We start from the raw sequence: 72,089 nt of genomic DNA on the forward strand, positions 1-72,089 counted from the left end.
TGACATGCAGGTCTGAGTCCTCGAAGCCGAGGGAGGAGAGTTCCGGTTGGTCGCCCTCTACCTTGCTGCGCCTTCTCCACGGCGACAGCTCCTCCTGGTGGGCATTGGTGGGGTAACAGGACGAGGCGCTCACTTGGACAGGCGAGGGGTCTCCTGGAGAGAGAGGCGGGAGCGGTGTGGTGGTGGTGGCCCCTGGTGGCCTCGCCAGGGCAGCAGGCCCAAGAAGTCCTGGCTGTCCCAGGTCAGGGCCCGGGCCCCCCCTGTGGCTGGTGGTAGGGGAGCTCTGCCTGGATGGGCGAGCGAGGGACGGGGGGTCCTGCCTGATTGCTGCTACAGTAGAAGGCGGAGGGGGTGTGGTCACTGTGCTCCTGCAGAGTGTTGGGGGGAGGGAACGGAGGTAGGGAGGGGGACAAAGTCATTCAGATTCAGAAGCACTGGATGCAGGGGAGTCAGTCAGGTCAGTCACAGAGCTGTAGCAGGGGCAGTGGCACAGGGTGGCAAAGGGAGGTAGGACAGCATCAGCAGCAGCAGTAGTTGAAGCAGTGGTAGTATCTATAGTGGTGCAGGAGCAAAGAGGAGTAGTGGAGGAAGCTGGAGGGGAAGCAGCGGCAGACTGAGGCAGCAGATGTAGTTGAAGGAGGAGGATGGCAGCACAGACAGTGGTGGTACAGCAGACATTGAATGTACAGTAGAGCTCACTTGGGAAATGTTAGTATCTCACTGTCAAATTTGACTCTCTGAAAAACACGACAGAGACAAAACAAAGAAAACAGATGGCCAAACGTTAGCGAAAAGATGACCAGTTACGACGAGCTAAAAACCCGTAGAGGAGTGGCGAGTTCCAGCAAGGGAGTGAAAAAGTGGGAAAAGTGACACACAGGGTGAGATTCGAGACAGGAAGGGCAGAGGGATGTGAAATCAGAATAAATGGGCAGAGATCGGAGAACGTAAGTGTGTGTTGAAGGGGTGGGGGTGCACGACGACATGTTGACAAGAATCACAGCATTACTGGGTCATTAGAGAGCATGAAAGGCTGCAAACTACTCAACACACTTTCCCCAAACCAAAACAGTAACGAGAGACTCTAAAAGACATGTGGACGTGTTAAAAAGTCTCAAAATTGGTAAGTGTAAGATGTTGAAGACAAAGAATGAATGAAAGAATGAATGAAAGATATACTGTAATGGTCAACCTTGAGGATTGCTGTGTGTGTGTGTGTGTGTGTGTGTGTGTGTGTGTGTGTGTGTGTGTGTGTGTGTGTGTGTGTGTGTGTGTGTGTGTGTGTGTGTGTGTGTGTGTGTGTGTGTGTGTGTGTGTGTGTGTGTGTGTGTGTGTGTGTGTGTGTGTGTGTGTGTGTGTGTGTGTGTGTGTGTGTGTGTGTGTGTTTCTAGGATAGGTCGGGGAACATGCAACACCAGTCTTAGGCCTAGATACCAGCTACAGGTTACTGTACTACAGACTACTGCACTACAGCGCCCCACCCTACATTGGAACCCAGTGACGTAAGTGTTGTCTATCTATAATAGAAAGAGGCCAGATAGATGGCTCTTTTCTTCTTTTTTTCCCTTCCCATTGTCTGTATAAAGGAACGGGAACTCGGTAAAAACAAATATCCTAAAACTGACCTGGAAGTCACAAAATGTGTTAGAAATGCATTCAAATCAGTTGAGGAAAAAGGTAACCAATGATGCCAGAGGGAGTTTTCCAAGAAGCCTAGTCAAGAACAGACCAGTCGATTACTGATCTCTGGAAGGAGGAGGAGTGAGGTCATGTGGACCAGGCGAGTTAGTCTGGTCAATCAACGGCAGATTAGAGGATGTCTGTCCAGAACAGTTAGGATGGAGAAAGGGGAGGGGCTAATGATCAGCACTCAAGCGTGAGATGGAAGTCTATCTACTATCTAGTAACTGGGCTTGCTTGGGTGTTTCAGAGGGGAGTAAGCAGTCAAAGCTTCATTCCACTACACTGGACTGTGTCTGAAATGGCACCCTATTACCTACATAGTGCACATCTTTTGACCAGAGCTCCACCCTGGTCAAAAGCAGCGCACTATTTAAGGAATAGTGTGCCATTTCAGACGCAACCTAGAACTACTACTTGGCAAAACAGAAATGAAGCTGCTTGGCCGACACGGGGGAATCACATACGTGCTGCATTCACCATTGCGGAATGTATACCTCTGTATACAAGGGTTCGACAGCCGACGGGCCTGACGCATCTGCAACAACACAGTAGTGCACCGCTTAGTTAGGAGTTTGGAGAGAGAAAGAGAGAATGGGGGGAGGACACTCCGGCCAAGAAAGGGAGCGAGGCAAGGTGGAGAGAGAGAGAGAGAGAACAGGAGAGTGGCTGGATTTGGAGGTGGGGGTTTCTATTCAGTGCCGGGTGCGACCATCGGTTACGGTTCGAGGTGGGGTATCTAGCAGCGTCACCAGGTCGAGTAGAGATAGAATACTGCCTTGTGTACTGTAGTGAAAGCTACACCTGCAGTATGTCAATAAAAAACCTGTAACCCCTCCCCCAACTGTGATTGGAGTGTCTAGGTTTCTAAGCTGGGGTGGTGGGTGGGTGAATGGTTTACATCCAAACCAGATCTTAACGTTTATTCTTCAACAGCCAGAAACAGACTAACTAGAGACATTCTAGCCAAACCGGAACAGCGGATTTAGATCAAATATGGTTCCCTGCAAAAACAGTCAAGTTTCTCCCCCTCGGAACAGAGATCTCCAAATACTCTTCCTGGGCACCCACATGTCGTGCAGGCTTTTATTCTAGCCCATCACAAACACACCTGATCCAACTAACCATCAAGCCCTTGGTTAGTGAACCAGGTGTGTCATGTAATACAAGGCTGAAACTAAAGTGTTGAAAGTTGTGACACCCTGTGGGTGCCAGACAGAGCGAGTATGGAGGACCAGTGGCTCAGGCCCAGCCCCAGACTGAATACGTACAGAGGCAGCTGAGCGTCCAGGCCCCCGCTGGGCCACAATGGCTCCAGAGATGGCCTTTATCCAGCTGTGCATCTCCTCTGGACTGTCCGACTACAGAGGAAGGAAGAGGGGTCACGAAGACAGACAGACAGACAGACAGACAGACAGACAGACAGACAGACAGACAGACAGACAGACAGACAGACAGACAGACAGACAGACAGACAGACAGACAGACAGACAGACAGACAGACAGACAGACAGACAGACAGACAGACAGACAGACAGAATAGGTTACTGTGTGCCAATGGCAATGGACAGTAACTATATCTCTTCAATGGAATTCAGTCCATATATTCAGACATTAACTGGAGAAAGAAATGTTCTCACCTGTATGTAAAAGGTCCTTGAGCTAGTGACCACTTCAAATAGATTGTCCCTCTGCATTAAGTCACTAGATAGAAAGACATGAAAACCTCTTTCAATAACATTCAAACGTCCCAGTAGCGTAAATCACTGGGTGTGAACGTAAGAGAGCGCGTCGCCGTCGAAGGACGACAGTAAGCCAATTCTGTGAGTCCATATCCAACATTTACACTTCTCATTTACACTTCTTCCCTAGAACCATGCCCCAGGATTACCTGACATGATGACTCCTTGCTGTCCCCAGTCCACCTGGCCATGCTGCTGCTCCAGTTTCAACTGGCCTGGGCCCTAGGACCATGTCCCAGGACTACCTGACATGAGGACTCCTTGCTGTCCCCAGTCCACCTGGCCATGCTCCTGCTCCAGTTTCAACTGTTCTGCCTTACTATTATTCAACCATGCTGGTCATTTATGAACATTTGAACATCTTGGCCACGTTCTGTTATAATCTCCAGCACAGCCAGAAGAGGACTGGCCACATATGCTCTCTCTAATTCTCTCTTTCTTTCTCTCTCTCGGAGGACCTGAGCCCTAGGACCGTGCCCCAGGACTACCTGACATGACTTGCTGTCCCCAGTCCACCTGACTGTGCTGCTGCTCCAGTTTCAACTGTTCTGCCTTATTAATTTGACCATGCTGGTCATTTATGAACATTTGAACATCTTGGTCATTTTCTGTTATAATCTCTACCCGGCACAGCCAGAAGAGGACTGGCCACCCCACATAGCCCGGTTCCTCTCTAGGTTTCTTCCTAGGTTTTGGCCTTTCTAGGGAGTTTTTCCTAGCCACCGTGCTTTTACACCTGCATTGTTTGCTGTTTGGGGTTTTAGGCTGGGTTTCTGTACAGCACTTTGAGATATCAGCTGATGTACGAAGGGCTATATAAATAAATTTGATTTGATTTGATTCTCATCTGTGAGGACGCTACAGTTGGCAGCCAGGTCTGCATCCCACATGGCCCACATCTCCCTCCCAGCCCCTATTACCTTGGCACTTGTCCCGCCAGTGTCGATAGCCAATCTGTCTAGCTCAGTGACTAAAGACTAAAAAGACACTGACCTCTGTTTGCACTCCTGAACTTTGTGAACCTCTTTCAGTGGGATCACACGCAGTGGCTCTCTCTCCTGAGAGAGAAAAGAGAGAGAAAAGAAAGAAAGAAAGAGAAAGGGAGAAAGAGGAAATAGCCACAGAACATGTTACACCATCACAATACATCATTAATTCAACACAAGCAACATGACATAAACAATACAACGTGTAACATGACAGCACAGGAGCTAGTCCCTGACGTGCCCTGAACAGAGAGGACAGGCTGAGAGGGTAGAAGGGGAGTCTTCGTGATCTGCCCTCACAGGCCTAGCTCTGATCCAGGGCGTTTCGTCACGCTTGCTTTTTACGGGAGGCTCAGCATCAGCACGTAACACCCTGGACAACAGCTATCCCAGGCCTAGAATGAAGCTAGGGGACAGAAATTCATCCACCGTAGGACTAAACTGAGGACTTGCCTCATTTTCCCCATTTGCTAAAAGGTTCTAGGACTGAGAATATGATCATTGACAATAGGCTCTCTGACATTATGCTAGATTATTAGGAACATAATAGGATGCCTGCCCACCTGCTGCCAACCATCCATCCATCCACACACACACACACACACACACACACACACACACACACACACACACACACACACACACACACACACACACACACACACACACACACACACACACACACACACACACACACACACACACACACACACACACACACACACACGCTGGGACATGCTACGCTGTCCACAAGTGGAGCACCAGGAATGGAATTCACGACGCATTCCACGACATGCTGAGACAACAATCCCCAAAGGCAATACCCCAGTCCCCCTATAACCCCACACACACACACACACACACAATGAGATTACAGTGTGTGTGTTTGTCTGGATATGTTGTGTGTCTGCTTTGTGTAACAGTGTTGCTTCCGTCCCTCTCCATGCCCCAACCTGGGCTCAAACCAGGGACCCTCTGCACACATCAACAACTGCCTCCCGCGAAGCATCGTTACCCTTCGCTCTGCAAAAAGCCGCGGCCATTGCAGAGCAAGGGGAACAACTACTTCAAGGTCTCCGGGTGAGCAACGTCAACAATTGAAACGCTATTAGCGCGCACCACCGCTAAACTAGCAAGCCATTTCAGACCAGTAACACTTGGATATGTTGATGTTGCAAGCCCGGGGACAGTCAATAGCGCAACCCCAGCATTATCATCTCTATAGGAGACGTATCTCACCATGTCTTTGGCCCTGGGATAGAGGCACTAATGGCATTTCAGTAGGAGAGGATGGAGAGACGAAGAAGTCTGAACAGAGAAAGCACACACTCAGGCCCAGTGTTAGGGCCAATGGGAGTCAAGCTAATTCCACTGCAGCAGCACACCAACCACTCCTAAGGGAGGGGGAAGAGGCAGACAATGTGTCCCTCTTGTCTGAACTCGTTCTCTACCTCTCAGGTCATGAGAGAGAGGAGGTGCAGAATGTGAGCGGGACAAAACAGATCTATCAACAATCTAGCAGCCATTTAGCCACAGTTCAGAATGTGAACGGGACAAAACAGATCTATCAACAATCTAGCAGCCATTTAGCCACAGTTCAGAATGTGAACGGGACAAAACAGATCTATCAACAATCTAGCAGCCATTTAGCCACAGCGGGACAAAACAGTTCAGCAGCCATTTAGCCACAGTTCAGAATGTGAACGGGACAAAACAGATCTATCAACAATCTAGCAGCCATTTAGCCACAGTTCAGAATGTGAACGGGACAAAACAGATCTATCAACAATCTAGCAGCCATTTAGCCACAGTTCAGAATGTGAACGCAAGGAATCTAACCTTTCCCTCATAGAGGAGAAGTCAAAACCAGGCTTCTCGATTTGGAAGTCCTATTTATTAGTGGCTGTGCCAAGAGCTTTGGGAGCCGTGAACAATGCACAGGCCTGGAGTCAACTCTTATCTGATTGGTGTGTGTGTGTCCCCGTCTGTCCGGGGCTCTAGGGGTCTGTGAAACACAGGTGCAACACAAAGCCGAACTGCTGGCCAACGGGGTCACACAGCGCCTTTGTATTGCATGTGTGTGTGATGGGGCAGGCGGGTGGGTGGCTCAAGGACACTTTATGTGGAGTGTGTGTCACCTCGCTCACAGCCGCAGCGGTGGAGAGAAGAGACATTCCCACTCACCAGGTCTGACTTAAAGTAGCTGACCGCGTTCTCCTCCAGTAAGAAGTATCTCCTCTTCCAGTTCTTCATCTGCGCAAGAGAAAGTTACAAACATTCGAAAGTCATATACGAAGTGGATATCAACATTTCCAGCACCTCCAAATCCTTCGACTTGCTAAGAGCGTGGCCAAATGATTGCTATTCTGATAATGTATAGGACCTCGGTTTGCTTTAGAATGGCTGGATCACTGTGGTTAATATGGTCTATTTATAGGGGATAAGAGAAGGTAAGGTAGGTTAAGGGTAAAACAACAATGAGGGATATAATTCACCCTCAGCACCCTGGCTGTGTCCAAAATATCTGGTCAGAATCCCACTGCCTTCTAACTCATCATCATCCTAACACAACAACAAACACACAGCACTGGTAGTGTTAAATGCTTGTAGCTGACAGAGAATCTCTCCGAGCCTGTGGTGTATTCATTAGGTACCATCCAAGGGAAAAACAAACAAAAACAGGGAGCGACTACCTGGAATTGTCCAATAAGAAACACTCATGTTCATTGTCTGTGCAAAACGTTTTCCACTGCATTTCTGAATACATCCATGGTTTTGAGTGTAGGCTGCTACAGCACTCTCTCCCCTCCCCCCCAGAGAGCATCCCCCTCTACTGTCTACCTACCAGGGCTCCTTGCTTGACACAGTATCCAGCCTTGATGAGCGCCTGGTCCTGCACCCCCCGCCCCAGGAAGTAGGGCAGCTGGCTGTGGGCCTTCCGCAGGCCCCCCCTGTCTGCTCCGTTCTGCCCCCCCGTCGCCCTGCTCCTGCACCACGGAGAAGGAGGGAGGACACATACACATAAACTCAGCAAAAAACAAACGGCCTCTTACTGTCAACTGCGTTTATTCTCAGCAAACTTAACATGTGTAAATTGTTGTATGAACATAAAATTCAACAAATGAAACATAAACTGAACACGTTCCACAGACATGACTAACAGAAATTGAATGTGTCCCTGAACAAGGGGGGGGGGGCGGTCAAAATCAAAAGTAACAGTCAGTATCTGGTGTGGCCACCAGCTGAATTAAGTACTGCAGTGCATCTCCTCCTCATGGACTGCACCGGTGGTGCGTTCCTAGGTGTAACTCGGGCAGTTGTTGTTACCATCCTGTACCTGTCCCGCAGGTGTGATGTTCGGAAGTACTGATCCTGTGCAGGTGTTGTTACACATGGTCTGCCACTGTGAGGACGATCAGCTGTCTGTCCTGTAGTGCTGTCTTAGGAGTCTCATATAAGGACATTGCAATTTATTGCCCTGGCCACATCTGCAGTCCTCATGCCTCCTTGCAGCATGCTTAAGGCACGTTCACGCAGATGAGCAGGGATCCTGGGGATCTTTCTTTTGGTGTTTTTCAGAGTGCGTAGAAAGGCCTCTTTAGTGTCCTAAGTTTTCACAACTGTGACCTTAATTGCCTACCGTTTGTATGCTGTTAGTGTCTTAACGACCGTTCCACAGGTGCATGTTCATTAATTGTTTATGGTTCATTGAACAAGCATGGGAAACAGTGTTAAAACCCTTTACAATGAAGATCTGTGAAGTTATTTGGAATTTTACTAATTATCTTTGAAAGATAGGGTCCTGAAAAAAGGGACGTTTCTTTTTTTTGCTGAGTTTATAAGTGTACAAAGTGCAAACACAATCTATATTTTTAATCTTAGTTCAATTTTTCATACTCTTGTATTGCTGTGCTTAGGGCACCTTTGAAAAAGAGGCCCTGGTCTCATTGCATTTCCCACTACTAAATAAAAGTTTAATAAATAAAACACACACAACTACAAAACCAATCTGGCACGCCAACGCACAGACAGACATGCAGAATCAGATGAGTGTGGGAAAAGCCCCCCACCACATCGTCTACAGTGGCTAGAGATATGATAGAGAATTCACTGCCTGTTGCATGTGTCAAGCAGAAGTTGAGGCCCACTGCAACACCACCCACACAGGAAGTGACATCAGAGGCCATAGCTTGAGCATCTGGATGTGAATTTTCACTTTCAGCTACTATTGGCTATACACCAGATACCAGCACAAGACAGGATATGATTTGTACTGCTCATAGCTCATAGACAGCAGCAAACATACAGTGACTGAGCTCCTCAGTCAATGGAACACTATATTCAATGTCTGTCACTGTCTGTCTAGCTAAAAGATGGCCTGATCCATGGACACCTTCAGACAGACTGTCTATTGACTGTTTATTCGGAATGTATTCAGACCTCTTCAATTTTTCTTACATTACAGCCTTATTCGAAAATGGATTGAAAAAATAAATACAGAAATATCTACACACAATACTCCATAATGACAAACAGGTTTTTAGAAATGTTAGCAAATTCATTTAAAAAAAATAAAAATAGAAATATATGATTTAAATACAGTAAGTATTCAGACCCTTTGCTGTGAGACTTGAAATTGAGCTCAGGTGCATCCTCTTTCCATTGATCATCCTTGAAAATGTTTCTTCAACTTGACTGAGTCCATCTGTGGTAAATTCGATTGATTGGACATGATTTAGAAAAGGCACACACCTGTCTGTATGAGGTCCCGCAGTTGACAGTGCATGTCAGCGCAAAAACCATGCAAGGAGGTCGAAGGAATTGTCCGTAGAGCTCCGAGACAGGATTGTGTCGAGGCACAGATCTGGGGAAGGGTACCAAAACATTTCTGCAGTATTGAAGGTCCCCAAGAACACAGTGGCCTCCATCATTCTTAAATAGAATAATAACCACCAAGACTCTTCCTAGAGCTGGCTGCCCTGCCAAACTGAGAAATCGGCGGGGAAAGGCCTTGATCAGAGAGGTGACCAAGAACCCAATGGTCACTCTGATGGAGATGGGAGAACCTTCCAGACGGAAAGCCATCTCTGGAACACTCCACCAATCAGGCCTTTTTGTTTGAGTGGCCCGACGGAAGCCAATCCTCTGCAAAAGGCACATGACAGCTTGCTTGGAGTTTGCCAAAAGGCACCGAAAGGACTCTCAAGACCATGAGAAACAAGATTCTCTGGTCTGATAAAACCAAGATTGAACTCTTTGGCCTGAATGGCAAGCATCACATCTGGAGGAAACCAGGCACCACTCATCACCTGGCCAATACCGTCCCTACGATGAAGTGGTGGCAGCATCATGCTGTGGGAATGTTTTTCAGCGGAAGGGACTGGGAGACCCAGAGGGAAAGATGAACGGAGCAAAGCACAAAGTGATCCTTGATGAAAACGAGCTACAGAGCGTTCAGGACCTCAGACTGGAGTGAAGGTTCACCTTCCAACAGGACAACGAACCTAAGCACACAGCTGAGACAATGCAGGAGTGGCTTCGGGACAAGTCTCGGAATGTCCTTGCATATAACTGTCTGAAACCACACTTGACTGAAGTGCTCAAAGCCACAACAGAGTAGGTGGCCTTCAAATATATGTCAGATATGACATAAATATGTCAGATATGTCCAGAAGTTTTCGGTAACTCTCCCAAAATCCCAGAAATGTCCCACTTTCTCTAGAAATCCCAGGTGAAGGAATCCTGGATATCCTGCTTATTCCTTCTTGATTCCAGGAATATTCTAACCAGGACTTCTGAAAAACCTGAGAACTTCATTAGTTACTTCATTTTTTTTGCAACTCTACGCATGTTCATATGAGTGGGCAAGGTTAGGGTTCGTTAAGTGCTGGGCCAGACTGGTGATCCTTCCTTACCTGTGTGGCAGTGATGATGGGTACCCCTCCTATGATCTCCGTCTTATAGGAGATCTGCTTCATGGAACCCAGCACCTCCTGAGGCATCTCTGCACTGGGCTGGCCGTCCCCCGACTTTGGCACCTGGAATATGTTAAATAAACATCAACTCCCAGAGTGCATCAGGAGCCAGGAGTCCAGGACCAGCAGAGTGGACAGCCTGCTCCGATAGATTGTTAGATGTGTCCCTCTGCAGTCTCTGTAGTGATGTGATGTACTCCCTGCCTGCTTGTTAGTGTATTTTCCATCAACTCTAGCCTGGGGGCTTCAGAGAGACACTGCTACACTGTTGAGTAACAGTGAGACTGTGTACGGGAGCTTGTTGAGTAACAGTGAGACTGTGTACGGGAGCTTGTTGAGTAACAGTGAGACTGTGTACGGGAGCTTGTTGAGTAACAGTGAGACTGTGTACGGGAGCCTGTTGAGTAACAGTGAGACCGTGTATGGGAGCTTGTTGAGTAACAGTGAGACTGTGTATGGGAGCTTGTTGAGTAACAGTGAGACTGTGTATGGGAGCTTGTTGAGTAACAGTGAGACTGTGTATGGGAGCTTGTTGAGTAACAGTGTGACTGTGTATGGGAGCTTGTTGAGTAACAGTGTGACTGTGTATGGGAGCTTGTTGAGTAACAGTGTGACTGTGTAGGGGAGCTTGTTGAGTAACAGTGAGACTGTTGAGTAACAGTGAGGAGCTTGTTGAGTAACAGTGAGACTGTGTACGGGAGCTTGTTGAGTAACAGTGTGAATGTGTATGGGAGCTTGTTGAGTAACAGTGTGACTGTGAGTATGTACGGGAGCTTGTTGAGTAACAGTGTGACTGTGTGGGAAGTAACAGTGTGACTGTGTAAGGGAGCTTGTTGAGTAACAGTGAGACTGTGTACGGGAGCTTGTTGAGTAACAGTGAGACTGTGAGACTGTAACAGTGAGACTGTGGGAGCTTGTTGAGTAACAGTGAGACTGTGTAAGGGAGCTTGTTGAGTAACAGTGAGACTGTGTATGGGAGCTTGTTGAGTAACAGTGTGAGCTGTTGTAACAGTGAGACTGTGTACGGGAGCTTGTTGAGTAACAGTGAGACTGTGTATGGGAGCTTGTTGAGTAACAGTGAGACTGTGTACGGGAGCTTGTTGAGTAACAGTGAGACTGTGTACGGGAGCTTGTTGAGTAACAGTGAGACTGTGTATGGGAGCTTGTTGAGTAACAGTGAGACTGTGTACGGGAGCTTGTTGAGTAACAGTGAGACTGTGTACGGGAGCTTGTTGAGTAACAGTGAGACTGTGTACGGGAGCTTGTTGAGTAACAGTGAGACTGTGTACGGGAGCTTGTTGAGTAACAGTGAGACTAACAGTGAGACTGTGTACGGGAGCTTGTTGAGTAACAGTGAGACTGTGTAAGGGAGCTTGTTGAGTAACAGTGAGACTGTGTACGGGAGCTTGTTGAGTAACAGTGAGACTGTGTACGGGAGCTTGTTGAGTAACAGTGAGACTGTGTACGGGAGCTTGTTGAGTAACAGTGAGACTGTGTATGGGAGCTTGTTGAGTAACAGTGAGACTGTTTTGCAGTCTGTCAGCAGCAGGATATAACTCAATGACGAGCACAACACTGTATTGAAGTCATTATAAAAGTTCATTATTACGTTACTATACTCAACGCCCAGTCCCTGCCTCATACATGGATGTGGTTTAAGAGTAATTGGAGTGAGACATCCTCTCCATGCATCTTTGTGAAAGCTGATCCACAGACACACAGCTCTGCTCTGTCCCTGCACTGCCGTTTCAAAGAGAGAGCGTTATTTTCAGAAGCCCTCAAATCTGTAGAGACCGTCCGTGACTCACGACACACGCCTTCCCCTTTGTCCTGCCTGCTCTGGTCTGTGTGTGCGCGCGTGTAAGTGCCTGCCTGTGTATGTGTGTGTGTATGTGTGCATGCGTGTATTCCAGGGTTAGTCAGAGGAGAGGGAGAGGAGCAGAGTAAGCCACTTTCGTTGCCCTGGCCGTCAGTGACGCACTCATGGAAATGATCCCCCCCGTCCAGAGGGGTTTCGATGCCCTCTAGGAGACAGATATGGGCTCCTGGTCCCAGCAGACCGTAACACTGTGTGCAATGACTGTTTCATAAGGTATGTCTCTCCCCTGTTGACTTGACAGTAGACACATGCGTGGTATGCCCTTGTCTTGTCATCGTCCTCCCTCACGCCCTTCTTGTCCTGTAAAAACTTCCACTCACGCTGGGTGAAATGGGCTAACACATCCTCATTGTGAATAACAGATCCTTCCCAGAGGGGTTGAGATGGGAGCAGTCTTGTACTACAGGAGGTGGTGCTGTGACAAAGTGCTACTTATGACAGGTAGCAGGGCGGGGCACTCACTGTGATCTTGGTGGCGTTGTTGAGCACGTTGACCCACTCTACCAGATCCTGCTGATCGTTGGCCTGGAGGTAGAACTTCCTCATACCAGCATTGATGACTTGAGAGAGAGAGAGAGAGAGAGAGAGAGAGAGAGAGAGAGAGAGAGAGAGAGAGAGAGAGAGAGAGAGAGAGAGAGAGAGAGAGAGAGAGAGAGAGAGAGAGAGAGAGATTCTGGTCAGTTTTCAAAAAGAGAACAGTAGCAGTTCTGTCAGTTAGGTCCACATGCGTCACTGTAATATATTCCTGCTAACTAGTCTGGCACTCAGAATATCATGCGGTTAACAGTCGACAGGATCCCAAGTTCAGAATCCAGAGAGAGAACTTTTCTTGCATCCCAAATAGCAATCTACTAGTCCACGGGCCAGAGGTCAAATGTGTCCGCTTTGGGGTGGCAAAGGTTTGATGGTATTAAAATATGATAGCCACTCCAAAATAGTCATACTTTTCTATGTCTTGTTTATGGGAGTCTACGCAATAGAATGTTTGCAGGCTGATAAAAGGAATGATGAGACAAGTTGGAATGTAAACGTTCTCATTGAAAATGACCGTTTCAAACAACAATGGAACATTGTATTGGGTGGATCTGGTCTGAAAAACCACGGAATTTGGTAAATATGATGATGCACTATCATTGAAACAATAATGTTACGAAACATAAATTAGGTTTGTTTTAGTGAAATTTGTCATACTGGGAAATAGTACAAGTCCAGGTGATCCAAATGTGGAACTTCCTGGGACAACTCAACAAATGACAGAGGACACCTTTAGAATGCTGGCCATTGCTATACAACAGACTATTACAGATGGCAATTAATACAACTAATATTCTGGACACAAAGACATACAAACACAAACGATCTCTAAAAAGGAACCTTGGTGATTACAAGCTCTTCTGTCCCTGGCCATTGTGATTTTAAACGTGATGCTCTCAAACCGTACAAGTTATTTAATGAAATATGTTGTCTAATCATTCTGTTGCCATTAGTTCAGTGGCTGGTTAACACATGTAATAGAAATGATGCAATTGGTGATTTATAAAAATAAATAAAAATCCAGCCTTTTATCAATTGCACCATTGCTGATGCCCTCAACAACCCTCAAGAGACACTAATCAATACATATTCCAGTGGCCGTATACTACAATACACTATTTCCCATAAACAGTGGAACTGGACACCATCCATAAAATGCAGTGATGATGAAGTGATACACTTCTTGACTATTTCCACATTTGACTGTGTTACAAGTTGAGTTTTAGCTTATTGTCCTGCTGAAAGGTGAATTTGTCTCCCAGTGTCCATGGGAAAGCAGACGGAACCAGGTTTTCCCTCTAGGATTTTGCCTGTGCTTAGCTCTATTCCGTTTCTTTCCATCCTCACAAACTCCCTACTCCTTGTCGATGACGAGCATATCCTTAACGTAGGCCGTCACTGTAAATAAGAATTTGTTCTCAACTGACTTGAAATGAAATGTTAAATCAAATAAATAGAAACTTGACGAAACAGCCACCAGCCATGCTTGAAAATATAAAGAGTGGTACACAGTGATGTGTTGTGTTTACACCGGTGCACCTTGCACCTACTACCAAACCCCTTCCAATTCACTTCAACCGTATGTCTTGCCCATTCACCCTTTGAATGGCACACATACACAATCCATGTCTCAAAGCTTAGAAATCCTTCTTTTACCAGTCTTCTTCCCTTCAGCTACACTGATTGAAGTAGATTTAACAAGTTACATCAATAAGGGATCAAGTCATTCACCTGAATTAACCTGGTCAGTCTATGTCATGGAAAAACCAGCTGTTCCTAATGCTTTGTACACTCAGTGTATCAGTCTTCCACCATCCCACTCAACTTCTCAGTTTTTCTATGAGCCTCACAATGCTTCACCAGAGCCCCCCCTCTGTGTAGTGGCGGAATAGATTGATGGGACTATTGGGGGAGGAATCCAAAAGTGGATCTGGATCATGCAAATAACGAGGCTAAAAATATCCCAGAGATTTAGAGAGGGTGGGTTCCGATTGGGACGCCAGCATCCTGTCATGCAGGAAAGCGCGAGACCCCAACACCCCCTCATCCAATGACTTGCTTGGGTCAAGCCAGCGCTTTGCAGTCACAGGCGGTTCATCCTACTGCTTCCTTCTATTGAGTGTGGGGGAGCTATACTCCTGACTGGTGCCGCTGAGGGACAAAGGGCCTGTTGAACAACAGCACGTCATATAGGAAACTGTCCCATCCAAACCTCCGCAACGTAGGGAGGGAGGAAAAGAGGGAAAAGGAGACTGTGGAAGGAGAGGACAGGTGAACAGTGCAATTACTGGCTACCATCTATGAGCTGCACGGGGCCTCACATCATCCACCTCAGTGAACTAACTCATTCTAGTCCAATTGGTATGAAGGGGCCCTGAGAGAATGACACTGAAGACCCTAAGTATTGTGTGTGTGTGTGTGTGTGTGTGTGTGTGTGTGTGTGTGTGTGTGTGTGTGTGTGTGTGTGTGTGTGTGTGTGTGTGTGTGTGTGTGTGTGTGTGTGTGTGTGTGTGTGTGTGTGTGTGTGTGTGTAAAGCACATGTTACGAGGCCCTGGTTTCTCATTTGAATCCCCTGGGGAGCAGTTGACAAAGCCCCCTACAGTGTGTTTGTCCGGTCTACTCTGATGAACAATAGCTGAAGGTTAGGGGCCTCCTTGCTACAAGCCTACTACCAAACCCCGAACGCTCCCTCCCCAGTGCCCCCTGCTTCCTCCTTCACAGCCCCCTCAGACAGCACAATGCCGCCAACCTGAGAGACAATATCACTGCGCTAGTCAAAACATACAGTACTTCATACACATATAAAAACCACCATCGAGTGTTGCAAACATTTGGTTCACGGATCCACTGTGTCAAATTCAAAGGTTGTAGGACTTACCGAAGCAGAACTCCGCCTTCGGTCGCAGCTTGGTGGCATCACTCACCTAGGAGAGAGAGTGATAGGAAGAGAGGAAGATAATGAGTGAAAGTGGGGCAGATGTTAATGTTTCCCATATATGCACTTAGCAATGGCACCCGACCGCTGCTATTCATTTTCGGGATAGAAAAACACTTTCAGTAGAACCTTAAAATGACTAAACAGAAAGTTTGTAGACTAGGTCCTTTACCTATATATTGTTTTATAATATACATCTTTAACAACTAGAAAACCCCATAAATAAAAGCTCGACTGTGAAGGAGAATTTTAAAATAAATAAGAATTTAGGAGATTTTTTGTGTTGGCTGGATTACTGACAGGGCACATCCCCAGGGACCCCGATTGGCGTCCCCAATGGTTTTATATTATAATGTTTGAGCATAAGAACACAGAATTAGCCATGGAAAAATGTATAGAATTGCTTTGTTTTCACAAAGGAAAAAAAATGTCTCAGCTACATGGAAAAATGTACAGAATAATAGGAAATGTGCCAACAAAATAAAACTGCACATTCCTCTCTCTGCCGCCAAATATGGACCTATTTAAACCACGCCAATGGGCTGACCACGGCTATTACGACCCCCACAGCTCCCCACGACGGTTGCCACCACCAAATAAATAAACACCGAAGGGAAACACCGGATGTTCACACCTAAGACTGTGGTTTGCCATGTCTGTGTCTGTCAGACAAGATATCATTGGACAACTTGACTGACCTTTGAGATGTAAGAGAGTTTGAGGGAGCCAACATGTTCAGCTCCTTTGGGCAGGTTCTAAACACCAGACAGAGACAGAGACAGTGAGAGAGAGAGAGAGAGAGAGAGAGAGAGAGAGAGAGAGAGAGAGAGAGAGAGAGAGAGAGAGAGAGAGAGAGAGAGAGAGAGAGAGAGAGAGAGAGAGAGAGAGAGAGAGAGAGAGAGAGAGAGAGAGAGAGAGAGAGAGAGAGAGAGAGAGAGAGAGAGAGAGATGTTGTATGTTTGTATGTTGTCTACCTCACTTGCTTTGGCAATGTTAACACATGTTTCCCATGCCAATAAAGCCCTTGAATTGAATTGAATTGAGAGAGAGCGAGAGAGAGAAATTGTGAGATCGCAAACCTGAAAACATAATATAATAATATCATATAAAGTGCTTAAACAGGACAGTGGTAGAACAGGAGATCAAAAGGGACAGCTAGAGAAGGTTCGGAGGAGAATAGAACCGGAGTGAACTTGGGAGGAGAACTTAAAGAGTCTGAAAACTGTCTGAGAATCAAAGAAATTCAACAGTGATAAAGCATGAATCTTTTAGCGGGTCTTGGAGAACGAGATGGAAACTAAACTGAATTAAATAATTCAGAGCGCAGGGCAGCATCAATAAATTACATCTTTTTTGGGGGGGGCATTACCAAATCGGTCTTTGTACAAGTATTCCTCACTGAGCTCCCACTCCCAGCCAAACAAGATGACATGCATTTAAAGGGCCTGCAAAGCAGCATTCTCAGGAGAGTTGTTTCTTCTGTTTACACCGGTGTTTGATTGATTGGTTAGCATCTATATCAGGTTTACAAGATGAATCCTTTCTCTTGTCATTTTATGCCATGTAAAGGAATGTCCAAATCAGTAACACTGCTGTTATACTATAGAGCCTCCTTACTCAACTGGCGGACCGCTGACCGGATCCGGACCCAGAACGGGGTCAATACGGACCAGAACGGTTAGGCTTCGACCCCGGTGTCACAAGCACACAAGACATGGAAGAACGCATATAATTGCAGGAAATTAGCTTTAAAACAGCAACATTTTCTTCCGCCAATAAGAGGGGTGTGAATAGTTTGGGGGGGGGGGGCATTGGTTGCGTTGGGGGGGTTTGTTACTACGCCGATGAATTACATTATCCACCCGGACCTTTGCCACCTAGGAAATTTGGGTGACCGGACCTTCTCATATAGTATGCGAGTACCCCTGCTATAGAGCACTATTATTATGTTCCAACTGTAAAGCAGCTATACTTTATATCGACGTAATATCCCATAAGAAGTTCAGAGATGAAAAAGCTCAAGTCATGAGCCTTACTTCACACGTCACGAGAGTAGAGTTCTGGGGGGGGACAGGTAGACGGACGAATGGACCGACGGGGCGGCTGGGCAGACGTACGGGTTGCGGTGTGGGGGGGGGGTTGTTATCCCAGATGTAACATCATCTCCCCAGCGGATGACACACACATTTCTTCTTGATGGGGCCCAGAGTAGTCTGGCCAGGCCAGACAGATCAATCCAGTCCAACACGTTATGAGATTAGCTCAGTCCAAACACAAGCAGCTATTCAATCCATCTTACTGCCATTGTCCTACTACAGTGCACACAGGAAGTACATGAGTCGGCTTCAGCCGCTGCCCATTCAAGTAATGACATCAGCCTAAATGCATGCATTAGGCAAACAGACAGACAATGACGACTGTTGAGGGTAGTGAGAGCGTCACAGCTCTCACTACCCTGTGAAATGTATGTAGTCCAGAACTACACGTCCCAGGGTACGTGTGTGTATCTGTTCTGTGTACGTGTGTCTGAGTCTGCTTCTGTGTGCACTCCTCTGCTGTCCTACCTGTGGGTTGTCCATGTACCACACCAGGCTACCCTCCTTGGTGTCCAGGATGAAATAGCGTCGGAGGAACTTGCCGCTGTTCTCATTCTCCTCGATGTCCAGGAAGCCACAGATCCTGTTCTGCCGATCCACGTAAGGCATCTCCCTGCCTCAGCCTGCTCATTCCAGTGCTGCTAAGGAGGAGATGATGAGGAGGCGAGAGAGAGAGAGAGAGAGAGAGAGAGAGAGAGAGAGAGAGAGAGAGAGAGAGAGAGAGAGAGAGAGAGGAGTGTGCGTGTGTGCGTGGGTGGGGATAGAGAGGAAGAGAGAGGAAGTAGAAGAGCGATAGGAGAGAGACAAGAGGGAGAGAGAGCGAGCAGGAGTCAAAAATCGATCTTTCAGCTAAGCAGCCAAAGAAGCGATAAGTTAGTCTAGTCTAAAGCTGTAGTTAGTCTAGCCTACAGCTGTAGTCAACGGTACACAGCTACTACACCATTCCTACTCTTTATGGGACAGTCACATTCAACACTCCCCTCCCTCCCCATCTCTCTCGCTCCACCACACCAATAGCAGAGAGGCACGGCTTATCCCTGATATGAATATAAGCGGGCAGATTTCACAAGGGGCTTAGGGAGGGTTTATAATGCCATAAGTCAACATTTCAACGCTGGCTACAGAGAGAGGTGGAAGGCTTATCCTGCTTAAGCACTCCCACTCACCTGTAGCCCCTTGAATCCCAGACTGCCCCGTTAAAATGTCATGGCAGCCAAACACTGATGAGTTCAACACAAGTCCAACTCTCTTTACAATCTCTCTGAAAACAAAAAAGTGTTTCTTTCCATAAATGATACGCGAAGCACAGGAAAAACAGGTAATCTAAATGTTAATGTGGTAACGTTCAGTGACCTTTTCTACTGTCCCCAATAGGTTAGTCGAATTAACTACGGCACAACGCATAGTCCCTGTCCTTGTAGGCACAATTTCTCCCCGCATAGTCCCTGTCCTTGTAGGCACAACTTCTCCCCACATAGTCCCTGTCCTTGTAGGCACAACTTCTCCCCACATAGTCCCTGTCCTTGTAGGCACAACTTCTCCCCGCATAGTCCCTGTCCTTGTAGGCACAACTTCTCCCCACATAGTCCCTGTCCTTGTAGGCACAACTTCTCCCCGCATAGTCCCGGTCCTTGTAGGCACAACTTCTCCCTGCATAGTCCCTGTCCTTGTAGGCACAACTTCTCCCCACATAGTCCCTGTCCTTGTAGGCACAACTTCTCCCCGCATAGTCCCGGTCCTTGTAGGCACAACTTCTCCCTGCATAGTCCCGGTCTTTGTAGGCACAACTTCTCACTGCATAGTCCTGGTCTTTGTAGGCACAACTTCTCCATGCATAGTCCCGGTCTTTGTAGGCACAACTTCTCCCTGCATAGTCCCTGTCCTTGTAGGTACAACTTCTCCCCGCATAGTCCTTGTCCTTGTAGGCACAACTTCTCCCTGCATAGTCCCGGTCCTTGTAGGCACAACTTCTCCCTGCATAGTCCCGGTCCTTGTCGGCACAACTTCTCCCGCATAGTCCCTGTCCTTGTAGGCACAACTTCTCCCGCATAGTCCCGGTCCTTGTAGGCACAACTTCTCCCTGCATAGTCCCGGTCCTTGTAGGCACAACTTCTCCCGCATAGTCCCGGTCCTTGTAGGCACTCTTCTCCCTGCATAGTCCCGGTCCTTGTAGGCACAACTTCTCCATAGTCCCGGTCCTTGTAGGCACAACTTCTCCCCGCATAGTCCCGGTCCTTGTAGGCACAACTTCTCCCTGCATAGTCCCGGTCATTGTAGGCACAACTTCTCCCTGCATAGTCCCGGTCCTTGTAGGCACAACTTCTCCCTGCATAGTCCCGGTCCTTGTAGGCACAACTTCTCCCCGCATAGTCCCGATCCTTGTAGGCACAACTTCTCCCCGCATAGTCCCTGTCCTTGTAGGCACAACTTCTCCCCACATAGTCCCTGTCCTTGTAGGCACAACTTCTCCCCGCATAGTCCCGGTCCTTGTAGGCACAACTTCTCCCTGCATAGTCCCTGTCCTTGTAGGCACAACTTCTCCCCACATAGTCCCTGTCCTTGTAGGCACAACTTCTCCCCGCATAGTCCCGGTCCTTGTAGGCACAACTTCTCCCTGCATAGTCCCGGTCTTTGTAGGCACAACTTCTCACTGCATAGTCCTGGTCTTTGTAGGCACAACTTCTCCATGCATAGTCCCGGTCTTTGTAGGCACAACTTCTCCCCGCATAGTCCCTGTCCTTGTAGGCACAACTTCTCCCCGCATAGTCCTTGTCCTTGTAGGCACAACTTCTCCCTGCATAGTCCCGGTCCTTGTAGGCACAACTTCTCCCTGCATAGTCCCGGTCCTTGTCGGCACAACTTCTCCCCGCATAGTCCCTGTCCTTGTAGGCACAACTTCTCCACGCATAGTCCCGGTCCTTGTAGGCACAACTTCTCCCTGCATAGTCCCGGTCCTTGTAGGCACAACTTCTCCCCGCATAGTCCCGGTCCTTGTAGGCACAACTTCTCCCTGCATAGTCCCGGTCCTTGTAGGCACAACTTCTCCCCGCATAGTCCCGGTCCTTGTAGGCACAACTTCTCCCCGCATAGTCCCGGTCCTTGTAGGCACAACTTCTCCCTGCATAGTCCCGGTCATTGTAGGCACAACTTCTCCCTGCATAGTCCCGGTCCTTGTAGGCACAACTTCTCCCTGCATAGTCCCGGTCCTTGTAGGCACAACTTCTCCCCGCATAGTCCCGATCCTTGTAGGCACAACTTCTCCCCGCATAGTCCCGGTCCTTGTCGCACCGTGCAAAGCTTCAAACAGTGAATCTGCAGATGTTTCGACGGTTTAAAAAATGACACCAGAGGCTGTTGGGTCGTGTTCATTAGGCACCAAACGGGGATGGACTACCTGGAACTGTCCAATACGACACGCTCTTTTAGTTGCAAAATGTTTGAACATTTAGTGTGCCCGTGAACACGACCATGGTGAGCGTGCTGTATTGAGGCCATACAGGCAGGGTAGAGTGTATGCTGTCCCTGTGTAGCTTAAAGTGACGCTCGAGAGATTTTCTATCATTTCAGCCAGGAGTTTTGAAAGGAGTGCTCACGAGCCAAAACAGGTCCCCAAAAATTGTGCACAATTGTGTTCTGTGTCATCCATTTAGTATGAAATGTTACATCCTGCAAAGAAATATATACAGTATATTAAAAACAAAAATGCAATTCAAATTTGTACAATATGTTACGAATTTGTAAGTGCTCAAGATCCCGGACTGCATCTTGAACTATCTAAAGCCTTCTGCCTCACAGGGCCCAGGCCTGAGGCGCCAGCTCCTGTATGTGGTGTTGAGGTAATGGTGCTGAAAGCTTGGCCCGGCCATGCACGCATGTACAGAGACCAACTGTCATGCAGGTGAAAGAGGACCCAAAAGCGACTTAACAGAAACAGAGTTTATTTAAGTCCAAACAGGGAATAACAGAAATCCTCTAGACTTGTAGAGGGGAAATAACTGGAGAAGCGGCCACAGACTGCAGGTCGCTTCGGGTAGGCGCAGGCCGTAGTCGACAGAGACACCTGCTCACACGCAGCAACTGATGAAGGCAAAAAAACACGACAGGACAGGGCGATACACAATCACAGCAAAAACACGACAGGACAGGGCGAAACGCAATCACAGCATGGTGAATACAATACAAGGAACCGACGGGACAGGAACGGAACACAAAGGAATAAATAGGGACTCTAATCAGGGGAAAGGATCGGGAACAGGTGTGGGAAGACTAAATGATGATTAGGGGAATAGGAACAGCTCCGGAACGATAGAGAGAAGAGAGAGCGAGAGAGTGAGAGAGGGAGGGGGAGAGAGAAGGATAGAAAGAGGGAAAGAACCTAATAAGACCAGCAGAGGGAAACGAATAGAATGGGGAGCACAGGGACAAGACAAGATAATAAATGACAAACATGACAGTACCCCCCCAAGCAGGGGGAAACGAACAGAAGGAAAAGCAAAATGACAAGATGATATAAGACAAAACATGACAGTACCCCCCACTCACCGGCGCCTCCTGGCGCTCTCGAGGAGGAACACTGGCGGCAACGGAGGAAATCATAGATCAAACGGTCCAGCACGTCCCGAGAAAGAACCCAACTCCTCTCCTCAGGACCGTAACGAAAAACGATAAAAAGGGAAACTAGGGTACTACTCTAAAAAAAAAAATGAGAACTAGGGACAGACTGAGACACAGCAAGGGCAGGAACAAGAACAGGAGAGATGCGATGGCAGGGAACAGACTGAGACCCAGCAAGACCAGGAGCAGAAGCAGAAAAAAATTACCAGACTTCTTCTGCGCGCAGTCTGAACACGCAGCCACGAAACGGCGCGTGTCACGCTCCTGAGTCGGCCACCAAAAGCGCTGGCGAATAGACGCAAGAGTGCCTCGAACACCGGGATGACCAGCTAACTTGGCAGAGTGAGCCCACTGAAGAACAGCCAGACGAGTGGAAACAGGAACGAAAAGGAGGTTACTAGGACAAGCGCGCGGCGACGCAGTGTGCGTGAGTGCTTGCTTAACCTGTCTTTCAATTCCCCAGACTGTCAACCCGACAACACGCCCATAAGGAAGAATCCCCTCGAGATCAGTAGAAGCCACAGAAGAACTAAACAGACGGGATAAGGCATCAGGCTTGGTGTTCTTGCTACCCGGACGGTAAGAAATCACAAACTCGAAACGAGCGAAAAACAACGCCCAACGAGCTTGACGGGCATTAAGTCGTTTGGCAGAACGGATGTACTCAAGGTTCTTATGGTCTGTCGGTCGCCCCCTCCAACCACTGTCGCCATTCGCCTAGGGCTAAGTGGATGGCGACAGTTCACGGTTACCCACATCATAGTTGCGCTCAGATGGCGACAGGCGATGAGAAAAATAAGCGCAAGGATGAACCTTATCGTCAGACTGGAAGCGCTGGGATAGAATGGCTCCCACGCCTACCTCTGAAGCGTCAACCTCGACAATGAATTGTCTAGTGACGTCAGGAGTAACGAGGATAGGAGCGGACGTAAAACGTTCTTTTAGAAGATCAAAAGCTCCCTGGGCGGAACCGGACCACTTAAAACACGTCTTGACAGAAGTAAGAGCTGTGAGAGGGCAGCAACTTGACCGAAATTACGAATGAAACGCCGATAGAAATTAGCGAAACCTAAAAAGCGCTGCAACTCCACGTGACCTTGAACGGGCCAATCACTGACAGCTTGGACCTTAGCGGAATCCATCTGAATGCCTTCAGCGGAAATAACGGAACCGAGAAAAGTAACGGAGGAGACATGAAAAGAGCACTTCTCAGCCTTTACGTAGAGACAATTCTCTAAAAGGCGCTGTAGAACACGTCGAACGTGCTGAACATGAATCTCGAGTGACGGAGAAAAAATCAGGATATCGTCAAGATAGACAAAAACAAAAATGTTCAGCATGTCTCTCAGAACATCATTAACTAATGCCTGAAAAACAGCTGGCGCATTGGCGAGACCGAACGGCAGAACCCGGTACTCAAAATGCCCTAACGGAGTGTTAAACGCCGTTTTCCACTCGTCCCCCTCTCTGATGCGCACGAGATGGTAAGCGTTACGAAGGTCCAACTTAGTAAAGCACCTGGCTCCCTGCAGAATCTCGAAGGCTGATGACATAAGGGGAAGCGGATAACGATTCTTAACCGTTATGTCATTCAGCCCTCGATAATCCACGCAGGGGCGCAGAGTACCGTCCTTCTTCTTAACAAAAAAGAACCCCGCCCCGGCCGGAGAAGAAGAAGGCACTATGGTACCGGCGTCAAGAGACACAGACAAATAATCCTCGGGAGCCGACAGAGAGTATAGTCTACCTCGAGGGGGAGTGGTCCCCGGAAGGAGATCAATACTACAATCATACGACCGGTGAGGAGGAAGGGAGTTGGCTCGGGACCGACTGAAGACCGTGCGCAGATCATGATATTCCTCCGGCACTCCTGTCAAATCGCCAGGTTCCTCCTGAGAAGTAGGGACAGAAGAAACAGGAGGGATGGCAGACATTAAACACTTCACATGACAAGAAACGTTCCAGGATAGGATAGAATTACTAGACCAATTAATAGAAGGATTATGACATACTAGCCAGGGATGACCCAAAACAACAGGAGTAAACGGTGAACGGAAAATCAAAAAAGAAATAGTCTCACTGTGGTTACCAGATACTGTGAGAGTTAAAGGTAGTGTCTCAAATTTGATACTGGGAAGATGACTACCATCTAAGGCAAACATGGGCGTAGGCTTGTCTAACGGTCTGAAAGGAATGTTATGTTCCGAACCCATGCTTCGTCCATGAAACAACCCTCAGCCCCAGAGTCAATCAAGGCACTGCATGTAGCACCCGAACCGGTCCAGCGTAGATGGACCGACATAGTAGTACAAGATCTAGATGAAGAGACCAGAGTAGTAGCGCTCACCAGTAGCCCTCCGCTTACTGATGGGCTCTGGCCTCTTACTGGACATGAATTAACAAAATGTCCAGCAACTCCGCAATAGAGGCACAGGCGGTTGGTGATCCTCCGTTCCCTCTCCTTAGTCGAGATGCGAATCCCTCCCAGCTGCATGGGCTCAGTCTCAAAGCCAGAGGAGGGAGATGGTTGCGATGCGGAGCAGGGAAACACCGTTGATGCGAGCTCTCTTCCACGAGCCCGGTGACGAAGATCTACCCGTCGTTCTATGCGGATGGCGAGAGCAATCAAAGAGTCCACATCTGAAGGAACCTCCCGGGAGAGAATCTCATCCTTAACCACTGCGTGGAGTCCCTCCAGAAAACGAGCGAGCAGCGCCGGCTCGTTCCACTCACTAGAGGCAGCAAGAGTGCGAAACTCAATAGAATAATCCGTTATGGACCGTTCACCTTGGCATAAGGAAGCCAGGGCCCTAGAAGCCTCCCTACCAAAAACTGAACGGTCAAAAACCCGAATCATCTCCTCTTTAAAGTTCTGGAACTTGTTAGAGCAATCAGCCCTTGCCTCCCAGATAGCTGTGCCCCATTCTCGAGCCCGGCCAGTAAGGAGTGAAATGACGTAAGCAACCCTGAGCTCTCTCTCTAGAGTATGTGTTGGGTTGGAGAGAGAACACAATCTCACACTGCGTGAGAAAGGAGCGGCACTCAGTGGGCTGCCCGGAGTAGCAAGGTGGGTTATTAACCCTAGGTTCTGGAGGCTCGGCAGGCCAGGAAGTAACAGGTGGCACGAGACGTAGACTCTGGAACTGTCCAGAGAGGTCGGAAACCTGAGCGGCCAGGTTCTCCACGGCATGGCGAGCAGCAGACAATTCCTGCTCGTGTCTGCCGAGCATGGCTCCTTGGATCTCGACGGCAGTGTTACGAGCGTCTGAAGTCGCTGGGTCCATTCCTAGGTCGGTTCCTTCTGTCATGCAGGTGATAGAGGACCCAAAAGCGACTTAACAGAAACAGAGTTTATTTAAGTCCAAACAGGGAATAACAGAAATCCTCTAGACTTGTAGAGGGGAAATAACTGGAGAAGCGGCCACAGACTGCAGGTCGCTTCGGGTAGGCGCAGGCCGTAGTCGACAGAGACACCTGCTCACACGCAGCATCTGATGAAGGCAAAAAAACACGACAGGACAGGGCGATACACAATCACAGCAAAAACACGACAGGACAGGGCGAAAACGCAATCACAGCATGGTGAATACAATACAAGGAACCGACGGGACAGGAACGGAACACAAAGGAATAAATAGGGACTCTAATCAGGGAAAGGATCGGGAACAGGTGTGGGAAGACTAAATGATGATTAGGGGAATAGGAACAGCTGGGAGCAGGAACGGAACGATAGAGAGAAGAGAGAGCGAGAGAGTGAGAGAGGGAGGGGGAGAGAGAAGGATAGAAAGAGGGAAAGAACCTAATAAGACCAGCAGAGGGAAACGAATAGAATGGGGAGCACAGGGACAAGACAAGATAATAAATGACAAACATGACAGTACCCCCCCAAGCAGGGGGAAACGAACAGAAGGAAAAGCAAAATGACAAGATGATATAAGACAAAACATGACACCAACAGTCCAAATTTCCCTTCCGCCCCGGGTCTGTCCAGGGGGAGGAAGTGTGAGCGTGGCTGAGGCATGGGACTGTTTACAAACAGGCCGCTCCGCTCCAGTGCGAGGCTCAGCAGGCTGGATGGCATGCCCCCAGACCATGGGATCTCTCCAAGGCCAGTTTCCATTGTCGCCCTCCGTCAATCAAGGGCATCGGGGAACGTTGAAGTTGAGCCTGAAGCGTTGGGGGGGAGCGTTTGGTGTTCAGAGGGGCTGCTAGGTAGTGACGTGACCTCTGGCCCAGTGGGAATAACTAACACACAGTGTTAAGGCTGTGGCTCAGGAACAGCACTGCTGGGTGAGTAAACACACGGGGATTAACACACTTAGCCTGGCCAGGTGCCCTGGAGATCCCAACACACACACACACTGCAGGGTGGTATTTCAGGGCGCGTTCTCAGAGCATGTGCAGAACAGCTGGCAGGCATATTCACAGTAATTTTCAACCTCTCCTTGTCCCAGTCTGTGACCACAATCATCCCTGTTCCCAAGAACTCTAAGGCTTCATGCAACAATGACTACCACCTTCTAGTACTCACATATGTAATCATGAAGTGCTTGAGAGGCTGGTTATGACACACATCAATTACATAATCCTAGACACCCTAGACCCACTTCAATTTGCATACCGCCCCAACAGATCCATAGACGACGCAATCTCAATTGCACTCCACACTGCCCGCACCGAACTAGATAGGTATTCCTCTTATGTGAGACAGCTGTTCATTGACTACAGCTCAGCGTTAAACACCACTGTTGTGACCAAGCTTAGGACCCTGGGACTGAACACCTCCCTTTGCAACTGCATCCTGGACTTCCTGACAGGTCGACCCCAGGGTACCCAACATCACCTCCGCCACATCGACCCTCAACACTGAGGCCCCACAGGGGTGTGTTCTTAGTCCTCTCCTGTACTCCCTGTTCACCCATGACTGTGTCATGCAGGTGAAAGAGGACCCAAAAGCGACTTGGCGAAAACAGAGTCTTTAATCCAGTAAAGTAAATACAAACAAAAAACACAACTTTCACTCGAAATGACGAGGACAAACTGGAGACTCGATCTTGAACAGCAGGTGAACAGCAGGTTGCCTCGGGAAGGCACTTGAACCAGACAGACTCAGACACCTGCTCACCACGCAGCATCTGAGGAAAACACGACACGACAGGGCGATACAAAAACACAGCACGGTGAATTCTAGACAAGGAACCGACAGGACAGGAACGGAACACAAAGGAAGAAATAGGGACTCTAATCAGGGGAAAGGATCGGGAACAGGTGTGGGAAGACTAAATGATTGATTAGGGGAATAGGAACAGCTGGGAGCAGGAACGGAACGATAGAGAGAAGAGAGAGCGAGAGAGTGAGAGAGGGAGGGGGAGAGAGAGGGATAGAAAGAGGGAAAGAACCTAATAAGACCAGCAGAGGGAAACGAATAGAATGGGAAGCACAGGGACAAGACAAGATAATAAATGACAAAACATGACAGTACCCCCACTCACCGAGCGCCTCCTGGCGCACTCGAGGAGGAATCCTGGCGGCAACGGAGGAAATCATCAATGAGTGAACGGTCCAGCACGTCCCGAGACGGAACCCAACTCCTCTCCTCAGGACCGTAACCCTCCCAATCCACTAAGTATTGGTGACCCCGTCCCCGAGAACGCATGTCCATGATCTTATGTACCTTGTAAATAGGTGCGCTCTCGACAAGGACGGGAGGGGGAGGGAAGACGAACGGGGGTGCGAAGAAAGGGCTTGACACAGGAGACATGGAAGACAGGATGGACGCGACGAAGATGTCGCGGAAGAAGCAGTCGCACAGCGACAGGATTGACGACCTGGGAGACACGGAACGGACCAATGAACCGCGGAGTCAACTTACGAGAAGCTGTCGTAAGAGGAAGGTTGCGAGTGGAAAGCCACACTCTCTGGCCGCAACAATACCTTGGACTCTTAATCCTGCGTTTATTGGCGGCTCTCACAGTCTGTGCCCTGTAACGGCAAAGTGCAGACCTCACCCTCCTCCAGGTGCGCTCACAACGTTGGACAAACGCTGAGCGGAGGGAACGCTGGACTCGGCAAGCTGGGATGAGAACAGAGGAGGCTGGTAACCCAGACTACTCTGAAACGGAGATAACCCGGTAGCAGACGAAGGAAGCGAATTGTGAGCGTATTCTGCCCAGGGGAGCTGTTCTGCCCAAGACGCAGGGTTTCTGAAAGAAAGGCTGCGTAGTATGCGACCAATCGTCTGATTGGCCCTCTCTGCTTGACCGTTAGACTGGGGATGAAACCCGGAAGAGAGACTGACGGACGCACCAATCAAACGACAGAACTCCCTCCAAAACTGTGACGTGAATTGCGGGCCTCTGTCTGAAACGGCGTCTAACGGGAGGCCATGAATTCTGAATACATTCTCGATAATGATTTGTGCCGTCTCCTTAGCGGAAGGAAGTTTAGCGAGGGGAATGAAATGTGCCGCCTTAGAGAACCTATCGACAACCGTAAGAATCACAGTCTTCCCCGCAGACAAAGGCAGACCGGTAATGAAGTCTAGGGCGATGTGAGACCATGGTCGAGAAGGAATGGGGAGCGGTCTGAGACGACCGGCAGGAGGAGAGTTACCCGACTTAGTCTGTGCGCAGTCCGAACAAGCAGCCACGAAACGGCGCGTGTCACGCTCCTGAGTCGGCCACCAAAAGCGCTGGCGAATAGACGCAAGAGTGCCTCGAACACCGGGATGACCAGCTAACTTGGCAGAGTGAGCCCACTGAAGAACAGCCAGACGAGTGGAAACAGGAACGAAAAGGAGGTTACTAGGACAAGCGCGCGGCGACGCAGTGTGCGTGAGTGCTTGCTTAACCTGTCTTTCAATTCCCCAGACTGTTAACCCGACAACACGCCCATAAGGAAGAATCCCCTCGGGATCAGTAGAAGCCACAGAAGAACTAAACAGACGGGATAAGGCATCAGGCTTGGTGTTCTTGCTACCCGGACGGTAAGAAATCACAAACTCGAAACGAGCGAAAAACAACGCCCAACGAGCTTGACGGGCATTAAGTCGTTTGGCAGAACGGATGTACTCAAGGTTCTTATGGTCTGTCCAAACGACAAAAGGAACGGTCGCCCCCTCCAACCACTGTCGCCATTCGCCTAGGGCTAAGCGGATGGCGAGCAGTTCACGGTTACCCACATCATAGTTGCGCTCAGATGGCGACAGGCGATGAGAAAAATAAGCGCAAGGATGAACCTTATCGTCAGACTGGAAGCGCTGGGATAGAATGGCTCCCACGCCTACCTCTGAAGCGTCAACCTCGACAATGAATTGTCTAGTGACGTCAGGAGTAACGAGGATAGGAGCGGACGTAAAACGTTCTTTTAGAAGATCAAAAGCTCCCTGGGCGGAACCGGACCACTTAAAACACGTCTTGACAGAAGTAAGAGCTGTGAGAGGGGCAGCAACTTGACCGAAATTACGAATGAAACGCCGATAGAAATTAGCGAAACCTAAAAAGCGCTGCAACTCGACACGTGACCTTGGAACGGGCCAATCACTGACAGCTTGGACCTTAGCGGAATCCATCTGAATGCCTTCAGCGGAAATAACGGAACCGAGAAAAGTAACGGAGGAGACATGAAAAGAGCACTTCTCAGACTTTACGTAGAGACAATTCTCTAAAAGGCGCTGTAGAACACGTCGAACGTGCTGAACATGAATCTCGAGTGACGGAGAAAAAATCAGGATATCGTCAAGATAGACAAAAACAAAGATGTTCAGCATGTCTCTCAGAACATCATTAACTAATGCCTGAAAAACAGCTGGCGCATTGGCGAGACCAAACGGCAGAACCCGGTACTCAAAATGCCCTAACGGAGTGTTAAACGCCGTTTTCCACTCGTCCCCCTCTCTGATGCGCACGAGATGGTAAGCGTTACGAAGGTCCAACTTAGTAAAGCACCTGGCTCCCTGCAGAATCTCGAAGGCTGATGACATAAGGGGAAGCGGATAACGATTCTTAACCGTTATGTCATTCAGCCCTCGATAATCCACGCAGGGGCGCAGAGTACCGTCCTTCTTCTTAACAAAAAGAACCCCGCCCCGGCCGGAGAGGAAGAAGGCACTATGGTACCGGCGTCAAGAGACACAGACAAATAATCCTCGAGAGCCTTACGTTCGGGAGCCGACAGAGAGTATAGTCTACCCCGAGGAGGAGTGGTCCCCGGAAGGAGATCAATACTACAATCATACGACCGGTGAGGAGGAAGGGAGTTGGCTCGGGACCGACTGAAGACCGTGCGCAGATCATGATATTCCTCCGGCACTCCTGTCAAATCGCCAGGTTCCTCCTGAGAAGTAGGGACAGAAGAAACGGGAGGGATGGCAGACATTAAACACTTCACATGACAAGAAACGTTCCAGGATAGGATAGAATTACTAGACCAATTAATAGAAGGATTATGACATACTAGCCAGGGATGACCCAAAACAACAGGTGTAAACGGTGAACGAAAAATCAAAAAGAAATAGTCTCACTGTGGTTACCAGATACTGTGAGGGTTAAAGGTAGTGTCTCAAATCTGATACTGGGAAGATGACTACCATCTAAGGCGAACATGGGCGTAGGCTTCTCTAACTCTCTGAAAGGAATGTCATGTTTCCGAACCCATGCTTCGTCCATGAAACAACCCTCAGCCCCAGAGTCTATCAAGGCACTACATGTAGCACCCGAACCGGTCCAGCGTAGATGGACCGACAAAGTAGTACAGGATTTTGATGGAGAGACTTGAGTAGTTGCGCTCACCTGTAGCCCTCCGCTTACAGATGAGCTCTGGCTTTTACTGGACATGAATTAACAAAATGTCCAGCAACTCCGCAATAGAGGCACAGGCGGTTGGTGATCCTCCGTTCCCTCTCCTTAGTCGAGATGCGAATCCCTCCCAGCTGCATGGGCTCAGACCCTGAGCCAGAGGAGGGAGATGGTTGCGATGCGGAGCAGGGAAACACCGTTGATGCGAGCTCTCTTCCACGAGCCCGGTGACGAAGATCTACCCGTCGTTCTATGCGGATGGCGAGAGCAATCAAAGAGTCCACATCTGAAGGAACCTCCCGGGAGAGAATCTCATCCTTAACCACTGCGTGGAGTCCCTCCAGAAAACGAGCGAGCAGCGCCGACTCGTTCCACTCACTAGAGGCAGCAAGAGTGCGAAACTCAATAGAATAATCCGTTATGGACCGTTCACCTTGGCATAAGGAAGCCAGGGCCCTAGAAGCCTCCCTACCAAAAACTGAACGGTCAAAAACCCGAATCATCTCCTCTTTAAAGCTCTGGAACTTGTTAGAGCAATCAGCCCTTGCCTCCCAGATAGCTGTGCCCCATTCTCGAGCCCGGCCAGTAAGGAGTGAAATGACGTAAGCAACCCGAGCTCTCTCTAGAGTATGTGTTGGGTTGGAGAGAGAACACAATCTCACACTGCGTGAGAAAGGAGCGGCACTCAGTGGGCTGCCCGGAGTAGCAAGGTGGGTTATTAACCCTAGGTTCTGGAGGCTCGGCAGGCCAGGAAGTAACAGGTGGCACGAGACGTAGACTCTGGAACTGTCCAGAGAGGTCGGAAACCTGAGCGGCCAGGTTCTCCACGGCATGGCGAGCAGCAGACAATTCCTGCTCGTGTCTGCCGAGCATGGCTCCTTGGATCTCGACGGCAGTGTAACGAGCGTCTGAAGTCGCTGGGTCCATTCCTTGGTCGGTTCCTTCTGTCATGCAGGTGAAAGAGGACCCAAAAGCGACTTGGCGAAAACAGAGTCTTTAATCCAGTAAAGTAAATACAAACAAAAAACACAACTTTCACTCGAAATGACGAGGACAAACTGGAGACTCGATCTTGAACAGCAGGTGAACAGCAGGTTGCCTCGGGAAGGCACTTGAACCAGACAGACTCAGACACCTGCTCACCACGCAGCATCTGAGGAAAACACGACACGACAGGGCGATACAAAAACACAGCACGGTGAATTCTAGACAAGGAACCGACAGGACAGGAACGGAACACAAAGGAAGAAATAGGGACTCTAATCAGGGGAAAGGATCGGGAACAGGTGTGGGAAGACTAAATGATTGATTAGGGGAATAGGAACAGCTGGGAGCAGGAACGGAACGATAGAGAGAAGAGAGAGCGAGAGAGTGAGAGAGGGAGGGGGAGAGAGAGGGATAGAAAGAGGGAAAGAACCTAATAAGACCAGCAGAGGGAAACGAATAGAATGGGAAGCACAGGGACAAGACAAGATAATAAATGACAAAACATGACAGACTGTGTGGCCACACACGCCTCCAACTCCATCATCAAGTTTGCTTGACGACACAACGGTGGTAGGCATCCTCGGTGTGTCCAAATCACTAAGGACTAAAAATGGACCACACACGCGCACAGTCGTGAAGAAGGCGTGACAGTGCCTCTCCCCCATCAGGAGATTGAAAAGGTTCGGCATGGGCCCTTAAATCCTCAAAAGGTTGTACAGTTGTGCCACTGAGACCATTTTGAATGGTTGCATCGCTGCTTGTTATGGCACCAAAAGATTCCAGCCACCCAAGCCATACCGGTGCATCAAGTCTGACACCAGCGGGATCCTGAACAGCTTCTATCCCCAAGCCATAAGACTGATAAATAGCAAACAAAATGGATACACAGACAATCGGAGTTGACTCACGCACACCGACACGCCCACGCCCATAATTTGCTCACATACACATAACATGCACACACATGTGCACATTTATACTGACTCGCCACACACTATATCACTAGCCACTTTAAACAATGCTACCTTATATAATGTTACTTACCCTACATTATTCATCTCATATGCATATGTATATACTGTACTCTACATCATCGACTGCATCCTTATGTAACACATGTATCACTAGCCACTTTAACTATGCCACTTTGTTTACTTTGTCTACACACTCATCTCATATGTATATACTGTACTCGATACCATCTACTGTATGCTGCTCTGTACCATCACTCATTCATATATCCTTATGTACATGTTCCTTATCCCCTTACACTGTGTATAAGACAGTAGTTTTGGAATTGTTAGTTAGATTACTTGTTGGTTATCACTGCATTGTCGGAACTAGAAGCACAAGCATTTCGCTACACTCGCATTAACATCTGCTAACCATGTGTATGTGACAAATAAAATTTGATTTGATTTGATTTGATTTACTCACATACAATCATCATATATACGCTGCTGCTACGTTGCTTATCATATATCCTGATGCCTGGTCACCTTACCCCTTTACATGTCTACCTCGATCACTCCAGCATCCCTGCACATTGTAAATATGGTAGTGAAACCGACCCTGTATATAGTACACTTTCTTACTTCCTCGTGCTCTTCTTATTGTCATACCTTGTGTGTTTTTGTTCTACATTGATATCCATTACTGCATTGTTGGGTTTACATTACTTGTGGCCGTGGCATTAAAACATAAAAACACACACAGGTCTGTACAGCAGCAGTGTCCTACAAACAGGACACTGCTGCTATGCTATAACGAAGGAAATGAGGAACAGAGTCTGCAGTGACGGTACAAACAACGCACGGCTCAGTGCGTGTGTGTGACTGTGTGTGTGTGTGTGTGTGTGTGTGTGCGCGCATTGTGGTGAGGAAGCAGAGGCACGCACAGTAAGATGTAAGCGGAGAGCGCAGTCATTCTCAGCCTCCAGACATTCCCGTGAGGTTAGGGTGTCGAGAAGACAGGTCACCTGAGGTGTTGTGGACAGATATTTGAAACCTTGAAAACATTCCGTGGGGCCTGTCACGCCAACGTGTCCACCACTGCGTCACAATGGGATTCGAGCGGTTAGCGTCCAGTGCTATATGAACAGTGTGATGCGCTAATGCTTCTAATTCGGGAAGACCATTACAGTCAAAATGGATGTTCTTTTCATCCCCGCTATGTAAACAAGGCTGATTTCCGTGACAAATTTTCCACCTGCGACACCGATGCTCCTTGACTGGCTCTCTGGCTATGGGCCTGAATGCTACAGCACATATCCATTAAAAAGCTCTGGTGTTCATGGCTCATTCACTGCATTCCCTGGGCCATACGCTCAGGCTGCTTTTTGAAAACGCCACTCGATTCTGTAGATGGCGCTCTACTTTTGACCAGGGGCTCTGGTCAAAAGTAGAGCACTTTATAGAACAGAGTGCCATTACGAATGTGCCCTCTGCCTGGACGGGTCCCGCACTAAGTTACTGGACTGGCTGCTTTTTTCATTTCCAACTTGTGTACGGTAGGCCTAGTGTAACAAGTTGGATGTGCTTTCAGTCATTCAGCCTAATTAAAGTGCGTTTGGAATGCAACAAAAATATCTGTCTAATGGGGTCACACAAGGAAGATAAACAGTGTTTGCATACCAACCAGAGATAATGAGAGAGGGGGAGGAGAGAGGGAGAAAGAGAGGGGGAGGAGAGAGGGAGAAAGAGAGGGGGTGGAGAGAGAGATCGAGCGAGCGAGCGAACGAGCGAGCAAGAGAAAGATAGATATACCGCTGTTTTTTTGTACACCAGCTTCCAAAGAAGGCGAAACCGTCAAATGAAAACCAACACTGTATGCTACCTGTGTAGCATACATTCCTGAAAACTAACTGTCAAAATATAAGACAATTGAAGACTTCAATTAACTATCTATCTAAACTGAAGACCATAATAAGTGGACAAGCTAAAATCAGGTGTCAGTGCTGCGCTGGAACAAAAGCAAGACCACCTAGCCACCTGGCTGTAGACCTCCTGTGTCCAGAGCGACACACAGAGCAGAGCAGGGGCCCTCCTGGGGCCAAAAGTACCAGGACCTCAGAATAGCTCCCTCCCTCTCCATCTGCTTCTCTTGTCCCTCTGACTATCCCTACTTACACTCGCTCTTTGCAGTTTTCCCTTCTCTTCCCACCCTCTCTTTGTATGTGTACAGCTGTGACTTAGTCCTAGCCTCCCAAATCTCATGGTTGCCTGAACACACACACCCTCCAGGGAATTGGGTTTTTGGTATTATTTTTAGGACCAGAAAACAGAGAGAGAGAGAAAGCAAGAAAAAGAAAAGAGAACCTGAATGTGGCCGAGCTGACGTTCAACCTTTATTTTTATTTTTATAGTCGACCACACATGCAAGCTGCCACACACACACACACATCTTTGACTCGTGTCCTTGTTTCCACTGCGAGTGCACAAGGCCTTGAACTCAACCGCTCTGTAACCAATACCTATCAACACACGCCCTCCTACATTCTGTTACATGCTTACTTTCGCGTATCACTGATAGGGGGACCGTATATGGGACATATGGAACAGCGCAATAAAAAGGTGTGGTTTTGGGTTTTGGGTTATTTAAAAGAGTCATTGTGTGTTTTTTGGGCAAACAAAATGAGCAACATACAGGTATGAAGTAAGAAGAAATTGACTTTGCCAGAAATACACTCTTCACTCCCGTCAGTGTTGAATTGATTGGTGTAATAACATGGTTAGGCCTATTATAGCTAATATTATTATATTAAACATGTGGCGTTTTTCTTCTAGACGATTGGCCTTTATTGGTTTTGGCCACAATCAACCACCTGCTCACACCACTGATTCACATTCGCAATGTGTTATTTCCTTTTAGAAAATATTTGATTTGTGATAACTGATTTTTTATAACACAAAATTTGCACATCCAAAATGATAACAATACAGATGCATACAAACATGCACGACATCAGCCCTGCCCGGACCCACCTGCTCACACCCCCCCATCTCCAGCGCCCGTATCACTTTCCACCACATGGCCTCAAACTGCACCATCAGTTTCTCTCCGTCGCCCACGCACTTTCAGCATTTAGATCATTAAATAATTTGACCTTTCCATTGTGTTAACGCTGGAGGATTGGTTGATTTACCGTTAAAAGTCAAAAATGGATTTGAAGACGATGGTCGAGAAGAGTATCGTCCAACCCATCGGGTATCTCACTGCACCCTCATATGCCAGGTCTTGAAATACGCAGACAGACGGATTGAAAAAGTACATTTACATTGTAATACTTCGATGTGTTATTTCCATTTCCTGTCACTTCACTGAATACAATCGTCTGCTTAGTTGACTGTACAGTATATGAAGACCTACTGCTACATTTGGAACGGTTGAAATTCCTCTGGCGTAGGTGTTCTCAGCCAGTGTGCTATGTAGGCCTATATGAAAAGGATGCAAATGACATGGTTCCATTGCATTCAGCTCCAGACAATGGAAGATATGTTAATATGTTTCAGAATGATATAGGCTGGCTACACACAAACATAGGCACAGGTGGAAAGATCCTCCTTGTCGTGGTTGATTACACACGTTGTATGAATGTGTGTTTGTTTTTCCACTTTCTTCAGGCCTAGCAACTTTAAAATGTCTCCCATTTGTCTTCAGAATGATGAGATGGTCTTTCAAAATGTATGACATCTATTTCCCTATAAAACCCCAAACCATAACAGTGGTGTGACTACTATGTTACAGCATTGCCCACTTGTGCTGGCTCGTATTCAAACAGCTGTCTAGTGGTTGAAGGGCGCAGCCTCAACCTTGTTACAGTGGATTTGTGGGAGTATCGCCTCGGCTGAAGTATGCATCACTATTTCCATCAGACATAGCAGCATAGCACACTTGGTCTGTGTACCAAATGGCAACCTACTCCCTAAATGGGTGATTCTACAGAAGTGCTGCAAATTGCAGTCCCAACTCCAACTCCCAACATTTATTCACATCATGATATGCTATAATTTAATCGAAGGCAAACATATTTTAAAAATTAATTTAGTGTTAAATGTACTGTTTATACAGTAATTTTTTATTGAGGTGGCTGTCCCAAACTCTGACTCCCAAACGTCATGTTTGAAAGTGTAACGGCGTTCTTCGTTTGTGGAAAGAGAGTCGGACCGAAATGCAGCGTAGTGGTTACTCATGTCTTTAATGAAGGAAAAAGCGATACATGAAATAACTATACAAATACGAAAACAACAAACGGAACGTGAAACCTATTACAGCCTATCTGGTGAAACTACACAGAGACAGGAACAATCACCCACAAAATACACAGCGAAACCAGGCTACCTAAATACGGTTCCCAATCAGAGACAACAAGAATCACCTGACTCTGATTGAGAACCGCCTCAGGCAGCCAAGCCTATACAACACCCCTAATCAGCCGTGATCCCAAATACTACAAACCCCAATACGAAAATACAATATAACATAAACCCATGTCACACCCTGGCCTAACCAAATAATATAACGAAAACACAAAATACAATGACCAAGGCGTGACAGAAAGTAAAAGAATTTACTGATTTTCTTTTTTTCAAAATTCAATAGAACATCTTGAGTTGTTCTAATATCACTATCAATGTGTCCCCTATATTAATTTAGCGGGACGCCACTGCTAAATCTTTGCCGCTACTCCAAAATATATGATTAAATAACAATAAGGATGGTAAAACATTTTCAGTGTAAACTTAAAACGACTAAAACCTCTAACATTTTAAATAATGGCATTGATTTTGTTATAATGTTTGATTTACTCAGATCACATAAGAACACGGCATTATCCCTGGCAAAATGTGTAGAATTGCAGGAAATTAGCTTTAAAACTACAAATGTACTCGGGTAAATTTTGGCCCATTCCTCCTGACAGAGCCGGTGTAACTGAGTCAGGTTTGTAGGCCTCCTTGCTCGCTTTTCCAGTTCTGCCAACAAATTTCTATAGAATTGAGGTCAGGGCTTTGTGATGGCCACTCCAATACCTTGACTTTGTTGCCATTTTGCCACAACGTTGGAAGTATGCTTGGGGTCATTGTCCATTTGGAAGACCCATTTGCGACCAAGCTTTAACTTCCTGACTGATGTCTTGAGATGTTGCTTCAATACATCCACGTAATTTTGCTGCCTCATGATTCCATCTATTTTGTGAAGTGCACCAGTCCCTCCTGCAGCAAAGCAATGTGATTTTCTGGATTTTTTCTCTCTCATTTTGTCTGTCATATTTGAAGTGTACTTATGATGAAAATTACAGGCCTCTTTCATCTTTTTAAGTGGGAGAACTTGCACAATTGGTGGCTGACTAAATACTTTTTTGCCCCACTGTATATAGGTCTCATCTTTGTATCTGTGCCATTATGGCGTCTGTGACAGCAAATTGCATGCGCCATGCTCTACCAACTGAGCATACAGAGGACCACCATGTGGGTTGTGGACAAGTGCACACTATAGGAAAAAGTGTAGACTATTGAGATGCATAGCCAGCAGGGGGGCGCAAACTCTCCAAGAGCCCAAATATTGGCCAAAACATAGACATCTATAATGTACTGTACTGTAATGCAGCAGTTCTCACCTGATCGGTCACAACCCACATTTTTGAATGGTTTCTGAGTGGGTAGCGGGTGTCTAAAAAATAAATGTTAATGAACAAAAAACACCCCCGTCTGAACTGAAATTACTAAAACCAGGTAGAAAGTGTTCAGAAATCATAATGAATATACTTTATTTTTTAATAGTTTTTAAATAAGTTCATCCCTGAACAATGCCCCTGCCATTTTTCCTATTTTGTTACATTACAACCTGTAATTTAAATGGATTTTTATTTGGATTTCATGTAATGGACATACACAAAATAGTCCAAATTGGTGAAATGAAAAAGAAATAATGCACATGTATTCACCCCCTTTGCTATGAAGCCCCTAAGTAAGATCTGGTGCAACCAATTACCTTCAGAAGTCACATAATTAGTGAAATAAAGTCCACCTGTGTGCAATCTAAGTGTTACATGATCTTAGTATATATACACCAGTTTTGAAAGGCCCCAGAGTCTGCAACACCACTAGGCATGGGGCACCACCAAGCAAGTGGCACCATGAAGACCAAGGAGCTCTCCAAACAGGTCAGGGACAAAGTTGTGGAGAAGTACAGATCAGGGTTGGGTTATAAAAAACAAAATCGAAACTTTTAACATCCCACAGAGCACCATTAAATCCATTATTTAAAAATGGAAAGAATATGGCAAACCTGCCAAGAGAGGGCTGCCCACCAAAACTCACAGACCAGGCAAGGAGGCAACAAAGAGACCAAAGATAACCCTGAAGGAGCTGCAAAGCTCCACAGCGGGCATTGGAGTGTCTGTCCATAGGACCACTTTAAGCCATACACCCCACAGAGCTGGGCTTTATGGAAGAGCGGCCAGAAAAAAGCCCTTGCTTAAAGAAAAAAATAAACAAACACGTTTGGTGTTTGCCAAAAGGCATGTGGGAGACTACCAAAACATATGGAAGAAGGTACTCAGATTAGACTACAATTGAGCTTTTTGGCCATCAAGGAAAACGCTATGTCTGGTGCAATCCCAACATCACCCCAAGAACACCATCCCCATGGTGGTGGCAGCATCATGCTGTGGGGATGTTTTTCCATCAGCACGGACTGGGAAACTGGTCAGAATTGACAGAATGATGGATAAATACAGGGAAATTATTGAGGGAAACCTGTTTCAGTCTTCCAGAGATTTGAGACTGGGACGGAGGTTCACCTTCCAGCAGGACAATGACCCTAAGCATACTGCTAAAGCAATACTTGAGTGGTTTAAGGGGAAACATTTAAATGTCTTGTAATGGCCTAGTGAAAGCCCAGACCTCAATCCAATTGAGAATCGGTGGTATGACTTAAAGATTGCTGTACACCAGCGGAACCCATCCAACTTGAAAGAGTTGGAGAAGTTTTGCCTTGAAGAATGGGCAAAAATCCCAGTGGCTAGATGTGCCAAGCTTATAGAGACATACCCCAAGAGACTTGCAGCTGTCATTGCTGCAAAAGGTGGCTCTACAAAGTATTCACTTTGGGGGGGGGGGGTGAATGGTTATGCACGCTCACGTTATGTTTTTCTGTCTTATTTCACCCCAAAAAATATTTTGCATCTTCAAAGTGGTAGGCATGTTGTGTAAATCAAATGATTACAACCCCCCCCCCCCCAAATCTATCTTAATTCCAGGTTGTAAGGCAACAAAATAGGAAAAAGGCCAAGGGAATACTTTCGTAAGTCACTGTATTGTACAGGTGTTTCTACCTGAAATATGTTGGAAGACATATGCACTGAAAGTTTGGGGAAAATTTGCTTTTTTTAACCACCAATTTGCACCACTTCTATAGAATGACCCATATACAGATGTAGGATCATACTTTATAGTGCTGAGCGATTAGTGCTTTCTGGAAGTCAGTATGGTTTTGGCTTGATTATTAAAAAAGTATGTTTTTTCCATTTTGGTTGAGATTATTTTGGTTGAATGCTATAACACTGAATAAATAAATGAATAAAAGTCCTATGATGGTAGTGACTGCCCATTACTGCTTATCACTTATTAACCATATTTATTCACATTACAAAAATATTTCAGTTGTGAATATTACAATTGTTTTATTTGATGACTATTATTTCATTAATAATAATAATATATGCCATTTAGCAGACGCTTTTATCCAAAGCGATTTACAGTCATGTGTGCATACATTCTATGTTTGGGTGGTCCCGGGGATCGAACCCACTACCCTGGTGTTACAAGCGCCATGCTCTACCAACTGAGCTACATAGAGCTCTATAGAGCTGCTGTCTAATCCCTAAATCCCTATTTTGTAGTTCTTCAAAGTAAATAAGGCATACGTTTATGACTGCTGAATATCAACTATCGAATCACTTGGCTCATGTACTGTATTTTTAGGTAGAGTTACCTCGAAGCTACAGCTGCTCTCTCTATCCCTCACGATTATGCTTTCTTGGACAGTACAGTGAAGCACAGTACAGTAGAGTGCAGTACACTAGAGTACAGTATAATATACTGAACTCTACTGTACTCTATTGTGCCATACTGTGATGCCAAGGCTTGTGAAATATAGACGTCTATGATTGGTTCAGATTAGAGGTCGACCGATTCATCGGAATGGCCGATTAATTAGGGCCGACTTCGAGTTTTCATAACAATCGGAAATGGTATTGTTGGGCGCCGATTTCCGATTATTTAAAAAATAAAGATAATTTTTTATACCTTTTATTTAACAAGGCAAGTCAGTTAAGAACACATTCTTATTTTCAATGACTGCCTAGGAACTGTGGGTTAACTGCCTTGTTCAGGGGCAGAACGACAGATTTTCACCTTGTCAGCTCAGGGATTCAATCTTGCAACCGCACAGTTAACTAGTCCAACGCGCTAACCATTGCACTCCACGAGTAGCCTGCCTGTTACACAAATGCAGTAGAAGCCAAGGTAAATTGCTAGCTAGCATTAAACTTATCTTATAAAAAACAATCAATCCTAATCACTAGTTATAACTAATATTTTCCAGTTTAGCGGGCAACATTAACCAGGTGAAATTGTGCCATTTCTCTTGCGTTCATTGCACGCAGTGTCAGGGTATATGCAACAGTTTGGGCTGCCTGGCTCATTGCGAACTAATTTGCCAGAACTTTACGTAATTATGACATACATTGAAGGTTGTGCAATGTAACAAGCATATTTAGACTTAGGGATGCCACCCGTTAGATAAGTAATGAAAAAGTAATAAACGTTTTGTTTTCGAAATGATCGTTTCCGGATTTGATCATATTAATGACCAAAGGCTCGTATTTCTGTGTGTTATTATTATGTTATAATTAAGTCTGATTTGATAGAGCAGTCTGACTAATCATTCATTCAAACAGCACTTTTGTGCGTTTTGCCAGCAGCTCTTCGCAAGCACAGCGCTGTTTATGACTTCAAGTCTATCAGCCTAATGGCTGGTGTAACCAATGTGAAATGGCTAGCTAGTTAGCTGGGTGTGCGCTAATACTGTTTCAAACGTCACTCGCTCTGAGACTTGGAGTAGTTATTCCCCTTGCTCTGCAAGGGCCACGGCTTTTGTGGAGCGATGGGTAACGATGCTTCGAGTGTGGCTGTTGCCGATGTGTTCCTGGTTCGAGCCCAGGTAGGGGCGAGGAGTGGGACAGAAGCTATACTGTTACATTGGCAATACTATAGTGCCTATAAGAACATCCAATAGTCAAAGGTATATGAAATACAAATGGTATAGAGAGAAATAGTGCTATAAATACTATATTAACTACAACCTTACCTTGGAATATTGAAGTTTCATGTTAAAAGGAACCACCAACTTTCATATGTTCTCATGTTCTGAGCAAGGATCTTAAACGTTAGGTTTTTTACATGGCAAACACTTTGTTTTTGCATTATTTAAACCAAATTGAACATGTTTCATTGTTTCATTATTTATTTGAAGCTAAATTGATTTTATTGATGTTTTATATTAAGTTAAAATACGTGTTTATTCAGTATTGTTGTAATTGTCATTATTACAAATAAAATAAAAAAATAAAATAAAATAAATCGACCGATTAATCGGTATTGGCTTTTTTTTGGGGTCCTCCAATAATCTGTATCGAAAAATCATAATCGGTCGACCTCTAGTTCAGATTTGGTCTTTTACTGAGCAACCAAAATGTAGTCTTGTTTGGGGGCGGAGCTCATTAGAATAATAGCCAATGTGTAGAATAATACCCATATATGCAAAGGATGATATTGCATATTTCTACCTTTGTGTACCTATTCATCACAGTGTAGAGAATGACGTTCATATCCATAATTAATCATTTGTTATGTACAGAAAGGGGGACCTATGATTTAATTCTGTTACTGGGTGTAAATCCACTTCACTGACAGTGTAGTTCAATAATCAAAATAGATTTTCTGAAAGTCAAGGTGTCATGTCATAGCTGACACCGCATTCTTTCTGCAGACATCTTTGAATCTTAATTCTGAGCAGATAATGAACCGTTTTTGGAAAACGTGAGGTAGATTTTTTAAAACCGTAATACTGTTCCCAAACGTTGCATCTGCATAGTTCTCCAAGTAAATTTGTTTTTGTGAAAATGTATGTGTAAATTGCTCCAACGTAGTCCTTGTGCATAGAGTTGTATGATTTGTTAAACTTTGAAATCAATGGTTTTTGTTTGGCATAAAGTGAAAAATCGGAGTCTCTCAGCCTAATTCCGTTCACGTGGAATTGCCCATTGTAGATAAAGTTTAGCGGGTTGTTTTTGAATTTGATAGATTTATAGGCTACTGTTACGTAGCAGTTTGTATTAACAACAATAACAGACAGTAGAGACACATTGAGGACAGTTCCACACAACCAAAATACTTCCCCGATATGACGAGAAACACATAGGCCTAAATATCATGTGCGACAGTAACATTGCATAAAGTTACTTTGATTCTAAAAATGTACTGATACACAGTATCAAAAGTGTAACATCGAATATAGTCGGCTACTGTAAAATGGTCTATGTAGGCTATATTTACATTCAGGGTGCGTGCAATGTCCATCGAGCTCTACGTGTTCATGCGAAGCTACGTTGTGTCCTAACATCGAATGCTATCACAATAAAGAACCGTTCGGGTATACTTACATATTTCTGTTATTTCGGGAATGCTATTGGCAGCTTGAGAGATCTTTTTGGATGAACCGAAAGGAGTTTCAGCACATCTCTCCACCACGTATATTTCATCTATGTGAAGCTAGCCACAATAAGGATAAGCCACAATAGAGGAATTTGCGGTTCGCCTTCAAAATAAAATCCCCACCCCCCCATTGAAAGTGATTCAAACGGATGCAAATAGTAGAATCATGCCATATTTACAATAATCATGCTAAACAAGGTCTGAATGTTGTTATATATGCAACAAAAGACAACTAATTTAACACAAAAAATCGCACTGTGGATGTATTAGACTTTAGAATTGCATTGGGGCATGCTTATATGCACTGTACAGCATAACCCATTCCATGGGTACAACATTCATAGGTTATCAGCCTATTCGATGACTCTCACTGAATACAACTACGTCGAGTTTACACAAATATTAGCAATTTAGCTCTTATTAGAGAGCTTATTAGGGAACTTTAACTGTGGGAAATCAGCTCACTACACAGCCTATTGTGTGTATTGAACATACGTATTGGACTGTACAGCCTAAACTAGAGATTGTGCACCCATGAAATGGGATATCAGCCTACAGAACACAAATATTTGTGTCGTAGCACATATTGCTGGACTTTGAAATCGGTGTGAAATGAGCAACATTAAGTCACCAGTCAACCTACTATGTTTTTTTATTTTATTTTACCTTTATTTAACGAGGCAAGCCAGTTAATTAAGAACAAATTCTTATTTGCAATGACGGCTTACACCTATGCGACTCCCAAACATGGCCGGTTGTGATACAGACTGAAATAAAGGTTGGCCTGCTGCATATAAATATTAATACTAGCCTACTCTGACCATAAAAACTGTAATCTCTCCTCTACACCCCCCACCTGCCTGCCCTCCACCTATTCCTAAAATTTTGGGATAGGAAGGAAATGTGTAAAGCTAGCCACAATAGGGAATACAAGTTCTCCATTGAAAGTCATTTCAAATGAGACAAATAGCGATATCATGCATATTTGTGCTAGATAATGTTAAACATTATGATCTTATATAAATTCGCAGGGTAGCCTAGTGGTTAGAGCGTTGGACTAGTAACCGGAAGGTTGAAAGTTCAAATCCCCGAGCTGACAAGGTTCTAATCTGTCATTCTGTCCCTGAACAGGCAGTTAACCCATTGTTCCTAGGCTGTCATTGAAAATAAGAATTTGTTCTTAACTGACTTGCCTAGTTAAATAAAGGTTACATTTAATAAATAAAAACTTTTGAGGCCACATATTCCATTTCCCCACCTTAGTTCATATGTTTAAAACGTATAATGAGACAGATTCATTCAAACCTATCATACTTTTGCCTATTATGTTCCCTCCAGTTCTATTTAATTTGGTTTCTGTCTATTCTATTCTACTCCCCGGATCCTTTCTATTCTACTCTGCTCTCTGAAAAGCCACTAAGGTACTTTGCCAGCAGAATTCAAACCTATCACAGACTTTTATATCCCCCCTAACTCACCAAAATAAAACTATTTCACATAGCCTCCCAGTAAAAAAGGATGCATGCTACAAATTAAATCATATGTTATCAGTTGCATGCATACATTTAGCAGATGTTATTGTGGGTGTAGCGAAATGCTTGTAGGCTGTCTTGTTGTTGGTAATCAGGCCTACCACTGTTGTTGTTGTCTGAAAACTTGTTGATTGAGTTGGAGACGTGCTTGGTCATGCAGTCAAGTGTGAACAGGGAGTACAGGAGGCGGCTGAGCACGCACTCTTGTGGGGCCCCCGTGTTGAGTATCCGTGTAGTGGAGGTGTTGTTGCCTACCTTCACTACCAGGAAGTCCAGGATCCAGTTTAACAGGGCGGGGTTCAGACCCAGGGCCCTGAGCTTAATGATGATTTTGGCGGGTACTATGGTGTTGAAGGCTGAGCAATAGTTAATGAACAGCATTCTTACATAGGTATTCCTCTTGTCCAGATGTGATAGGGCAGAGGGCAGTGTGCAGTGTGATGGTGATTGTGGCATCCGTGGATCTATTGGGGCTACATGCAAATTGAAGTGGGTCTAAGGTGTCAGGGAAGGTGGAGATAATATGATCCTTAAATAGACTCTCAAAGCACTTCATGATCACAGAAGTGAGTGCTACGGGGCAATAGTCATTTAGTTCAGTTACCTTCACTTTCTTAGGTACAAAATATTTTGGTCTTTGGTCAGAGCATCCCAGTTACTTCCTGACAAATACCTTCCTGAGAATTGTACATTGACTGAAATATGTGCCATGTCTCGCTCTCTATCAGGGCGCAACCTGCGACTGGATGAATGCATAACAAGGAAACAGCATCTGGTTTACCATTTTACATTTGACAGGGGGACTTCCCAGCCCTCAACCGTTCCTTAATATGCAGCGAGTTGCTCTCGGATGGAGTGCATTTCTGTGTTTAGACAGTAGGGTCTTTGTGAGTTTAACCAAGTTTAAAGACGTGAGCAAGATGCACACGAGCGCTAAAACAGGCAGACAGTGTGACCTAGAATCCTCTCGTACCCACTCACTGTGGGAGCTGTGCACTGCAATTCCACTACAGTGCATTTTCAGTCTCTCTAACCTAAAAAAGGAGATCATAGGCTCATAGGCTCAAAGGAGAGATCGGAATATAGATGTGAAAATACATCAACTACAGAGAAACCATGCTCCCTTTTTTCCTATAATTGAAGCTCTCTTAAACATTAGCCATGCATGCAACATACACTGAGCATACAGAACATTAGAAACACCTGCTCTTTTCATGACATACACTGATCAGGTGAATCCAGGTGAAATCAATCATCCCTTATTGATGTCACTTGTTAAATCCACTTAAATCAGTGTAGATTAAGGGGAGGAAACAGGTTAAAGAAGGATTTTTAAGCCTTGAGACATGGATTGTGTATGTTTGCCATTCAGAAGGTGATTGGGCAAGACAAAATATTTAAGTACTTTGAACAGGGTATGGTAGTAGGTGCCAGGCACATCGGTTTGAGTCTGTCAAGAACTACAACGCTGACGAGTTTTTCATGCTCAATAGCTTCCTGTTTGTATCAAGAATGGTCCAACACCCAAAAGGACATCCAGCCAACTTGACACAACTATGGAAATCATTGGCGTCAGTATGGGCCAGCATCCCTGTGGAAGTTTACACAAATTTGCTGTTTCCATTAGGCCTGTCTTGAAATGTTTTTTTTTTTTTATCGCATAAAAAGGTTAGATAGATCCGTGGTAACAGAAATGAGAAATGTTGAGTCTTGGCAGTGTCACGCCCTGGTCGAAGTATTTTGTATTTATGTTCATGTATTCGGTCAGGCCAGGGTGTGGCATGGGGTTTTTGTATTGTGGTGTGTTTGTCTTGGGGTTTTGGTGGTGGTATTGGGATTGTAGCTTAGTGGGTTATCTAGCAAAGTCTATGGCTGTCTGGAGTGGTTCTCAATCAGAGGCAGGTGTTTATCGTTGTCTCTGATTGGGAACCATATTTAGGCAGCCATATTCTTTGAGTTTGTCGTGGGTGATTGTCCTTAGCGTCCTTGTTACTGTCTGTGTTAGTTTTCACTAGTATAGGCTGTTTCGGTTTTCATTACGTTCTTTGTTTTATAGTGTTTGTATTTTAGATTTGTGTTACGTTTTTTTGTTCATTAAACATGGATCGCAATCTACACGCTGCGTTTTGGTCCGACTCTCCTTCACCACACCTAGAAAACCGTTACAGGCAGGCCCTGCTAATGACCTGCTGACGAAAACTGTACATCTAATGAACAGCCAATCCACATGAAGTGCTCCTGCCAGGTGTATATAAATACGAACCATGTTTATCAGTCACTCAAGGAGGATCCTCAGAGGTGGAAGGGGATGAACATCTTCCTCAGTGAATTTCATAAACATTTAGATTGTGAAACATTTAAAAAGTTATCCTTTTTAGATTAAACTAGATTAAATATATTAACAGCACCAAATAATTGATTAAAACACACGGTTTTGAAATGGTCTACAGTAGCCTCAACAGCACTCTGTAGGGTAGCGCCATGGTGTAGCCGGAGGACATTAATTTACACAACCTAGGAGGCTCATGATTTTGACCCCCTTCCATATGCACAGTAATTATGACAACTTCAGAGCTTTTGCAGCATGAACTGACATGTTGACAACCCAATAAAGGATTAGATCATGAATCTAGTACTGAAAGCATAAGATACAGCGAGCTGGCACTGCAGTACATACAATGTGGTGAGTAGTTGACTCAAAGAGAGAGAAGACAATAGTTGAACAGTTTTGAAGAAATTGATTCCTTTAAAAATGATGGAGAAATAAGAAAGAGGGAGCATTTTGCTTCACTTTCACTTCGCTAGGGAATGCAGCTAGCTAGTTTATCCTACTCAAACCCCCAGCTCAAACAGAGGGATGTCATGTTAGCTAGCTGTGTACAGTTATCCAACACTGGAACTCTTCCAAGTTAAGGTAAGCTTTATTGGTTTTATCAATTATCACTGGGGCCCGCCGGTATAACTGTTAAACTGCTTGCTGACTGTACACTGTACTGTATGATTGTAGTAGGTTTACTAACGTGCAAGATCAGCTAGATGCAGGCAAGAGTTTGCTATATTGAATGTGTCACTGTCACCTTGATTACTAAAACAATTATGTGGACCTGTGCGCCTACGTTGTAAACTTTCATTCATAGGCTAGGTTGTAGTAACCTCGTGATGGGTATTTTATAACATTTTGTATCATGTAGTAGCCTAAACCAGTCGATGTTACATTGAGGTGGGTGAATGGAAAATGAATGAAAGTCATCCAATATGCTGTAATAGAAATAAGGCCATGCTCATAACATTTCTTTATCCTCCCTCATCTTAAATGTCACAGACCGCCACTGCATTCACTCATGAGTTTGCCATTAAACCTCTGTTTTCCTGGGCGGCTCTACATGTGTGTTTTCTCAGCTGTACCTGACCCTACAGTACATAACTCCACTGGTCAGAATGTTGCCCACTGACAGTCAGCATTTTTTAGACACAGAGAGACTTATTACTCTGCTTCCTGGTAGAGCAGGGGCCTGAACCTCATGGATCAACATTTATAAAGCCTCCGGACAACTGCTCACCACGAGGCCAGCATCTGCCTTCAAAGAGCTATCTCCCCAGAGAGGGTGTGCAATGCCCCTTGTGGTTCAGCCTGGTCTCATACACTAGATGTAACATAGTAAACGGTGGTGATTGGAGGCCGAGGCTTTCTGAAGGCTTCAGGGCTTTCATCAAATTGTGCAGAAAAACAGTTAATTACACAGAGCTTCCTTATCGGTTTACATTGCACATTAATGACATCTGCTTGTCAGCAATAAATAGCAGTGTGTGATTATCAGATAGATATTTTATTTTCTCCACTGTTTTTATTTTTTTATTTGATTTTTTTTTCACCTTTATTTAACCAGGTAGGCTAGTTGAGAACAAGTTCTCATTTGCAACTGCGACCTGGCCAAGATAAAGCATAGCAGTGTGAACAGACAACACAGAGTTACACATGGAGTAAACAATTAACAAGTCAATAACACAGTAGAAAAAAGGGGGAGTCTATATACAATGTGTGCAAAAGGCATGAGGTAGGCGAATAATTAAAATTTTGCAGATTAGCACTGGAGTGATTAATGATCAGATGGTCATGTACAGGTAGAGATATTGGTGTGCAAAAGAGCAGAAAAGTAAATAAATAAAAACAATATAAAAACAGTATGGGAATGAGGTAGGTGAAAATGGGTGGGCTATTTACCAATAGACTATGTACAGCTGCAGCGATCGGTTAGCTGATCAGATAGCTGATGTTTGAAGTTGGTGAGGGAGATAAAAGTCTCCAACTTCAGCGATTTTTGCAGTTCGTTCCAGTCACAGGCAGCAGAGTACTGGAACGAAAGGCGGCCAAATGAGGTGTTGGCTTTAGGGATGATCAGTGAGATACACCTGCTGGAGCGCGTGCTACGGATGGGTGTTGCCATCGTGGCCAGTGAACTGAGATAAGGCGGAGCTTTACCTAGCATGGACTTGTAGATGACCTGGAGCCAGTGGGTCTGGCGACGAATATGTAGCGAGGGCCAGCCGACTAGAGCATACAAGTCGCAGTGGTGGGTGGTATAAGGTGCTTTAGTGACGAAACGGATGGCACTGTGATAGACTGCACCCAGTTTGCTGAGTAGAGTGTTGGAAGCCATTTTGTAGATGACATCGCCGAAGTCGAGGATCGGTAGGATAGTCAGTTTTACTAGGGTAAGCTTGGCGGCGTGAGTGAAGGAGGCTTTGTTGCGGAATAGAAAGCCGACTCTTGATTTGATTTTCGATTGGAGATGTTTGATATGAGTCTGGAAGGAGAGTTTGCATTCTAGCCAGACACCTAGGTACTTATAGATGTCCACATATTCAAGGTCGGAACCATCCAGGGTGGTGATGCTAGTCGGGCATGCGGGTGCAGGCAGCGATCAGTTGAAAAGCATGCATTTGGTTTTACTAGCGTTTAAGAGCAGTTGGAGGCCACGGAAGGAGTGTTGTATGGCATTGAAGCTCGTTTGGAGGTTAGATAGCACAGTGTCCAATGACGGGCCGAAAGTATATAGAATGGTGTCGTCTGCGTAGAGGTGGATCTGGGAATCGCCCGCAGCAAGAGCAACATCATTGATATATACAGAAAAAAGAGTCGGCCCGAGAATTGAACCCTGTGGCACCCCCATAGAGACTGCCAGAGAACCGGACAGCATGCCCTCCGATTTGACACACTGAACTCTGTCTGCAAAGTAATTGGTGAACCAGGCAAGACAGTCATCCGAAAAACCGAGGCTACTGAGTCTGCCGATAAGAATATGGTGATTGACAGAGTCGAAGGCCTTGGCAAGGTCGATGAAGACGGCTGCACAGTACTGTCTTTTATCGATGGCGGTTATGATATCGTTTAGTACCTTGAGTGTGGCTGAGGTGCACCCGTGACCGGCTCGGAAACCAGATTGCACAGCGGAGAAGGTACGGTGGGATTCGAGATGGTCAGTGACCTGTTTGTTGACTTGGCTTTCATCAAAACTCCGTGGCACAGTCTAAAATAAGTTGGAATACCAGGTTCTCACATCATGCTTCTCTTTTTTGCCTTCAGGTTGACAATTTTTTTGAAAACAGAATATATGAAATTGTTTAGGATGCGTAAGACAGAAGTGTATACCTAACTAAATTTAAAAAACAGTACAGAAAGTGTCATTTCACATAAAACTATTTTCAAAATAGTGTTCCTTTAATGGGATTCAACGTCATACTCTCATGTTCCTGAATGTTCCATAGTTCCCTACTCTACCTGTTAAGATACCAGTCAGGTGAAACTATGGGTGTTTCTCAAAATGCATACTACCATGCTCCGAGCATGAGTTGGTCAGAGTATGAGTCCAAATCAAAGTATACGAAGCAGAGGGCACTTCTCGAAGGCGTACTCCATTTGTACATATTTTGAAGCATGCATCGATGCAAACTTCAACAGAAAGTATGCAAAGAAATATGATGCAAACCAAGTAAAAAATTACGTAAAATTAATTGAAATCAATGGCGGCAATTATTGAAGCTGAGGTGTCTTCACTGACATTTTCAACATGTCACTAATTAAGTCTGTAATACCAACATGTTTCAAGCAGACCACCATAGTCCCAAGAACACAAAGGCAACCTGCCTAAATGACTACAGACCTGTAGCACTCACGTCCGTAGCCATGAAGTGCTTTGAAAGATTTGTAATGGCTCACATCAACACTATTATCCCAGAAACCCTAGTCCCACTCCAATTTGCATACCGCCCAAACAGATCCACAGATGATGCAATCTCTATTGCACTCCACACGGCCCTTTCCCACCTGGACAAAAGGAACTCTTATGTGAGAATGCTATTCATTGACTACAGCTCAGCGTTCAACACCATAGTTTGTGGTTACATACGACATAAAGTTACTTGAAGCAAACATGAAAGGAGAGTGGGTGGATGGGTAGGCATGTAGTGTGAATGTCTATCAAACCGAAGGTTGTGTGTTTGAATCTCATCAAAGACAACTTTAACTAATTAGCTACTTTGCAACTACTTAGCATGTTAGCTAACCATTCCCCTAGCCTAGCTAATGTTAGCCAGCTAGCTAACATTAGCTGCCTACCTAATGTTAGCAACAACAAATTGGAATTCTTAACATATCACACATTTTGCAAAATCTTAAATATTGTACTTTTTGCAAATTTGTCGTAAGTCGTAACTTATCATACATCCATACGAAATATAACATATCATACTAAATGCAATGTCTCAGATTTACATATAGATAATAATACAAAATGCTCCGAGACCAGGTTGTGTGGTTAGGATACATTGCAGCCAGCACAGTTTGCATCCCAAGTGGCACCATATTCCCTTTATACTGCACTACTTTTGACCAGGGCCCATAGAGTTCTGGTCAAAAGTAGTGAACTGTATAGTGCGCTACTGCCAAGTGCATGACTCTGCTCCTTGTCTAATTACTGCAATTGTGTCCCTTTTACTTCGACAGAGTAAACCATGACCTGTCTCTTTTAACTGGTTTTGTCAATGGGCATAGCTTGGTTGAGCTTGGCTTGGGTTAAAACAGGCTGTTTGCCTAACAGATAACCACAGCTTCTTTTCTATCAAGGCTACACCACTGAGAAAAGTCCTCCTGCCTGGATATGTCTGTATACTTTAAATCAGACAGGAAGTGTGATAATGAGCACCATGGAGACTGTCTGGCAGGGGATCAGACTGCAGGGAAGGCAAGGGCAAAGGTCACGAAGATGGGCAAGCTGTGGCCTTGAACAACTGCACACAGAGGAAAGAAGAGGTAAAGCAGTATCAGAACCCTCTAAAGACAACATCAATTTGAATTTAAACCACAACATTGCAGTACTCATATCCTGAAAGTACTAGACCCTATCTCCTGTCCTGAAATCTCAGAAACACTTTCTCCCTGTTAGCTAGTATCTGAGTCAATCATCTTGAAGTATTTGACTAGAACAAATTCTTATTTTCAATGACGGCCTCAGAACAGTGGGTTAACTGCCTGTTCAGGGGCAGAACAGCAGATTTATACCTTGTCAGAGTTTGTCAGCTCAGGGATTTGAACTTGCAACCTTTCGGTTACTAGTCCAACGCTCTAACCACTAGGCTAACGCTCTAACCACTAGGCTACCCTGCCTCCACGGCTACCCAAATTATCAATTTACTTTTATCCCACTAAACCACAACATTGCAGTACTCATATCCTGAAAGTACTAGACCCTATCTCCTGTCCTGAAATCTCAGAAACACTTTCTCCACCCTCCCTTTTCCTGCATCATCCCTTCTCATCCCTCCATACCTGGCTCTTGCAGGTGCGCTTACTCAGCCCAAACTCCTGGTTGATGGGACTACTTTTGAACTGGCCGTGCACACGGGCCTGCATATTGATCTGATAGGACACGGCGAGCTCTGTTATCATACTGAAGGGGTGCCTCTCACACGCCCGCACAGACATGGCAAGGTCCCAGTGTCTCAGTCTCTGCAGTGCACCACAGGTACACAGCCATTCACTCCTCGTTCAATACTGTGTTTACTTTGTGTAATTTATCTGCTGCTTATTGCTTTTAACCTTGCCATATGCACTTGAGCAGGTAGCCTAGTGGTTAGAGCGTTGGGCCAGTAACCAAACGTTTGCTGGATTGAATCCCCGAGCTGACAAGGTAAATATTTGTGGTTCTGCCCCTGAGCAAGACAGTTAACCAAATGTTCCCTGGGCGCTGAAGACGGAGATGTCGATTAAGGCATCCCCCTGCACCCGATTCAGAGGGGTTGGGTTAAATGCGGAAGACACATTTCAGTTGAAGGCATTCAGTTGTATCCCCCTTTCCACCTTTGAGGGCAAAAATATCCTGATTTATGGTTCTAATAGTCCTAGTGACACCTAGTGGTGTTAGTTTGAAAAGCATTTTGACATTAACCCTCCAAAAAGTCATTCATAAACCATAATATCCATATTTACTAGGAAGCCAAGTATGTTTCTTCTCAGTGAGGAAAATGGGCCCGCAACCTGGACCTACAGCCCGTGGTGAAAACATTTGATTACTATAGGCCTCTACTGTATGTAGTACAAACAAGGGGACGTTTTTCTAAAAGAAAGAAAGAGCGAAGCAGAAGCAGGACCCCAGAAGACCAGGTGAGAGTCTCTAAAATTGGATTTAATTGGATTCAATTGATGTTACCAGAGATTGCAGCCCATTTGTGTAGGCTATTAGCCAGACAAAACCTGCTGAGTTCAACAATAATGGATTCATTTGTCATCAAGCTGACTACTTTTTCCCTCATTCTTAGGCTATTTGATGTGTCATTTAAAAAAATAATATTATAAATAGAATCTAAATACTGTATATAGATGGTAGGCTAAACCCGCATAATGAAACAATCCATAGTATGCAAGTGTGGAGGGTGGACTGACTGTGTTATCTGGCATAAACAGACTGGTTTTACACACAGCTTTCTAGCGAGAACAGTTCATGTTTGTAAAATAAAAAATAATCTATTGGTTGCTAATTGGTATGCTGTCGTACAGAGATACATTTTGCAATCTGCAATGTTTCAATTTCCAACTTTAATTACTGAACAAGTAACAACATTATTGCCGCCAGCCAGCATGGCAGTCTTGCGACCCCGTGTATATTTTCGTGAAATGTTAGGCTTAACATAAGACAATGACGACCAGATAGGCCGAACAATAAACATTTATCCATTAGCTAAAGCAAAGCTGTAGGCTACATGCTCTGGCACCACAGAAAATCTATCATCGATTCGCATAGACATGTCGCAATTTCAGAACCATGGACAGTGATCGGTAGATTATTCTTTGTGAGTAGCTGTCTGTCTGACACATGTGTTTAAGCATTTATTGATGACACAGGTTGTGTTCCAAATAGCATTCTATTCCCTTTATAGTGCACAGTGGCGACCCATCATTCAGGGCCGGTGGGGCTGAATCCCACCTGTTTTGAGCCCCACCTGTCAAGCAAAAACTTATTTTTTTTCCTGTTTTGCATGTTAATTTGTGATTAATACAGGTCACATATCTATCAGTTTGCAAACCATGTTAATTTAATAAAGCCTCATACAAACATGGTCTCCTTTTAGCTTTGTTGAGTAAGGCAGCTCTAAAATGCCGGTGTTTCAGCCTAGTTCAGTGCTTTCTGTGGTGGTGGGGCAGCCAGCGGAAAATACAGAGCGTAGGGGTTGGTAATGTTCTCTAGCTGCGCCGTGGTTGGCTCAGTGTTCTGTCACTCATGGGGACACTAAGTCACTGCAAACTCTACAGGGAGAGCTTTGAAAATTGAAGCCCCTTGGGTGCTGCCATAGATTAACATTAGAAGTGCCCAGCCAAGAAGGCTCAAGGTAATTGGCCACAGATAACATTACATCAAATCACGTTATATCTACCATAGCTTTGATTGGACTGATCATGTCAGCATCATCGTCAAAATATTAGCTAGCAAGCTAGACAAGCAGTCATCATCATGAATCAAGTCGATCATCTACTGGCAAATCCTTTTCAATCCTTGTCATATGAAGAGAAACTTATAGATAAAACTTATCAGTGCTCATCGGCCAATTGGACACAAGCATTACACAAGTTGTAAATTGCAAATTTAACAATGAGTGTTTTGGAAGGAATCAGTGACTAACTGCACGTGTTGCAAAGCAATCACTAGCCTGCTGTTCAGTGGGGAGGGTGTGTAGTTTGGGTTTAAGGGTCTCTTTTCCAAGCTTAAAAGGATAAACATTCACATGCAACACCATGGGCCAGAAAAGGTTGAATACATTGGCCATGCTGTCAATCCAGCATGACTTCTGCCGCATTCAAAACAAGTGCGAACTCAAATATATATATATAGCTACGACTGGAAAATGCATTTGAACGGTCATCCAACTCGGGAACTCAAGCCTCTCAGACCTGATGATCACTGACGTCATGATTCAACCTTGTTTTTTTTCAGAGTTCCCAGTTGTCTTGAAAGCAGCATAAATCCAGAGAATGCCAAACAAAATTTTGCCATAAGAAGAACCGCCACGCCACTTTCCTGTTCAAGTGAGCACAGCACAACAAGTCCAAAAACGATATGTATACTGTAGCTAAGAAAGTAATACTTAGTGTATGTTGTGTAGTAAGCTGTTAGTATCCCATGTGCCTCACCCTTATAATTTGGTCCGTTTTCCTCTCATAACTTAGCCTACTGTTCTGACTTGGTGGTGCACATGTAGCCTATAGCCTGTTTTAGAGAAATGTAATTGAATATGGAGAGCTTTTCTTGTCTGCTTATATGCACCCTTTATTTATCCTACGGTTCTGATTTGGTGTTCAGGGAGAATATTGTGAAAAGCCTCATGTTCTGAATTCTGTCACTGTACATTTCCAAAGTGCTGAACAAATCGTTATATTGACTATGTCCGTCTTAGCGCGCTCATTGATGTCTTAATCGAAATTACGGATTTCCTCTTATCCACTCATTGTTCCCTTATGCCATAGCTTGTACAATTCAATTGTCATAAGAAACAACATTTGTTTAAGCAAGTCAGCGATATCAGCAATATATATTTTTGAAAGTCAGTAAAGGAGGCTGAATGAACTGTTTCGCTGCCAGACAAGGCTCCCGCTGATAGCCAGGTGTAGCAGTGGTAAGGATTCACTCCATGGTGCTGAAAAGAAAGCTCTGCTGTCGGGACAGCTTTATGTGGACCCTAACAGTTTGTGAGCACCATTTGTCACCACTAGTAGTGGCTTTGCTGGCATTCATCAAAATAAATTTGGGAGGAGTTTGCCCCACCAAGATTTACATGCTAAAATCATCACCGATGGTGCACCACATTTGACTAGGGCCCATAGTGAATGGTATTCCATTTTAGACGCAGACACAGTGTCGATGCACCCTGACCTGCAAAGAGAAGCCATGCGAGTCTGGCTTTCTCACGTCGGCTGCTTTGGGCAGGAAGTAGAAGCCATACAGTTCAATGGTTTTGAGTGCAGTACTGAGGCTCCTGTAGGATGACGCCAAAACAATAGCACAAGTGACTTATTATTATTATTATATTATTATTATTATTATATTATTATTATTATTACTTTAAAAAAAATGTTTTCACCTTTTGCCATTTTTACCAAGGTGCGTAACAGTAATTTAGACTTGCTCTCTTAATGACCGTGCTGAGGCGCACTGCCTGTCGGGAGCAATCTGTTCCTTGCATGTCTTCCCCACTGTGGAGCTGGGACAAGAGAGGTGGGGATCAAAGTTAAAGGTTCATCATCGAGCGAACACTCACCATAACGTTACTCACATTTACCCTTTCACACACACACACACACACGCACACAACACCACCTCTGATGAATGCCAAACAACTAAAAAGCAACTACGTGGAGACAGTTACCATGTAACACCTAAACAATCACAACTCGCCAGTGATAATCTATGGCTGGTGCCAGTGGTCTGAGATTCATGTAATGTTGACGAATACATTCAGTGCCTCAAGTCAATGAAAAGAAAAACATCTGCAGAGTTTCAGAATGAATCGCACCATGATTCCAGGAATCTAAGCAGAGGCTGAGAGCTTGTTATTTGCCTGGGATCTTGCCCACTTAGGCATTTGCCAAGGTGTGTACTGTGCTTGGTTTTCACCGTAGAGGAGGCTGTTTATCAGAATTACACTGCGAGGCTAGTCACGTTGTGTGGTTCTTTAATATCAAACTGATATTAAAACTGTCTGCTTGCCTAAGGACCACTAGTCCGCCGGCCCCTGCAACAACACATTGCATGTGTCTCCAGCTGCACGATGGGACGGACACGGGCTCCAGATTGTTGTAGTCACGTACAGAGGCCACGGCCAACAGGTCTGTCTTTGGTTAAGTCCTTCTCCTTACACCATTGCGACATAGTAATAATGAACACACTGCACTATGAAAGGCCTTTTGAACATGAATTAATGCGCTAAGTTAACAAGAGCAAAAGAAGGAAGACGCCAGCCCTCGGCCAATGAGAGAGAGAGAGAGAGAGAGAGAGAGAGAGAGAGAGAGAGAGAGAGAGAGAGAGAGAGAGAGAGAGAGAGAGAGAGAGAGAGAGAGAGAGAGAGAGAGAGAGAGAGAGAGAGAGAGAGAGAGAGAGAGAGAGAGAGAGAGAGAGAGAGAGAGAGAGAGAGAGAGAGAGAGAGAGAGAGAGATTACATGTCTACCAGAATCACTGTTCAAACAGAACGAACACGTTCTCCATGGACAGTTGCCTACAAACAGTGGTGGATAAGTACTCAATTGTCATGCTTGAGTAAAAGTAAGGATACCGTAATAGAAAAGAACCAATAAAATACTACTTGAGTAAAAGTATTTGGTTTAAAATATACTTAAGTATCAAAAGTAAATTGAATTGCTAAACTGTACTTAAGTATCAAAAGTATAAATAATTTCAAATTCCTTATATGAAGCAAACAAACATCACATTTATCGTTTATTTTTTTATTGACGAATAACCTGGGGCACACTGCTACACTCAGACATCATTTACAAACAAAGCACTTGTGTTTAGTGAGTCTGCCAGTTCAGAGGCAGTAGTGATGACCAGGGTTGTTCTCTTGATACGTGTGTGAATTGGACCATTTTCCTGTAACGAGTACTTTTGGTTGTCAGGGAAAATGTATGGAGTAAAAAAGTACATTCTTTTACTTAGGAATGTAGTGAAGTAAAAGTTGTCACAAATATAAATAGTAAAGCACATATATTTAAAAAAAACGACTAAAGTAGTAATTTATATGATTTTTCTTAAGTACTTAACACCACCGTCTATGAATTCCCTCCACTTGAATGGACACAAACCGAAACTTACGCCTGAAGACTCCAAATTTGAGCCCTATGTATTCTTTACCTGGAGAAATAGGTCATAACAAATCTATAGTAGGGAAGGATCTGAGCAGTAGGCTTAGTTGCACTGTAGCAATACCCAGTACAGCACTGTCTTCAGGAGCTGGTACTCACAGGCAGCAAAGACCCTGGCGAATATTTTTATTTAACCTTTATTTAACTAGGCAAGTCAGTTAAGAACAAATTATTATTTACAATGACGGCCTACCCCGGCCAAACCCTAACCCAGATGACGCTAGGCCAATTGTGCGCTGCCCTATGGTACTCCCAATCACAGCCGGTTGTGATACAGCCTGGAATTAAACCAGGGTCTGTAGTAATGCCTCTAGTACTCAGATGCAGTGCCTTAGAGCGCTGCGCCACTCGGGAGCCAGAGAAGGCCGTAGACAACTAACTGTGTGAGTTATGACTCGAATAGGGTGTCATTTAAGTTTGGCATTACTCTAAGGGTGGTACTAGCACCTAGCAGCTACCTGGGTGAGCTTAAGGTCTCGTGGAGGAGTTCAAAGGGTAAGTCTCTAAGGTAGATGAAACATGTCAACGCAGTCACCCGGGTAAAGCTCCAGCCATCGTTCACATGCTCTCTGAAGACTGGTTTCGTTACACTGAACCACACTGAAAAATAAGCAAACACACACTCACACAGATGTGCACAAAAACATATATCAACATGCACACAAACAAAATGTCACAGAAACAACAACAGACAAACATGGACGGACACAAAATTCAGACAGAAGTGTACACGCTGAGGAAAAGTAGCAGGAGCTCTTCAGGTATTCCACAACAACCACAAGTACTCTTGATGGAGAATCGTATTTGAAAAGCAAAAATGATGACCACAAATGGGTCCTAATGCCACTTAGCACCTGTTTACGGTTATAATCTTTCCTTTTTTGCTTTTCAAGCAATGGACATGTGTTTGAGGAGATCTGGCTCCCCCTACTGTATATTTTTGAGAAGCAACTTGTTTACCCACCCACACACAAAGCAGGCGCTATCTACCCCAGCTTACCTTGCAGGTACCCGACGAAAGTCACAGTGGAAGAGCGGATCTTATTTATCATCTCTGTTAGGCACCTGTCAATCACACATGTATTGTCTGTCACCTCGGTTATAGACCATAATACATGTCTGCTCTATTTACGATACAGGCCAGGGTCTTTAAGTGACCGGGTGCAGTGGTGCCTGGAAAAGTGGGTATACTATAATTTTGCACAAAAAAAAACATTCTATGAGTAACAGTGACACTCTGAATGACTTGAAATTATAAATCCCATATTGGTCTTTCACAGTTAGGCCAACCCAAGCGGTACTGTGCAAGTAGACTAACTAAACGAGGCTGTCAACCGAGCCAGAAATTCACAGGTTTTAGATATTTCTGGGTTTTGCTCTCAAAGTCACACTTTGTTAATAGAACAACAAAACTGGATATTGTAAATCCATAACAATGCTTAAACCACATCATGAGACCACTTTAAAGTTCTGGGAAAATCAAATATATACATATATACACTGCTCAAAAAAATAAAGGGAACACTTAAACAACACAATGTAACTCCAAGTCAATCACACTTCTGTGAAATCAAACTGTCCACTTAGGAAGCAACACTGATTGACAATACATTTCACATGCTGTTGTGCAAATGGAATAGACAACAGATGGAAATTATAGGCATTTAGCAAGACACCCCCAATAAAGGAGTGGTTCTGCAGGTGGGAACCACAGACCACTTCTCAGTTCCTATGCTTCCTGATGTTTTGGTCACTTTTGAATGCTGGCAGTGCTTTCACTCTAGTGGTAGCATGAGACGGAGTCTACAACCCACACAAGTGGCTCAGGTAGTGAGCCGCTGTGTCTGTCAGCGTAGTGTCCAGAGCATGGAGGCGCTACCAGGAGACAGGCCAGTACATCAGGAGACGTGGAGGAGGCCGTAGGAGGGCAATAACCCAGCAGCAGGACCACTACCTCTGCCTTTGTGCAAGGAGGAGCAGGAGGAGCACTGCCAGAGCCCTACAAAATGACCTCCAGCATGCCACAAATGTGCATGTGTCTGCTCAAACGGTCAGAAACAGACTCCATGAGGGTGGTATGAGGGCCCGACGTCCACGTTCTGCTTACAGCCTAACACCGTGCAGGACGTTCGGCATTTGCCAGAGAACACCAAGATTGGCAAATTCGCCACTGGTGCCCTGTGCTCTTTACAGATGAAAGCAGGTTCACACTGAGCACGTGACAGACGTGACAGTCTGGAGATGCCGTGGAGAACGTTCTGCTGCCTGCAACATCCTCCAGCATGACCGGTTTGGTGGTGGGTCAGTCATGGTGTGGGGTGGCATTTCTTTGGGGGGCCGCACAGCCCTCCATGTGCTCGCCAGAGGTAGCCTGACTGCCATTAGGTACTGAGATGTGATCCTCAGACCCCTTGTGAGACCATATGCTGGTGCGGTTGGCCCTGGGTTCCTCCTAATGCAAGACAATGCTAGACCTCATGTGGCTGGAGTGTGTCAGCAGTTCCTGCAAGAGGAAGGCATTGATGCTATGGACTGGCCCGCCCGTTCTCCATGACCTGAATCCAATTGAGCACATCTGGGATGTCTCGCTCCATCATGTCTCGCTCCATCCACCAACGCCACGTTGCACCACAGACTGTCCAGAAGTTGGTGGATGCTTTAGTGCAGGTCTAGGAGGAGATCCCTCAGGAGACCATCCGCCACCTCATCAGGAGCATGCCCAGGCGTTGTAGGGAGGTCATACAGGCACGTGGAGGCCACACACACTACTGAGCCTCATTTCGACTTGTTTAAGGACATTACATCAAAGTTGGATCAGCCTGTAGTTTGGTTTTCCACTTTAATTTTGAGTGTGACTCCAAATCCAGACCTCCATGGGTTGATAAATTTGATTTCCATTGATATTTTTGTGTGATTTTGTTGTCAGCACATTCAACTATGTAAAGAAAAAAGTATTTAATAAGAATATTTCATTCATTCAGATCTAGGATGTGTTATTTTAGTGTTCCCTTTATTTTTTTGAGCAGTGTATATATATATATATATACTCACGTTCAAAAGTTTGGGGTCACTTAGAAATGTCCTTGTTTTTGAAAGAAAAGCATATTTTTTGGGTCCATTAAAATAACATCAAACTGATCAGAAATATCGTGTAGACATTGTTAATGTTGTAAATGACTAATGAAGCTGGAAACGGATGATTTTTATGGAATATCTACATACAGTGGGGCAAAAAAGTATTTAGTCAGCCACCAATTGTGCAAGTTCTCCCACTTGGAAAGATGAGAGAGGCCTTTAATTTTCATCGTAGGTACACTTCAACTTTGACAGACAAAATGAGAAGAAAAAAAATCAGAAAATCACATTGTAGGATTTTTAATGAATTTATTTGCAAATGATGGTGGAAAATAAGTATTTGGTCAATAACAAAAGTTTATCTCAATACTTTGTTATATACCCTTTGTTGGCAATGACAGAGATCAAACGTTTTCTGTAAGTCTTTACGAGGTTTTCACACACTGTTGCTGGTATTTTGGCCCATTCCTCCATTCAGATCTCCTCTAGAGCAGTGATTTTTTGGGGGGCTGTTGCTGGGCAACACAGATTTCAACTCCTCCAAAGATTTTATATGGGGTTGAGATCTGGAGACTGGCTAGGCCACTCCAGGACCTTGAAATGCTTCTTATGAAGCAACTCCTTCATTGCCTGGGCGGTGTGTTTGGGATCATTGTCATGCTGAAAGACCCAGCTACGTTTCATCTTCAATGCCCTTGCTGATGGAAGGAGGTTTTCACTCACGATACATGGCCCCATTCATTCTTTCCTTTACACGGATCAGTCGTCCTGGTCCCTTTGCAGAAAAACAGCCCCAAAGCATGTTTCCACCCCCATGCTTCACAGTAGGTATGGTGTTCTTTGGATGCAACTCAGCATTCTTTGTCCTCCAAACACGACGAGTTAAGTTTTTACCAAAATGTTATATTTTGGTTTCATCTGACCATATGACATTCTCCCAATCTTCTTCTGGATCATTCAAATGCTCTCTAGCAAACTTCAGACGGGCCTGCTTAAGCAGGGGGACACGTCTGGCACTGCAGGATTTAAGTTCCTGGCGGCGTAGTGTGTTACTGATGGTAGGCTTTGTTACTTTGGTCCCAGCTCTCTGCAGGTCATTCACTAGGTCCCCCCGTGTGGTTCTGGGATTTTTGCTCACCGTTCTTGTGATCATTTTGACCCCACGGCGTGAGATCTTGCGTGGAGCCCCAGATCGAGGGAGATTATCAGTGGTCTTGTATGTCTTCCATTTCCTAATAATTGCTCCCACAGTTGATTTCTTCAAACCAAGCTGCTTACCTATTGCAGATTCAGGCTTCCCAGCCTGGTGTAGGTCTACAATTTTGTTTCTGGTGTCCTTTGACAGCTCTTTGGTCGTGGCCATAGTGGAGTTTGGAGTGTGACTGTTTGAGGTTGTGGACAGGTGTCTTTTATACTGATAACAAGTTCAAACAGGTGCCATTAATACAGGTAACGAGTGGAGGACAGAGGAGCCTCTTAAAGAAGAAGTTACAGGTCTGTGAGAGCCAGAAATCTTGCTTGTTTGTAGGTGACCAAATACTTATCTTCCACCACAATTTGCAAATAAATAAATAAAAAATCCTATGATTAGATTTTCTGGATTTTTTTTCTTCTCATTTTGTCTGTCATAGTTGAAGTGTACCTATGATGAAAATTACAGGCCTCTCTCATCTTTTTAAGTCGGAGAAATTGCACAATTGGTGGCTGACTTAATACTTTTTTGCCCCACTGTAGTTGTACAGAGGCCCATTATCAGCAACCATCACTCTTGTGTTCCAATGGCACGTTGTGTTAGCTAATCCAAGCTGATCATTTTAAAAGGCTAATTGATCATTAGAAAACCCTTTTGTAATTATGTTAGCACAGCTGAAAACTGTTGTGCTGATTAAAGAAGTAATACAACTGGCCTTCTTTAGACTAGTTGAGTATCTGGAGCATCACCATTTGTGGGTTTGATTAAAGGCGCAAACTGACCAGAAACAAAGTACTTTCTTCTGATACTCATCAGTCTATTCTTGTTCTGAGAAATAAGGGCTATTCCATGCGCGAAATTGCCAAGAAACTGAAGATCTCGTACAACTCTGTGTACTACTCCCTTCACAGAACAGTGCAAACTGTCTAACCAGAATAGAAAGAGGAGTGGGAAGAAGCCCCGGTGCACAACTGAGCAAGAGGACAAGTACTTTAGAGTGTCTAGTTTGAGAACAGATGACTTACAAGTCCTCAACTGGCAGCTTCATTACATAGTACCCGCAAAACACCAGTCTCAATGTCTACAGTGAAGAGGCGACTCCAGGATGCTGGCCTTCTAGGCAGAGTTCCTCTGTCCAGTGTCTGTGTTCTTTTTCCCATCTTAATCTTTTATTTTTATTGACCAGTCTGAGGTATGGCTTTTTCTTTGCAACTCTTCCTAGAAGGCCAGCATCCCGGAGTCGTCTTTTCACTGTTGACGTTGAGACTGAGTACGCCTCCATATAGATATTCCATAAAAAATCTGCCGTTTCCAGCTACAATAGTCAATATTAACAATGTATACACTGTATTTCTGATCAGTTTGAAGTTATTTCAATGGACCAAAAAAATGCTTTTCTTTCAAAAACAAGGAAATTTCTAAGCAACCCCAAACTTTTGAACAGAATGTGTATATATATATTTTTGTGTGTAGTTACCCTTTAATTCAAGCGCACATGCACGAAGCACTGTTGTTTAGTTAGAGGTGTTTCTGTAGCATATGAGGTGGAGCAAAACAAAATGGTCACTGGATTGATGCAAATAATAATGATATAATTCTGCCAAGTAGGCATAGGCTACTTTGTAGCTAGTTCAAATTTGATTGAGAAGGGTATCTACCAGAGTACGGTGAGGCCTATCATTAGCATCTCAATATTTTTCCTGTTCCTTAATCGTTTGAAACTGGGGCTTTTTACATAATATTACAGTGGCTACCTGTCGAACACAGCTATGGTCTATTTGTTTGCTTTGAAAAATTCAAGCTCATTGGGTGCTGACATAGAGTTACGTTAGAAGTGCCCATCCAAGAAGGCTCAAGGTAATTGACCACAGATAAAATTACGTCTAATCACGTTATATCTACCATATCTTAGATTGGACTGTTCATGTCAACATCAAACTTTCAAAATCTTAGCAAGCAGTCATCATGAATCACGTCGACAATCTACTGGCAAATCCTTTTCAATCCTTGTCATATGAAGAGAAATTATAGATAAAGAGTATCGGTACTCATTGGCAATTGGACATGAACATTACACAACAAGTTGTAAATTGCAATTTCAACAATGAGTGGTTTGGAAGGAATGAATGGCTAACTGCAGGCGTTGCAAAGCAATCACTAGCCTGCTATACAGTGGAGTGGGTGTCCGGTCCAAGTCTGGGTTTAAGGGTCTCTTTTCCAAGCTTAAAAGGATAAACATTCTTGCTGTCAATCCAGCATGACTTCTGCCACGTTCAAAACAACTGGAAACTCTGAACTGGGAAATCTCATACTTCAGTGAGTTCAAGACAACTGGGGAGAAAAAACTCAGAAGCTCCGACTGGGAAAATACGTTTTAAACAGTCATTCAATTCGGAATTCCAAGTTGGGAACTCTGGCCTCTTTCTAGAGCTCTGACCTGAAGATCACTGACGTCATGATTCAACCTTGGTTTTTCAGAGTTCCCAGCTGTCTTGAAAGCAGCATTAATCCAGAGAATGCCAGACTTTGATGACAAAGTTTGATTACAAAATTTGCCCACAAGGACCCCCGTGTCACCTTCCTGTTCAAATGCACAACAAGGTGATTCCAAAAAAATGTATTGTATGCTGATGCATAAATTATGTAATATGCTAGGGAGATACAGTATGTATACTGTAGCTAAGAAAGTAATAATAAGTGTGTAGTAAGCTGTTAGTAGCCCGTGTGCTTCACCCTAATAATTTATCCTACTGTTCTGACTTGGTGGTGCACATGTAGCCTATAACCTGTTTTGGAGAAATGCAATCATTGACTATTGTAAGAGCTTTCATTGTCTGCTTATATGCCCCCTTTATTTATCCTAAAGTTCTGACTTGGTGTACAGGAAGAATACTGTAAGAACTCCTGTGTTCTGAATTATATGGCTGTATATTTCAAAAGTGCTGAACAAATAGTTATATTGACTATATCCATCTTAGCTGGCTCATTAATGTCTTAATCGTAATTGTAGATTATCCGTTTGTCATCCCCTTATGCCATAGTTTGTGCATCTCAATTACCAGTAGAAGCCACATTTGTTTAAACAAGTCAGGCATATCAGCTATGTTTTTTTTAAAGTCTGTAAATAGGGCTGAATGAATTGCTTCACTGCCAGACAAGGCTCCGCTGATAACCAGGTGTAGTGGTGGTAAGGATTCACTCCATGGTGCTGAAAAGAAAGCGCTGCTGTTGGGACAGTTTTATGTAGGCCGTAGACAGTTTGTGGGCACCCTTGTCACCGTTATAGTGCAATGTATTGTTTAGTGTTATAGTGGCTTTTCTGGCATGCAAAAGAATGTGAGTTTGCTCCACCAAGATTTACATGCTAAAATTGCCACTGTAATATTATGGAGCATGTTTTACCTTTCTTCAAAGTAGCCTAAATCCCACCAAAGAAACGTGGAGGCAATTATTTTATAAAGACTTCCTTATATGCTTTCTCCTGTTCTATTGGGTTTATTTATCTCCTTGTCTAGCTGGGAAAGTCATTGTGCTATTCATATTAGCAACCCATGATAGTTGTTGCATCTTTAATCCCACCTCTTTCTAATTGTCTACCGGACATTTCTATCTCTGTCCATGAAACCACTCCCATGTGCGGTGCTCATTTTAGAAAGGTGTTTTCCCATAATTTGCATTTTTAAACATTTGTGCATAGGCCTACCGCCGTGTGCGTGCGCATTGCTGAGCCTAAAATGTTAATAAATAGTTCCTCACTATTTGAGGCTAAATATACTGATCTGTTCCATCAGCCTTATTAATTGATACGGCATCTACTGTACCTCCACTACACTACTTTGGTTGTCACGTGTGCTCCCTCTCCGGCCTCTAGGTCACCAGTCTACTCGTCATGGCGCACACTTGTCACCGTCGTAACGCGTAATTGCGCTTTATGACACTCACCTGGACTCCATCACCTCCTTGATTGCCTGCCCTATAATTGTCACTCTATTTGGAATTCTTCCTCCGTCGTCATTGTATCTGTAGCATGTCGGTGCGCTGTGTGTGTTATGCGTGTTATGCGTGTTATGCGTATTAATTAATTAATTAATTATATGTATTCGCTACCTGAACTTGCTTCCCGACTCTCAGCGCACATTGTAGCCAAAATGTTGTGTATACTCAATTCTAACTGGAAAAAACAAGTGGGCGGAAGGCGTATACCCTCCGCTACACCACTGACTGAGTGGGACTCTTGTATGGGCGTTTATGATTTCAGCTTGAAAAATCTTACAGTACATTCCAGGACAAGCTGGGGAAACATGGGCAAGTTTGACATGGATTCATCCAACTGAGGTCAGTCCCACAAGAGATGGGGGTGTATTCTGGAGGCATCATAGTATAAATTACAAAATGAGTTATCCAATCTGACATCACTTTATACAAGCAGGGGAAAAGTTAATCCCTGTACCTCCTTGGCCTTGTTTTTGTTGAAAATAGGATTTATTGTTTTTGGTTGAGTGATTGCCTGTGTTTACAAGCCACAGCATTGTTTACAGTGCAGAGTTCCTCCCAAACAGTGTTGCTGGACAGTATAGTGAAGATCAAACATGTAACTTGGTGACCCACACGGGTGCACATATTTGTTCTAACTCAGTACTAGCTTGTCAGATTCAACTCTCATCAAGCACTTGATTAGTTGAATCAGGTGATTCAGTGTGACTGTGTGATTTGTCACTCCCACTCTTACCACTGTCACTCCTAGGGGTTTACCAGGAATAGTGTGTTGTGGTAGTCTGGCTCCTCTGGGAGAGGTGTGGCAGGGCCATGGCAGAGAGCACCCCCTCTCCTGGTGTTCAGGAAATGCCTCTGGGTTCTAGGTCCCGACGGCCAAGGAGAGGGCTGGGGGAAACCACAAGCATAACAGTCTGACCATTCATCGGTTATCAGTGTACTGTTTGAGCGATTTATGGGTACATGAACTGAAATTGAACCAAATGGGAAACCCGTATGGTTTGTCAATACGAGTTAGGATTTAATTCAACCCTCCTGCTGTGTTCCGGTTGAATTGGAATGATTGGACTGATTTACAAGTTCTCTCTGAAAAATGTAGTTAATTGAATCTGTCATAAGGTTCCATGACTTTGTCCACACAGGGGATCTGAACACACAAAATATATTTTGATGATTTTCATAACAGGTTGTACACTTGTGGTGTTCCCGGTCAAAAATGACCGGTCATTAGAAATGAATTGGTGAGACTACAATTAGTGTATAAAATTGAGTTCAGGCACATGCCCATTCATCAGGTGGACACACTTCCTCTTCCAGACCCCCACATGCATGAATGTGTTTGAGCACACACACCTCACTCCCCTTCTTAGCTTCCATGGCATCCCCCACAGGAACCTTAACCCAATAGAATCCCCCACGGGAACCACACCTGTTGGCTTTCTCAAACAATCGCAACAATGTTTCAATAATATATAGAACTTATTTCAAAGCTCTGGTACATGAAGCTTTTTTGAGGCCTTGCTCACAACTCATTCTGTGGCAGCACAATGACCAAATGATATACTGTAGGTGAGGGTCTTGATCATATCTTTGATCATGACACTGGTGAGGAGAGAGTCCTTGATAAACTTTGACAAAGTAGTCTGTGATAAATTAGCACAATGTCTCATCTGAGTATTTGTTATCATCAAAATAATGAATCATTATACATTATGCTTTTTTTTTTACTCTCATGAGTTGCATGAGCTCAGGTCAAGGAGGCCTACAGGCCATAAATTACAAATAGAAGTTCAAAACTTGTAATGTTCTCAAGAACTTAAGTTGATCAAAAGATCTAACACAACATTAGGTGATAATATGGATTATTATGGATTTCTAATCAGCCATAATGGGGCGGTCATTTTGGACCGGGAACACAGAAGGAATTAAAATGAAACGAACACAACAGGAGAGTTAATGTCCCCAACGAAAAATGCATGTTATGGGTGCTGGTGGCATCTTTCACAGATGCCTGTCCCCCCCCCCTCCATTCTGTTTGTCCATGCTCGAGTTGCTGCTGCCTGGTCGACTGTGTGATTTGTCACTCCCACTCTTACCACTTTCTGGTCCATGCAAGAACAAACACATGCTACAATTATGGCAGAAGTAATCAGATGATATAGATATGCACACAACAAAGACATACAACAAAGATACAAATATTGTGATAAGGCAGTGATGAAAAATAACCCTTTATATATTTAACAAGACAACACTTATTGGTTGGATTTACTGAATGAGAAAATGAAACCAATATACTGGAGGAGAACAAAGCCAATAACCTAATCACCTCTGTCCTTGCAGAAGGGACTGACAATTGTCTATCCTCATAGAAAATGAATTCCTGATTGTCACTATAACACACATTTCCTCCAAATGTTATCAGAGGAGAAGTATTTGGCACTAACTCCTGTGACTCGGGCCATGTCTGTCTCCCACAGCAGATAGGCCCAATGATAGGATGCAGAGACATTCGGACTCTAATACTGTTATCTCCAACGCTCCAGCGCAGATAGTTTTTTTTCCTCGATTGCTTGATTCGTCCAAACCGAATCAACTTTTTCAAAACAAGTAACGCGCAGCCCTGAACTGAAACAAATTGGTCAAAATGACACATTTAATTTGCAAAATGCATTAAGACTCTCTCAACATTGAAAACATCACATAAAATCAACTACCTCCACCAGAATATACATCTTGTTATCTAATGAAAAGCTATTTCAATCAATCGGTACACAATGGCCCAAAAAATACTAGCTACAGCTATCAATATACCCGAGCAATGTCTGTGGCATTTTGTTGATACTATAATTATGCACCATAAAAGGGCAAGTAAACATATCACAGCATGGGCTGTATTATTTTTACCTAAAATTATTTGACCAAAGATGACCAATGCAGAAAGAATGTCACTCGAGCATGAATATCTGTCAACAAAAGGCTTTATTTGACCTTTGTAACAGAGCTGAACTATTGACAATCTTCCTCTACGGGCCCCTCTCTCCCTCTCCTTTCCCTGTGCCTCTTACTTGGTCCATTCTTGCAAACGGCAATCTCAGAGGTGACCTCTTTTTATGCATGAATAAGGACTGATTGCTGATTGAACAATTGTGCAAAGAAGTTTAGCACACGTGCGGAAGAGGTTCACATTCATGGGAGTAATTTGTATCAGCTGTGACAATTTTTTAATGGAGATTTTTTTTGTGATTTACTCAACTGAACTTCGCACCTCTTGTAGAGTGTTGTGTTTACTGTTTTGCAAAAATGTGCATTGTGTGTGAAACCTGAGAAATGACTTACAGTTGTGCTGGGGGGGGGGCAGGCATTTAAGCGCCACACCTGCACTGTCCTGAAGGCTCCTTGCCCTCCTCTGCCTGGCTGACATGTAGAGGTGACTCAGGGTGCCTGACTCGGTGAGATGAGGGCAGTGCAGCTCCCACTGGCTCCCCAGGCACTCCAACACCACGCCAGACAACACATTGACCATAAAAAGACCGACAACACACTGAGCCAGGCGAGTTGTTGTTTACGTTTCCTGACAGCTCCCACTGCTACGGTATCATGACCTTTCATGGCACATTTTTCCACTGGGGATCGTCAACCTTTCAGTGAGGCAGCACCCTCCAAGCATTTTGTTGCTGGACTTTCAACACTGTAAATATTTCACTTCATTAAAAGGAGCAAAAGGTGAGCCTAATAAATGAAAACCGCATTTGTGGAGAGGAGACTGGGAGAGAGAGAGCCAGAGAGAGTAGAAAGAGAGAACAGAAGGATGGACGGACAAATAAAAACCTGGTTGGTTGTTATGGACAACCCTTCATGACAGGAGGTAGAACAGGTCCTCTGGAGTAGCCTTGCTGGGATGACCCGGCACCCTACACATACAAAGAAAGAAACATAAGCACACACATGCTAATTGAAAAATCAAAACTGTAGACACTTATTTCATGTAAACACCGTGTGTGTGAACTCTTGTCTGTGACTTGAAAAAACAAACAAACAAACAAGGTGAGCACTTCAGAACACAACCATCGTAAATCCCCCCTCCTGTCCAGCCCAAATGCTCCAAGCGTGACCATCTCATTAACTCTACAGGTGGCTCTGCCCCCTTTTATGGTGGCCATTGTACTCCACACAAAAGCAGACCAAATGAAAGATAATCATGTTCCAATGTGGCAAGCAGCCTGCTCCATACTGGTTGCATGCAGCTGGCAGCAGGCCCGTGGTGGGAGATGTGTCCCAAATGTCTGATCAACTGTCCTCCCTCTGTCTCTGCTTCTCTATGGTTGTCAGTGTGTGGGCCTGGCAGCGTACCAGCGTCTGGGGCTGCCGGGCAGGCTGGTGCCCGCTGGGAGGGTAAGCTGTGGTAGGGGGGGCTCATCATGCGTGCGGGACTGTGAAGAGTCAGCTGGAAAAACAGACAGAAGGAGGAGGAGGTGTGGTGAGGAGGGTGGTGAAGCACAGTGGGGTTTGGACTCAGTAACATTGCTACTGTGACAGTAACAATGGCAAACTTTCATTTTAAGTTCAGAGGTGAAATTATGGATTTGCATTGAAATTGTGATAATGTAAAAGCCCCCGAATTACCCGTGTTTAAAAACTTCTAATTTCAACTTGATCTGGTATTCTGTATCCCAATGGAACCTTTTGCAACGTATTCATAATAGTTTCCAATCGTTTCCCCTGTGACTCTTCTCTGCTCCTCACAGATTCGCACAGCGTATCTGGAACTGGTCAAAGGCCTAGATGTCTCTGGGATGGCACTGCCAGTCTCGTTGGAAAAAGACTGCTGTCAGATCTCTCCAGGTGCCAATCTCCACACAACTTTGCCAGTTTCTCAACACCAGGTTGG

General features: G+C 45.0%; 1 protein-coding gene across 1 annotated transcript; it reads right to left on the reverse strand.

Moving 5' to 3' along the window:
* Positions 1 to 374: 374 nt before the first annotated feature.
* LOC124040005 (pleckstrin homology domain-containing family A member 1-like) lies at positions 375 to 44,072 on the reverse strand. Its single transcript, XM_046356690.1, is given in 13 exon segments — positions 375 to 737; positions 2,952 to 3,041; positions 3,321 to 3,384; positions 4,416 to 4,480; positions 6,593 to 6,661; positions 7,254 to 7,382; positions 7,384 to 7,395; positions 10,324 to 10,446; positions 12,725 to 12,822; positions 15,676 to 15,721; positions 16,431 to 16,487; positions 18,297 to 18,466; positions 43,950 to 44,072. Coding segments are annotated over 12 exon segments (936 nt in total). The 5' UTR covers positions 18,438 to 18,466; positions 43,950 to 44,072; the 3' UTR covers positions 375 to 695.
* Between the last annotated feature and the right edge of the window lie 28,017 nt (positions 44,073 to 72,089).

This window comes from Oncorhynchus gorbuscha, linkage group LG07 (genome assembly GCF_021184085.1).
Source record: "Oncorhynchus gorbuscha isolate QuinsamMale2020 ecotype Even-year linkage group LG07, OgorEven_v1.0, whole genome shotgun sequence".
NCBI classification, from domain to species: domain Eukaryota; kingdom Metazoa; phylum Chordata; class Actinopteri; order Salmoniformes; family Salmonidae; genus Oncorhynchus; species Oncorhynchus gorbuscha.